The sequence below is a fragment of the Salvia miltiorrhiza genome, chromosome 2 (genome assembly GCF_028751815.1).
Source record: "Salvia miltiorrhiza cultivar Shanhuang (shh) chromosome 2, IMPLAD_Smil_shh, whole genome shotgun sequence".
Classification (NCBI taxonomy): Eukaryota; Viridiplantae; Streptophyta; class Magnoliopsida; order Lamiales; family Lamiaceae; genus Salvia; species Salvia miltiorrhiza.
In genome coordinates, this window is record NC_080388.1 from 42983324 (window position 1) to 43055412 (window position 72089).

The following is a 72089-nucleotide window of genomic DNA, read 5'->3' on the forward strand; positions in this document are numbered from 1 at the left end:
CAGGGTACGAGTCAAAGTCTAAGTGAAGGTGCGATCCAGTTGTATGGTATATTCATGTGTGCACAATATCACCTATAAATCTAGTTTTCAATAAAGAACAAATTTTGTTATGGGGTGCAATTTAGAGCGATCAGTACATTCGTGTTTGGAATCATTTTGTTTTTGCAGTTGTAACGGTAGAGTTTTTCATTACAAATTTCGTTTTTTGAGTTTAATTCAATTGGGAGGCAAATCATTACTATTTTCTTTCTTCTCCCTTGATGAAATGCATGTCACGTCACGGGATAAAATTAAATAGGTTGAATTTAAATTTACTAAACATGGGAATGTTGGGGCTTAATTGCAATATTTTAAACGTCTCAAAAAAAAAAATTGCAATATTTTAAAAGTTGAGTTTAATTTGTAACAAAAATCAAAAGGTTGAGAATTTTAAAAATATTGATCTGTTAACAAAAAAGAAATATTAGTTGTAACCATTAACGTTATTTTTAAAATGATCCGTTAAAACATAAGCTAATAAAAAATATGAGGACTTATTATAACAAAACAAAACAAAAAAAACCACCTTATCTCTCCATTCACCAAAATCCACCTTATATCTCTCATCTCCAATTCGCTCCCAAGAGGGATCGAACCCGGGTCACTTCAGTTAAGTAAGTGAGGACCCGGTGGCCAGTGGGCTAAGCCCCCTGGTTAAAACCATAGTTAAAATGTCTTATTAAAATAAAAATATATTTTTGGTAGTTTGCCCAAGTATATTCACATTTCAATTAGGTCGAACTCAGTGGCAAAGTTGAGGCACTCAAACACTCTCATTTGTAAAAGGTTTAGCTTGGGTTCAATTTCATCTGCGTGCGGATAGTTTTCCCACTTTTATGGAATAGTAGTTCCGTCTGCGTGCGAGTAGTTTTCTCATATTTATATGGTGTAGAGGTCCCGCCTGCGTGCATATTGCTTATTTGATTATATAATAGATACCTCTTATAATTCTTAAAAAAAATGTGTCTAGCCAAAGTTGGGCCTTGAGTTTTGTTTATCACATTCTTCGAGGCTCATGAGTTTAAGCGAGCTTTCTAAATTTAAATAATTAAAATATTAATTATTTTCTTTTATTAAAAGATTATTTTATTTACAATAATATAATAATATATTCTTTACTTTTTATAACACATAGCTAGTTAGAGACATAATATTACTATTGTTAATGGTAGTATATAAATATAAGTTGTATTTAATTAATAATTTTATACTCCATCTTCAAACTAAATTACCTAACGAGCTGGTTCATAAGCTAATAAACTGAATATTGCTCGCCAAGTTCAAGCATTGTCCACTTAACTAACAAGCTTCAGTACAAAACGAGTTCTCGAACAAGCTTTTATCGAATTAAAATTCAAATAGCATAGGAGTAACTTGATTCACTTAGTATTAAAATTAAAATTTTATTTGACTTGTTTATATATAAACTTTGTAATTACTTGAAATTGCATTTTAATTTTTATCACATTTTTAGTAAAATTGGCGTTGATTTGTCAACCGAAAGTAGTATGTATGAAAAAGTAAAAACATGTTTTTTTAACTTTAGAAAATAAAATAATTACACTACAATACAAATAAAATACTTACACTACAATGCAATTTATTAAATTTTTTTAAAATGCAAAATTTATTAAACTAATAGATCAATAGACTCATAGTTTTTGGCCTTCCCAACTTTCAACTGGCAGATTAATAAAGTATGAGAAGGAATATTGGACATGTCTTAAAAGGCCTTATTTATCGTATTATACTTTTAGTTAAGTATTTGTTCAATATAAGGTGTACCTCTAGATTGCTCGTAAGAGAACGAGGTCAATCGTAGAATGATAAGTTGCCCAAATCATATCTACAAAAAAGGCTTAACAGAGATTGCAATTTATATGTCACACACAAAAAAAGAAATACATCATAAACATTCTAATCAAATTGTTTAAGGTTTGCTTCGAGAGAATCAAAAGTAAATGCAAAGCAAGGATAAAAACAAATAGCAAGATGAAAAACGAGTCTAGGGTTCAGGATATTCGCCTCAACAGCAAAAGATAATCACAATCTATCAATTCTAACAATGCATTCACGTTAGGAGCTCAAGCAATAACTTCCGTATTCATGCTATGAGACTATGCAAAATAATTCATTAGAATTAACAAATAAATTAGATTACACGTTTCCGATCAAATCTAACATTGATTAAACCATGATCCAACAATAAATTTATCTCTCGATCTCATTCATCGTTTACAAAGATTAATCAATGGCCAATTGATAATCATAACAAGAACAATTTAATCAACTAACACAAATCAATCACAAACAATTAAAACTCATCAATTTGAATATGCTTACACATGTATTTAGAATACTACAAAGGCCTTATTTATATATCATACGATCATTATCATTTATTCATATGAGTTGTAGTTATATATAGTCGTGAGACGGCTCAAAAGTTCCCTTTAATTTAAATTATTTATATTCCATTCTTTACTCCTTTAATTTTCATTTTTAGAGGCTTTAACCCATTTTTCTAAGGGAATTTATATCTCATTCTTAATGTAACTGGGACTGTCATTTCAGATAATGGAGTGAATGAGCATATGACTGATTGATTAAAATTTTTAAATCCATCATTTTTTTTTAATCGAGCTCGTCTCAAATAGTCTAGCAAGTAGTACAATTCATCTTTTTGATGAAAATTTGTAGGATATTACTAAAGGGCGAAGATGACGTTCAATGCACTGAGTATCTATCATCACATATACTTAATTAAATCAATATGTTCATTTCAACGATTATTATTTTAAGAGTTAATAGTGCGAAAGGGGATTATTTGTAACCAAGTGTTACGCGCTAATTTTTGGGACGAATTGGTCGATTGCACTATTCGTGCCAAGAGATTGCACGCTAGTTCTTGGGATAAATGGTACGAAAAAATCTCATTCGTACCAGTCGTTCCAAGTGTTGCGCGCTACCTATTGGGAAGAATGGTATAAAAAAACCTCATTTGTATCATTTGTTTCAAGTGTTGTTCGGCGCGCTTGCATGAAAAGAAAATTTCTCGCCAAAAATTTTGGACCCACATCTGAAGCCTTAAACAATCTCTTTTGTCTTCAGGCCATGAATGCGATCTCTTTCTTGTTTTCCATAGCCACCTAAATTACTTCAATAGGAGTTCTGTCGAAAAAATTGTAACAGTTCTACAAAAATTACCAAAAATAATGGGTTTAGAGGCTTTCTGTCCAAAAATAAAGATAAAAATTGTTAAAATTTAATGAGATAATATCGATAGACACCTATTAACTTTCACTATCTTTAATGGCTATCTAAAAAATCACCTTTTATTTTAAGGTTAATAGCCAGAAAATTTGTAAATTGCACATGACCTTCAAAAATAGCCTCAGAATACATGACATTTTAATGTAATTGCAAATTACACAAGCGTTGACCAACACATTAATCCGTGTTGACGTGGCTCCCAGAATTTTCCTTCGTGGACGACAGGCGACGATGGGAATACGACGTCATTTTGAGTGATTATATATATATATATATATATATATATATATATATATATAAACTCCCCAAATCTGCAATCCACCACTACTGCCATGGCCTGAATCCAGCCACCCCAATCAAACCCTCACAAGACTCCATTTTCTCACAAGATCTGCAAATAGAGTAAAATCGGCGAGAAGGAAATGAACAACAAATGAACTCCATCGCCGACTTCAGGTTCTCGAGGTCGGTGCAGACTTGGAGCCACTGAGCGGGATCGCCGGAGTACAAATCTGGTGTGCCTCTCGCTTCATACACGAGCCACAGAGCACCTAAATCCTCCGCTACTTTCGCTAGGCCGCCGCGCCTGATAAAGGTTTTCAGGGAGGGCGCGCGGCGGAGGAGGATGAAGGAGAGGAGGGTTTGAAGAGGAACAGGGGAGAAGAAGAATTTCAGAGAGGAAGAAGAAGGGCCGCGGGGCGACGGACGAAGAAGGAGAGCTGCAGGCCTAGATCTGCAAATCGTGGAGTAAAATGGAGGGCGGCGGGCGGCGAAAATTTTGGAAGAGGAGGTAGTGCGGCGGGAGGAAGAGAGAGTGCAGTGGGGCAGCAGAAGAAGATGGAGGGCCACGGGCCTAGATCTGCAAATCGTGGAGGAAGAAAGAGGGCGGCGGGCGGCGAAAATCGTGGAGAAAGAGGGAGGACCACGGGCCTAGATCTGCAAATCGTGGAGGAAGAGAAAGGTCCGCGAGGCGGCAGAAAACGTGGAGGAAGAGGGAGGGCCGGCGAGGCGGCGAAAATCATGGGGAAGAACCAAATTGGGCAAGAGATTGAAGAAAAAAAACAATGAAGTGTGGTCCAAGACATTTTTCTTTATTTTTTTATTTTTTCTCCCTATCAAAAGGACATCGATTTGAATGCGTGGCTTGCCACCGCGTAATAAATGCCACGCGTAATGCCATGTAGTTTAAAATAGTGTCAATGTCATTGCTGGTCAAACATAAGAGTGGTCGAAATTTTCGACGGGTGCAAATTGCAACTAAATCAAAAGGTCATGTATTCTAGAGTTATTTTTGAAGGTCATGTGCAATATACAAATCCAGAAATAGTTGGTGTATTTTTCGGCTATTAACCCTTTATTTTATTGTTACGTACTAACTTTAGCAATAGAAATTGATGTTATAAATTTTTACAATTAAAATATATAATAACCAAATTTCTAATAAATACACCCCATGTGTTTGACAAAACAATGTTATTTTTTGCTATGTTCATCACAACAAAAACAACCGCTGAGGATTTTCGTCATACAGATGGGGTCCACAACTTGCAGCAGCTTACCGGAATATCCGGCCCAGATTTACTGGAAGCCGCTTACAAGTCAGTCCCTGATATGCATTTTGAGGTCCAGATCACCCCTGAAGAGGAGCGGAATAACACGAACTCCAAGACTGGAATGGCTGTTTAGGAGGTGGCCTTGGAGAACAGGATGAAAGTGCAGCAATTAGAATCAAGCTTCATTCAAAATCAAGAGAAAGATTATGCTTGTGAGAACCTTTCCAGCACGACCGAAACTCCTGAGGTGCCAATGAGACGGGGTCGTGGCAGACCTCCTAAACAAACTGTCGAGCATTTGGTGCGCACTGCAACTCCTTCAATCAAAGATCGTCTACGACATATTCAGCCCGCCTCTAAGGGTGACCAGTTTGGTCTTGGTTCCACAACTGAGTTTAACTCCTTGGTTAAGGAAGCGGTTGATAAAGGTATTCCTATTTCTGAGTTCCATATTGCTCAGTCGACGTCTGCTGCTGGCAAGAGTATGGATATGGCTTCTTCTCGGAAATGGGGTGATTTGGTGGATGATGATTTTGATCCTCGGAATGAGGAAGACGATATTCACTCTTCTCAATGAACATTCTCTCGTGGAATATTCGTGGAATGACGGACATGGCACGTAACTTACTTCATAGTTATTGTCATGCTCATCACCCTATTATCTTGGGTATTATTGAGCCGAAGACTAACTTTCATAATATTCCTGCTTCTTTCTGGAATTCTGTTAATATGACACCTTTTCATCAAAATGATCGTGCCCCTCACGCCTCCAATATTTGGATCTTTGTTGCCACCGGGGTTGCTTGTTCACTGATTATGTCCACCGAGCAGGTGGTTATCTTTGATGTCTATTATTCTAGCTATTCTTTCAGGGCTGCTATCGTTCACGGAAGTTGTAATTACATCACTCGAAGAATTCTTTGGGACGATATCTCGACTTCTTTGGTCTCTCAAATGGTGATTCTTGGGGACTTTAATGCCGTTCTTGGGTCTCATGAGCGGCGGGGACGCCGGTTTCCCAGTCGCGTTTCCTGCAGGGATTTTCAGGCTTTCATTGACTGTCATAGTCTTATTCAAGCTCCTACTTCTGGCCCCTTCTTTACTTGGACGGATAGAAGGAGGTTCCCAATGACTACAGAATCTGTGTTGGACCGCATTCTTTTTTCCGTTGATTTTGCAGACCAGTGGCACTCAGCGGAAAGTATTGTTCTACCCCGTCTTGGCTCGGATCATGCTCCCATTTTGCTTAAATGCTCCACTCCTCCCCAATTCTCTGGTGCTCGCTCCTTCCGTTTCCTTAATATGTGGAGCTCTCACTCAGATTTTCTTCCGCTTGTTCAGCGTTCTTGGGCTCCCTCTGTTGATACTTATTGCCCCATGGTGCGTATGATGCACAAACTGAAACGCTTGAGAAAGGATCTCAAATTTTGGAATAAATCCTCCTTTGGGAATTTCAACACTTCGCTTGAGGAGCTCTCTAATAAACTTTCTTCTCTCCAAGTTCATATTGATAATTTTGGTTATTCTGAGGAGTTATTTGATCAAGAAATTGAGCTTGAAGCTTCTATCTCGGTCATGCTTTCTCGGAAAGATGATCTGCTTCGTCAGAAAAGTAGAATTCGTTGGCTTCGTGATGGAGATCGCAATACTCAGTTCTATCATAATATGGTGCGTATGAAGCGTGCTCGCCACTCCATCAAGTATCTTGAGATTAACGGTGTCTTAGTTGAGGATCATAACGCCATGGCAGTTCATGTGGAAAGTTTTTTTAAAACGCTCTTTGCGGCGGACTCCACCACGGGGGGCGACCTCTCCTGGATTCCTAATTATATTACAGGCAGCCTAACTACGGATCAAACGACGAATATAGTTAGCTGCCCGTCCGAGACTGAGATTAAAGCTGTGGTTTTTGCTATGGACAAGGATAGCGCTCCGGGTCCTGATGGCTTCGGTGGCACCTTCTATCGCGCCGCTTGGGATATTATTGACCAGGACTTCACTTCGGCCATCAAGAGGTTCTTCACCCATCACTATCTCCCTTCAGGGCTCAACTCTAACACCTTGAGTCTCCTGCCCAAGAAACCTGATGCCAAGATTATTTCCGACTATCGACCTATCGTCCTCGGCAATTTCTTTTTCAAAGTTATTGCCAAGATTCTTGCAATCCGTCTGAATGCTGCTGCTGCGACCATCGTTTCTGATAACCAATTTGGGTTTATTTCGGGCAGATCGATTCATGAGTGTATCACTCTTGCCTCGGAAGGGGCGAACTGTATGGAGAGATCGCTTCATGGCAAAAATTTGGCCCTGAAAGTTGACATTCATAAAGCCTTTGATACGTTACGTTGGGACTTTCTTCTGCTTGTGCTTCAAGCGTTTGGCTTCCCCACTATTTTCTGCTCCTGGATTAAGATCATTCTCAGTTCTGCCTGCATCTCGATCCGGTTCAACGGCTCGCTCTATGGTTATTTCGAGTGCGGTCGTGGGGTTAGACAAGGCGACCCATTGTCTCCCATTCTTTTTGGCTTGGCGGAAGATGTTCTTAGCCGCCTTTTCTTGGATGCTGCCAATCGTGGCTTGATCTCTGGCATGCGCTTCTCGAGAACTTTGGGTTTCCCCTCTCATCTTCTTTACGCTGATGATGTGCTTCTGTTTTGTCAGGCCTCCAAGCGTAATTGTATTATGATTGACTCTATCCTCCAACTTTATGCCACGGTTTCAGGACAAATTTGTAACAAGCATAAGTCTACTCTTTACTTCGGAAAAGGGGTTTCTCCTGGCCGGCGTTCGCGTCTCCAACGTACTCTGGATTTCAATATTGGCTCCATGCCTTTCATTTACTTAGGAGTGCCGATTTTCTCTGGTCGACCTTCTGCTTCTAAGCTTCGGCCTATTTTTGATCGTATTCTTGCCCATTTCCCTAGGTGGCAAGGTTCCCAACTTTCTATGGCGGGCAGGCTATGTTTAGTCTCTTCAGTTATTAACAGTGCGGCGGTGCATAGCATGTTAGTGTATAAATGGCCGGCGAAGCTCCTGCACGCTCTGGACAAAGCTTGCAGATCGTTTATTTGGACCGGTAGTACTCTGAAGAAGGCCTCTTTTTCTGTTAGTTGGAACAAGGCTCGTGCCTTGAAAGAACATGGTGGCATCGGAGTGAAGTCTTTCTCTGACATCAATAGCAGCTTCATGTTTCGTCTTGGCTGGTATATTATGAACATGAACAGCTTCGGGTATCGCCTTCTGCGTCAGAAATATCTCACTCCAACTATGGATTGGGCCTCCAAGTGGGCGGTTTCTTCAATTTGGATTGGGGTTCGCCGGACTATTCAGAAGATTGTTTCGAACACTTTCTGCACTATTGGAGCTGGTGATGCCATTTATTTTTGGAGAGCTAATTGGCTCGGGTATCGTCTGATCGACAAACTCAATATTCCGGAGTTCATGCTCCCTTATTTCTCTCAGAAGATTTCGGACTACTTTATTGATAATACGTGGCATCTCACGTCTAGCTTTGTTCAGTATTTTCCGCGCATTGCTCTTGACATCATATCCACCCCTATTGCCGGGATTGCAGATGACAGATCCTGGATGCACTCGGGTTTTGGGAATATCACGGCGGCCTCAACCTTTGCTCATATCCGGCCGCAGTTTCCTAAGGTTGATTGGGGCTCTTGGATTTGGGCCCCTTTTATTCCTACTCGGCGGTCTCTGTTAGTTTGGCGCACTATTGATGGCAAGCTCCCCACCTTCGATGCTCTCCGCTGCCGTGGTACTCATGGGCCTAGCCGCTGCCCCTTCTGCTCGGAGTCGGAGGAATCGATGGATCATGTTTTTTTGAACTGCTCTTTCTCGGTTTCCATTTGGGCTGATGTATTTAGATGGTTCTCTATTGAGCATCCTTTGCCTCCCGACATTGGCAGCTTGATTCTCTTCGCCATGCACCAGAAGAATAGCAAGCAAGTTGGTAATCTTTGGAAAGTTGGGGTCATCTCTCTTCTCTGGAGTCTCTGGTCTCACCGTAACAACGTCATCCATAAGGATTTGACTCCCTCGCGCTTATCTATTCTCAAACAGCTCCGTGTCTTTCTTCATGAAGCAGCAACCAATTTCGATCTTGGTCCTATGGCAAATTCGGTTCCTGATCTTCTCATCCTTCACAAGCTGGGCATCGCTGGACAGCCTAGGAAACCTATCTCCTATGTTTTCGTGGCGTGGCACCTTCCTCCACCGACTTGGATTAAGATAAATACTGATGGCTCGGTTAGGGACGGGAGAATTCATGCGGGAGGCGTCATTCGGAATGCTTCTAATGATGTTCTTGGCTGTTATCACTTCTCGGGAGGTCAAGGGGTGGCGTTTGAGGCCGAACTCCTTGCGATTATCATTGCTATTGAATCTGCGCACCGCGCCAATTGGGAGAAGGTCTGGTTTGAATCGGACTCCTCTTATGTTGTTCACCTTCTTCAATCGCATTCAGAGACGGTTCCTTGGAGATTCAAGCCTCGGTGGCAGCAAGTTGTTTCCAAACTCAGCACTTTCACGTGGCGCATTTCTCACATTTTTCGAGAGGGAAACAGGTCGGCGGATTTTTTGGCTTCCAATACTAGGGAAGAAGGTTTTTGGCCTTACGCCATTGCTGGACTTCATGAATTTGTTACGGAGGATGTCAGCATTCCTTTTTTTACTCGCTTTGCTTGAGTTCTTGGACCCTTTTTTCTTTGCTCGGTTACGAGCCGGGTGGCCTAGGGGTGATGGTTTGGCCGGAATCTCTGAGGCCTCCCATCTCCGCTCCGTCGAACCTTCTTTTTTGGGTCCTTGACGGGTACTCTTTTTTCTCATTATGTTCTTAATGAGTTTTTAACGAGGCTCGGCCCTTAGTTTGCTTCGTTGTGCTTTCAAGGGTTCTTGGTTTCCTTTTTCTTTTAATAAATTTCTATTTCAGCATCACAACAAAAACAATGGTGTTTAAGCCAAAATATTTAATTATATTTTATTAGAAAAAAAAGAAAAAAATTATGAACTCTTAAGAACACAATAGATACTAATTAAAGGTCGAGCCTCTTCAAAATCTTATTGAAGAAAATCCAATGAGAAAAACTCCGGAAGAAAAAAAAAATACTCGTCGAAACTAGAAATATGATTTTTGGTCACGTTCAAAACAACATTATTTTGGCTAAGTTATATACAAGAAAATATATAAATAAAGTAACACTTATAAACGTTTAATTAAGGGAAAATTGCACCTAAATACACAAACTTTGTCAAAAATCCATATTTGACGCGAAGTTAGGATTTTACATTTTAATACACCAACTTTCGTTGTTGTCCAAATTTGACACGACTTAATTCTTAAAAATTCAAAAAACAACCCATTTTTGAAAATAATTATACAAAGACCCACTTATGTTATAATTTGGGACATTTGAACCAAAACAAGATATTTCCTTATGATGTTTTCTTTTAAACCATTTTAGGCGCGGATCAAAGATTAAAAGAAAACATCATAAGGAAATATCTTGTTTTGGTTTAAATGTCCCAAATAATAACATAAGTGGGTCTTTGTATAATTATTTACAAAAGGGGTTGTTTTTTGAATTTTTAAGAATTAAGTCGTGTCAAATTTGGACAACAATGAAAATTGGTGTATTAAAATGTAAAATCCTAATAAAAGTTTGTGTATTTTCACGCAATTATCCCTTTAATTAATTAAAACAAAATTAATAATTTGACAAATAACACTTAAATAAAGTAATCAATTCCAAAAAAAATACAATCACTATACATCGTAGAAGAATTGATGACCTTATCAAGCGTACTAGAAGAGATCAAGTCTTTGGGGGGGATTCTTTCAACGTCTTTATTGTGCAGGAGTATCAAATATTTGTTTGATTTAATTTGGAAGCATTATTATTTTAGAATTTTTCACAAAAATAACGTGCACTCTTTTTGGTCCATTTGAATTAAAAAATGTGATGTTTATGTTTGACAATCTTGCACTCTACAATACCTCTATTAAGCACGTTTATCATCGAAATAAATTAGATAAACCACATTGTTGACTTTTTGGTGTCGAATTAATCGTCATGGATGATGATCAAATGAAATCAACCACACATAGGCAGAGGTTGTCAAAGCAATCTAATTTTGTATAGTTGTTTTCGCAATTATGAAAGAAAGTGATTTGTAAAGATCCATCCTTCCGAACTTAAATATATATGCTTGCTTTGGGTAAGAAAGTGGGACATTCATGAACACAAATAAATTAGGTTATCCAATTTTTGTGATAATTAAGTATAAATGTTACATTAATCATAAAAGTTGAAAATACGTCATTCTGAAAGACCTTATCGACAAATTATATATTCGATAAATCGATATAAATTAGACAAAAAAATGACACACTTGTGGGTTGGGATGTCAATCGGGCCAGCCCACTCGATTTCGGGTCAGTCCATTCGGTTTCAGGTTATTTTCGGGCTAAAATTTTTCGACCCTAACCCTAACCCACTCGATTTCGGGCTAGCTCGTTCGGGCCCATAAATTTACGATTTTTTAATATGTTTAATTTTTTTATATAAAAAATCATATTCTTGTAATAAAAATATGTCGTGTTTTTTAAATCAAAATATTTTGCCTTGTTTTAGATACAAAAATTAGTGTTATAGTATATTTTAACGTAAGTTTATATAATCTAACTTTAACTTTGTTTCCGATAAAAAAATGTACGTAGATTTAATATAAATGACTATCTTTCTTTGACTTTTATATCATGGATGTTTGTTATTAACCGTTAGAAAAAATCAAAATATATTCTACAAGCATCCAAATGTTATTATTGAATTATAAGGTAAAGTATTAAAGTTTAAAAATTAACTATTAAGAAAGTGTTAGATTAATCGGGCCAACCCACTCGATTTTCGGGCCAACCCGATCGGGCTCGGGCTATTTTCGGTTCGGGCCATTTGGGCTAAATTTTTTTCGGGCTAAAAGTTTTCAGCCCTAACCCTCCTTTTATCTATTCGGGTCGATCCGTCGGTTTCGGGCTTTTTTGACATCCCTACTTATGGGAGGAAGTTAACCATTCGGAGAGACCTTATAGACAAATTATGAATTCACGAGTTTTTCATATCAAGCTCAATTTGGTCGTGCATAATTTTTTTTCCAAAAAATAAATAATAAGATAAACTTTGTCATTCTTCAAATTTCTAGCTGACCATGCTATATCTGTTTATATATACTCCCTTCGAAATAAGTTCCTCTTTGGGGACGGCACGGGTTTTAAAGAAAAATGGTAAAGTGTATTGATAGTAGAGAAAAATGTGTTATAATTAGTATTGGGAGTGGTGAAAAAGTGAAAAGTAAGAATAAATAATGTATTATTAGTGGTGGGGTAGTTGTCCAAAAATGAAAAGAAATAAAGAGAAACTTATTTGGAGGACGTCTCAAAAAGGAAAAAAAATGAACTTATTTCGGGGACGGATGGAGTACTTTTTATTCTATGGTAGAGTTCCAATGGTTTTGAAATATTTATGGACCTTGAAAATTACCAAACTAAATAAAAAATTTGAAAATCGAGCGAGTTGGTTTTGTCAAACTAAATGAAATTGGATTTGTTTTTTATAAGATTCTAGAGTAATTTTTTCTTTTTTCTGAAAAGAAAACACATTATGATAGGGTAAATTGTTTCTTCCTTTCCGTTGGTGCTAGACTGTTAGTTGCTATATTATTAATTTTGTGTTTAGTTGCTTCACTGCTTGTATGTCGTATGATATCTTTGCTCCTATCTTGCTTTTGTTAACTTAATTTTATATGGCTGGAGAAGAATTTACTTTCAATTCTGAATGGGAATCTTGAAAATATAGAACAAATATTTCATTTATCTGAAAATACAGTTACAGTAAAATTCAATATTCACTGTAATCTGAAGTGACCTGTTTTATTGTCAACTTATTGCTGCTAGAATTTTCTCAAAACGTAATTGCTAGAAAATTCAATATATTCTGTTTCATACGGAATAACATATTGGAAACTTATCGACTGACAAAATATTGATTCAATGTAGATGTTTGCTTTAAAATACTCGTTTGCACTTTTCCATCTTTCTCATAAGCTATTTGTTGGTGCGTTATATAATGCAAGTGTAAATGCAGAGTTAAATCTCAACCTGAAGCTACGTTATGCAGTAGCTGATCATCTGAATACCGACTAGACAAATAGCGATCGGCGAATGACGTCGGTGTTCCATCGGCACAAGCGGATGCCGACGAAATAAAGAGAGATACTGACGAAATATTTTGTCGGTATTCAACCAGTTTGTTGTAATGGGTATAAGATCAATTGTTTTACAAAAGTGATCATTTTTAATTTTAACATTAGCAACATGGGCATTTTTAATTTCCTCTCTATGTCTTATATATATAGGGTTAGGTTCAATGAAAAATGCCTAAATGTAAGAAAGAAGAGAGAAGTAATCTCATCCGTTGATCTTATCTAATCTAACGGACATGATTTATTCACGTCATGTTCAACGAATTTTTTCGTTGAACATTCGTGAACATATACAATATTTTTGGGGGTTCTGGGTTTCGACCCCCCATATGTTCAACGAAAAAATCCGTTGAACATGGCGTGAATAAATCATGTCCGTTAAATTAGATAAGATCAACGGATTAGATTACTTCTCTCTTCTTTCTTACATTTAGGCCTTCTTCATTGAACTTTAGCCTATATATATATATATATATATATATATATATATATATATATATATATATATATATAATGTTTAGGGCTGTAATGAACAGAATACTCACAAGCTATTCGAGATTCGATTCGAGAAAAGCTCCTTTGGAGTTCGATTCGATAGTAAATGAGCCGAGCTCGAGCCTGACAGTACTCGGCTCGCTAAGTTCGCGAACATGTTCGGATTTGATTGTTCGCAAATATGTTTGCGAGCCTGCTCACGAACCTTCAATCGAGTAAGTACACGACCCTTAAACGAGACGAGCTCAAACTCCAATTGGAGCTCGAGCTCAAGTAGCATTTAATTAAGAAGTTTTTCCTAAATTTTTTACGAATTCGAGTTTGAACATCATGTATATGAATATTTAACGAGCCGTGCTCAATCTCGAGTTTGACATTATCGTGTATCACACGAGCCGAGGCTCGAGCTCGGTAATTAGGTGACGGGCCAAGCTCGAACAACAAGATAAAAGCTCGGCTCGACTCGTTTACAACCCTAATAATGTTTGAGTGAATAGTACAAGAAATTATAATAGTACCGTTTTGAATTTTAGTTTCATTATGAATTGCTAAAAAATAAAAAAATAAAATATATTTTTTAGGAAAAAGAGAACATGTATTTATATTATTATCTGTTTAAATTTTAGTTTTAATCTTAATTTTAATTTACTCTAGGTGTAGGAACTATGTGGATAACGATTCTTTTTAGGAGGCGCTATACTTTTAGGATTAACTTAAATAGATGAAGTAATATAAATAAATATATTACTAAGTGACGAGGATAAAAATATGTGTCCTTGAAAAATCGAAAGATTGAAGCAAATCCAACTTAATTCCTCGATAACAGTGTTGATCGCAGGCCTGCAACCCTAATTTTTCGAATTTGACCTTATCTGAAAGAGCCTCACATATTCAAACAAGAACAAGATCAAAGCAAAGAAGGAGATAAATACGAAGAAATAGTGTTCTATTATAAGTCTAAATGAAATCTTATTCCTACTAGAATTCTTAGTATTTGGGCCTATAAATTCACATGAGGCCTCATTGTAAAATCACCACCTACAATCTCTCAATCTTTTGTCACATTTTTACTTGCGAAAGCCAAAATCCGATATTCAATACAAAGTTCTCTATATTTTCGCATCATTCTTGCGTTCTTTTAGCTTTATGTTAGAAGCGATATTTTTGGGCATAACACTAAGAAACTTTGAAATATATCAAAAACCTTGATAATTTCTATCATTTTAATTAGTTTTGTTTGATTCATATTCTATTAAATTAGTGAAATTATAAAAATTTTAGTAATGAAAATAAAAATACTCAGTTATACTACTTTCGTCCACAAAAAATAGTCCTAATAAGGGACGACACGAATTTTTTAATAAAATTGATTATTATATTGTGAGTGGAGAAAGTGTCCCACTTTAAAAGGAATGTTTATAATTATAATTAATTGTATTGTGAGTGGAAAATAGGGTCCATCGATCATGTGATAGATATTTTTCAAAAATACAAAATAACTAATTTTTATGGACATTCAAAAATGATAAAATGAATTATGTTTTGTGGATGAAGGGAGTATATCTTATCAATTCAAAAGTAAATACACCCTTATTATCTCATGTTGGGAACTTAATGAAATATCATAACCCTAGTTTTGATGATACTAAAATCAATAGGTCTCAATTTTAGTTTAGTTGATATTCTGAAGACTGAAGACTGAAGAGTGAAGAACGAAGGAATGAAGACTGAAGACTGAAGACTGAAGATGCCGACTGAAGTAACGAATAAGGCAAAGTCAAATATTGATATTTGACTTATCAGTCGAAGGATCAGTTTCGACTGATTACTTAATGCGTGCCACGTGGATTCAGCGGACTGATACTAAAGTAAAGTATTAGTTAAACATTCTTCCTCGGACTGAACCTCCAACGTTCAAAGGAAGCCACGCACTCCAGAAGTACAGCCGCATTAAATGCAGAGATCTCAGGATCGTCCTTTCTCTGCAGAGGCCATTCCTTTTGGTGATTACCTTTCAGAGATGTCGCATCTCCTGCTCTTCAAAGTAGCCGTTCTCACCAAACAAGGAACCTCGAATATTGAAGCCTCAGCCCAAGTTCAAATTACTCTCTAACGGAAGAAATCTTGAAGACCATCTCCGCCAACGGATCTATTCAAGACGTCTCCAATAAATAGCGCTCGAGGATCACTTCAATCTTCACAAATTCAACAACATAAGCTGAAACGCTGCCAAATTTGTTATTCAGCTAAACCAAACCTCTCCAAAGTTTGAATCGAAGAAGAGAATCACAAAACCAAAAATCAGTCACTACTGATTATATATATTCTCTTAGACCTTAGGCAAATATTGTTTATCCAAAGCCTAGGTAAAACTAACTGCAAAGAACTTGTTCTTTGTAATCTAGTTGGCAAGTTTTCAAACCTCTATTCAATCAATCGAATTGAGTGTTTGTCTCGAAAAGAAGTTCAGACAGGTGTTCTGTCTTCGTGAGGTCCTAGTGCTCAGTGTGTGCTAGGAGTGAGAAATCCAACAAGGTGTGTTGGTACTGAAGATTGGATCTTCAGTTGTCTCGGTTGTGTGCACCCGCAAGCACACGTTCAGGTTTGCTGTGCACCCATAAGCACGAGCATCGGTTTGCAGTGCACCCGTAAGCACTTGCCCAGTGAAGTTGTTGGTCTGATCAACCGACCGTGGATGTAGGAAGTATTTTCCGAACCATGTAAAAATCTCTGTGTTATTTACAGCTTTCAGTTCTTACAGTCTTACCTTCTTAAAACTGAAAACTGATTAATAACAAAGAGAAACATAAAGACTGACAACTTGCTTAACTCACAGGCTATTACGAAACAAAAGTTTTACGCTGCGTGTGTTATCAGTCTAACTGATCTATCCTCTGATAGTCAGTAAGATTAATAACATATCTCTGTTTATCAAACTCGACTGAAGCTTTACGTGTATCAGTTAAAGTCTTTGACTTAACTGATAACTCCTTACTGGAGAGTATTTAGTATCAGTCGTCAACCCTGTTTTGGTTAAAACTCTTTTTCTGTAAACAGGTTGAGTCAGTTTGTGTTTATCTTTTCTGTAAACAGGTTGAGTCAGTTTGTGTTTAAAGTTTCGTTTTGATTCTTCGAACAAAAAATAGTCTATAGGTGTATCCCCCCCCATACACCTATTCGAGACCCTCCGGACGGACCGGACCTAACATCTCATTTTTTAGATTGTCTCCTATTATTAATCCTATATTGCAACTTTATTTTTTTGGATAGATTAATAGTATTAAATAAAAAAAATTAAAGGCCGCGCCACATGAGACTAGAATCCAAGATCTTTGGACTTAGGCATTAATCCCTTATTACTTGATCAACAGACACTATCCCATATTGCAACTTGATTCTTGTTCTGAAGGCAATATTTGATATCAATATTTTTAGATCGATAAATTTTGTTTCTCATAGTCTAGCTCTTTATGGAAACTAGTACGACCATCCGTGCGATGCACGACGAAATCAAAATTAAATGATATTTTAAATAAATAAATATAAATATTAAATAGAATCAAAATATAAACAAATATTACAATATGTGAATTAAAAATAAAATACCAATTATTTAATAAAATTTGAATTTAAAAATGTAAATTTTAACTATGTATAAAGTGTAATGATAACTAAATATAGTTATTAAATAGTTTTAAATTATTTTATAATATTATTTCTTGTAGTGAATGAAAATTAGCATACATGTTATTATTATTATTATAGAATACTCCACACAATAATAAATAAATAAATATTTTCATACACAAATATAAATAAAAAAGTTGTAAAATTTTAACAAATAGAAAGAAAATAAAATATTTTAAAATTTTAATAACCTATTCATTTTAAATTCATTTTTGATTATTTTTATATCATATTAAAGATCTTGTTACGATCTTAAACTTAAGATGCATATTGAATATTTATTCATAAATCAATTTGACGATATTTAGAAAACAATTAAAATTATATAAAAAAAGAGAAAAAAATAGTGAAAAAATTGATGGGAGAAGAGAGAGAAAAAATTAAGAGAAAAATTAGAAGGAGAAAATTCCTCTTTTATATTATATAGATTGTTAGTATGATTTTATTATTAGTGTTATCCATATATTTAGATCGACAGATTATGTTGCTCATGATCTTGCTTGTTTTTTGTGTATCGTGTAAGAGCACCGGCAACGCCTTACTCGAGTGCCTACTCGAGTAAGGCGTTGCCTTCGTGTAAGGCGTTGCAGACGTGCGGTACTCGAGCATTACTCGAGCCTTCGAGTATGCTCGATCGAGTGGATAGGGAAGGCGCGTGCAATGCACGCGCCTTAATTAAAAAAAAAAAGAGAAATTCGAATTTTGACTGGTTTTCCTCGATATGCGTGCTTTGACCGACCGTTTCCATTTTTTTTTCTTCTTCTCCTCTTTAAAAAACCCCATCTCCTTCATTCTTCTTCACATCTCTTCTTCTCCAATTTTCTTCTCCTCCATTTCTCTTCAAGAATTTTCTTCCTTCATGGATCCACACAACCCTTTCTATGATCCTAATTGGTGCCCCGATCTCTCCTCCGATTATCACCCCGATATGGGAGGAATCAACTTGGAGGAGATCCCACCCGAGGAGGAACCGGTCAGTGCAGAGCAGAGTGCCTCCAAACCAAAGAAGGGCGCCCAGAAGAAGGAAATGGCCACCAAAATCAAGCACGACAAGGAAGTAAGGATTCGTCATACTTACCTTCCCGAGCATACGGATCTCATCGTCCAAGTTTGGGCGGAGGAGACCAACGACGCCATCCGTGGGACGGATCAGAAGGGGAAGGCGTATTGGGGCCGGATCCGCGCACGTGTGAACCCCATCATCGGCGTCGACCTTAAGATCCGGCAACTTCAAGGCCACTGGGCCCGAGTGAGCGCGGATGTGCGTCTCTGGGAAGCTATTTGGGTGGAGACGCGGTCATTCGGATGATATGCTTCGTGACAAGGCCCAAAAACTCTTCAAGGCTCGAAGCCCAGAAAAGGCCGCATTCAATTTTTGGAACGCGTGGAAAGTTCTCCGGAACAATCCCAAGTTCAAGTCGATGTACCTCGTTGGAGACGTGCATGCCTCCAAGAGGACAAAGACTACGGAAGAGGGCGGCTTCACCACCTCGGCGCCGGGCGAGGAGATCTCTTCTTCCCGGCCCATTGGCAACAAGGCGGCAAAGGGGAAAGGGAAGGCATCAGCGTCGCATACGAGCTCGGAGCCTCCACCGGAAATAGTGGAGAGGTTGGACAGGTCCGACCAGCAGATGAGGTCATTCACCGCCCAGTACCAGCGGAGGAACGATATCAAGGAGAGGGAGCTCGATATGCAGCTCTTGAACACGGATATGACGCACATGACGGATGCACAAAGGGCATTGCATGCGCCCATGGTCGCCGACGTGCTCAGGCGTCGTGGTCTAGACTAGGATTTTAATTATGTCATTTTAATGATGGGGTAATATGATGTTTTAGGTGTTGTTAATTTTTATGTAATTTTTTTTTATGTTTTAGGTGTTTTTAAATTTTATGTTTAATGGTGTATTTAACTATTAGAAAAATATGTTATTTAAATTATGCAATTAAATTTAAATGAAAAACATAAAAATCAAAACTAATTTTATCAAGTAGGCTATCAAGTAACCCCAATGCAGCACTACCTACTCAATAACACAACCACTATCAAGTATGCTATCAAGTAGGCTATCAAGTAAGCCCATTGCGGATGCTCTAAGAGCATGAGTAACGCTATCCTCGATAGCTTACTCGAACTCGAGTATTGCACTCGAGTAGCCGTTGCAAGTGAGTGCTACTCGAGTTATCGAGTATGCTCGAGTGCAATTTCTCTATTTTTTTTTTTAATTCTCTTCTCCTCTTTATTTTTTACTGATAAAAAACTAGTAGTTCCTTTTCATTTAAATATATATATATATAAAAACCCCCAATCCAAGAAATAATTGAATTGGGCTAAAACTGGATCGAGTAATCAAAAATGATTTTATAATTGGACCAACTTAAATTACAAACTATACTTATTGGGCTCGGCCTATGTACTGTTTTTGAGCTGTTGGGCCCGATAAGAAAAGAGAAACTAAATTCATTTATACCGTTTATCGGTGGCTAAAATAAATTTATACTTTAAATAAAATATGGTAAATTGTCTATGGTGTATTCCATAGGCTGAATACAAAAACTTGGGTGCAATCGGGTTGACCCGCACCCAAACCATGACCTGTATTCTGATTCGAACTCGCATTCTAACCCAAATCGTGTAAATGACACTATTCGATTATACAAATGAGTCAAATGACACTACCTACAATTGACACTATTCGGTTATTGGTGGACGTCGTATACCACCAAATAATTCCTGCAATAGTTAAGAATTAGTATAGTTTAGTAACAAGTAGGGTCGAACCACAGAGAACGGGTAATTGAAATCAATTTCTTAAAGATCTAAAATTGGTGTAGTCACGCCTTAATTTTGAGAGAAATATTAACCAACTAAGAAAACGAGAAAATTAAATAAACAATTACTATAAATCTATCAAAGAAATGTAACTCGAATAAATTCATACTAATTTAATAACTCTGTTCATCGACGAAAAGATAAATTAATCCATATCAACCAACCAGTTATAGGATACCGTGAACGCAACGGACGTACTCCAATTCCTACTTACTATGTCGATAGACAGCTGGAGACGTCAGACCTGCCTACTTCCCTTATTAAAATATAACCTAGCTGGAGACGCCTGACTTAGATTTAATATTCTAGTAGCATTAAGATGAATGAATCTGATTTAAACAAATTACCCAAGAATGCAAGTAATAATTCGTCTACCAATTTATTCCGACTACAAACATGGTAGTTTTATCACTAATCAGCCTTATCCCAACAATTACGGATTGGAGAAACCAATTGACTTTGATCCAATTAAACCTAAGTTGGCCAGACTTAAATAAAATCAGAATTGTCGTTAAACACAAGGAATAAATCGAAATCACAGGAATCAATTATATTTATAGGCTCAATTAGATCTCACGGATTATTAAATCAGTGATTCATTATTCTTGCCGAATTAAGAATTTAGCTACTCATAATTAAACTAGAAATAATTAAATAAATAAAAATAAACATTAAACTAAGTAAACAAAATTGAACGAAAATAAAAAGGGTCACCACTATGAAGATCAAATAAAAATCGTCTGCCACAAAGTTTCTTTATGTCAGCCGCCACTCCAAGCAAAAGCAAGGAAATTATAAACAAAAGCTAAGTAAAAATCTTAACTTAAAATTTTGAGAAATAAAACGTGTGTCCCCTAGTTGACTAAAGCTAATCCTAGTTGGCGGATAAGTGAGAAATAAAAATAAGACTTAAGGAATTAAATTCCTAAGTGCCGTGCCCTTAGCCCACAAAATGGGTCGATCGGCCACTTTACAAACATGAGCCTAAAATTAATTAAAATAAGAGTATTAGGCTTTAATTAAATTTAGAACAAATAATGAAATAACTCCAAGTCCAATCTCTAATCATCTCTTTAAAATCACGTCATCTTCATCAAATTCACGTCTTCCACCATCTTACGACATCTGCCAGCTTCTATATATTCACCATCCATGCAATTCCTACATAAAATGCCAACGAACTACGGCAAAATCAAATAAAACACACGGTAATAAATACAAATATAAACAACTAATTCACACACATCAGTTATATAAATGACATTGTAGTATTTTAAAATGTTAAAACACAATTTTCAATCTTATAGTGTCATTTAAAATATTATAGTGTCTCTGCTCATATATATATACATATATATATATATATATATATATATAGGGGCGCGCTCCAGTGAGACCCCATAATTTTCGTGAAACACTAGGACAATGAATAAGACATATAATACTAATGAACAAAACGTATATCTAATGAACAAGATGTATATACTGATGAAAAATAAAATTTAAAAAATTCGTAATGAATAAGACATACATACTGATGAACATGGCCGTATATACTGATGAACAATGCAGTATATGCTGATGAATAACAAAATTTAAAATATTCTGCTCCCTCCAGGATTCGAACCCTGTGAAAAAAAATCACCCTCCAGATACAATATCAGCCATAGGATTGATAAAATAAACGCACCAGATTGTGCCCTAGATCTCACTAAAATTAGGGGGTCTCATTGGAGCGGCCCCCTATATATATATATATATATATATATATATATATATATATATATATATATATATATATATCCCTAGATCATATAGGGGGTCTCATGGGATCATATAGATCTCAATGCTTATAATAGATCCCTAGATCCAAATCTTGACCACACATTTATGACATGTGGCGCATCAAGATGGTGACACGTGGCAAGGATTCCAAGGCAAAATCTGGAGGGGTAAAATTGGAATGTAATTTTCGGATTTAATAATTAAAAAAATATATATATATTTTTTGATTTTCTCAAAATAGATATATTTTAGATGCATATAGTTTCATACAAAGATACATAAAGTTTTCACATGAAATGCATAACTTTGAACAGAAAAATGCATTTAATTTTTCCAATTTTGGTATTTTCACCACCCCACCCCATACCACCCCCCAATCCAGCCCACCCCACCCCCCAACCCTCTCCATTACCACCCCCCAAAAATAGGCATGTTTCACATGCATATAAAATCAAACAAAAATGCATAAAGTTTTCACATAAAAATGCATTAAATTATACAAAAAATGCATTTCATTTTAATAAATCTGGTAGTTTCGCCACCCCACCCCTGCCCCTGCCCCCCCTCCCCAAAATTTTTTTTTTTTTTTTCAAAAACTGATTTTCTGATTGCTGGCCCACCCCCACCCCACCCCCCCCCCAAAAAAAATTTATTTTTTTATTTTTTTCAAAACTGATTTTCAAAAAAAAAAAAATTGGGGGGTGGGGGGTGGGTGGGGGGTAGGGGTGGGTCAGTGGTCAGAAAATCAGTTTTTAAAAAAATAAATTTTTTTTTTGGGGGGGTGGGGGGTAGGGGGTGGGTGGGGTGGGGTTCTGGGGTGGGGTGGGGTGGGGTTCAGGGGTGTGGGGGGTGGGGTTGGGGTGGGGTGAAATCTTATGCATTTTTATATGAAACTTTATGCATTTTTATATGAAAGTTTATGCATACTCGTATGAAACTTTATGCATCTAAAATATACCTATTTTGAGAAAATCTAATTTTTTTTTTTTCGAAAATTACATTCCAATTTTACCCCTCTCCAGATTTTGCCTTGAAATGTCTTGCCACGTGTCACCATCTTGATGCGCCACATGCCATAAATGTGTGGTCTAGATTTGGATCTACGGATCTATTATAAGCATAGAGATCCACCGGAACCCAACCATATATATATATATATATATATATATATATATATATATATATATATGGATTAATTGCATCAAAATTCCTGACATTTTCCCAAAATTTGGTTTTTTGACAAACTTTTTAATTGTAGCAAAAATTTTAGCTACGTTTCAATTTATTGCAATGTCCGTCCCGCGTATATTTCCGGCCAAATCCATTCATTTCCGGCCAATTTATTTTAGCTACGTTTCAATTTATTGCAATGAATTTGAGACGACAATGTTTCATTACCTGGCACGACATGCCACCTAAGCTTTACGGAGGTCCACCTCAGCATGCATTTGGCCGAAAATATACGCGGGACAGACATTGCAATAAATTGAAACATAGCTAAAATTTTTGCTACAGTTAAAAAGTTTGTCAAAAAACCAAATTTTGGGAAAAGGTCAGGTATTTTGATGCAATTAACCCTATATATATATATATATATATATATATATATATATATATATTAAAGTGTCATTTACAATCTTATAATCTTATAGTGTCAATTACAGGAAGTGTCATTTATATTTTTGAATAATATCGATTATACACAGTGTCACTTGCAATGTTATAGTATCCCATCCATCCCAACGAAAGCGGTGTGCTTCTTTTCGGCATAGGATTTAGGGAGAATAAGATTGCAGTGTAAAAGTGTGTAAGTGTATGTGGGGTCACATTGTTTGTAATGTAAAATTATTACCAAAAAAGGAAATGCACCACTTTCGTTAGGACGGCTCAAAAAGGAATACACACAGCTTTCGTTGGGACGGAGAGAGTATCATTTATATGCAGTGTTATTTGTATAACAGAATAATATCAATTACAAGTAGTGTCATTTGCATAACCGAATAATGTCATTTATATGATTTGGGTCAGGATGTGGGTTAATTCAATTGTCCGATACACCCGGTTATACCCAAAACCACCTTCACGATGAATTATCGTGATATGTTGATATTGGATATACTACGAAAGAATTCGGCAACCTCATTCAATTTTCTGATGCCGAATTCTTGGTTGTCGATCAAAATTGAAAATTTGAATTCTTGGTTATCGATCAAAATTGAAATTTTCCGCTAAGTTAATACTCCCTTCGTCCACGAAAAAGAGTCTCATTTGAGGTTTGACACGAGTTTTAAGAAAGTTGTTAAAGTAGGTGTAAGTAGAATAAAAGTACAATTTGTAGGGATAGTATTAGTACAAAAAAGTACTCCCTCCGTCCCAGCTTTTTGTCTCCACTTTTACTTGTATTTACTACTAAAAGTGGATACAAAAAGCTGGGACGGAGGGAGTAGAATAAAAGTACAATTTTAGTTAAAAAGTGGAATAAAAGTACAATTTATAGTTAAATACTTAAATGTAAGAGAAAATGTATGATGTGATGGTTAAAAAAGTTAAATGAAATTCTTTTTTATGAACAAAAAATGGGGTAAGTATGACTCTTTTTCATGGACGGAGGGAGTAGCATTTTTGAAAAGTACTTCAAAGTTCAAGTCATAAGTTATATTTTTTTGCTCCAAATAATAGGTCTTAAATCATCTGTAATACTCCCTCCATCCCATTGGACTTGTCCCATTTGGTTTCGACACAGTTATTAAGGAGAATATTATTAATGTTTTAAGTGTGTAGGTAATAAAAATATAAAATTAATAAAGTAGGAGATGAAATGTGATAAAGTAGGAGAGAGAATGTAATAAAGTGATAAAGTAGGAGAGAGAAGATGATAAAGTAGGAAAGAAAATGTGAAAAAGTGATAAAATATGAGAGAGAAGATAATTAATAATTTTTATTGTGTAGTTAATTGTTGATGGGGCGGAGGGAGTATAAGATTCCAATAACAAGAGGTCTAAAATAATGTGTAACATAAGATTCTTGAATATATATAAGAAAAAAAAGTGCAGAATAATTTAATAGTGTTGACAAAATCATCCATAAAAGATATAGCGACAGGCGGAGGTAGCTTAGGGACCAGGGAGCTTTTGAGTTTAATAAATAGTAGTACTAATTCTTTTAGATATATGTATTTTAAAAGATTAGTCTTACTAATAAAATTAATTATTTATTTATTTTAGTGAATTGAAAATTTAAAATATTCTAAAATTTTGGATTATTTCTATTTTTTAAGCTAATTTTGTTTGATTTATATTTTAAATGAAATTTTAGAAATCTAAAACTCAACATTCATCTTATCATTCATGCAAAGTAAGCGCCCCCTTAATATATATTTTCTCCGTCCAATTGATAATGATTCATTACTGTTCGGCACGATTATTAAGAAGAAGAGTGATTAAAAAATAAAAGTGATAGAAAGTGGTTGAGCCCACATGTGATTTTCTTTTCTGAAAAAAGACTATTATAAATGGGACAGACGAAAAAAGAAAGTGAGTCATTGTAATGACCCGCATTTTTATTTTTTATTTAATATGGTATCGCGATAATTAATATCGCATCTTTCAGTAAATGAAACCCAGCTGCCAGTTATATAATAAATCCAGTTTATGGTCCTGATTTTTTTTTTTTATCAGAAACGGAGTTATTATTTTAGCTTATACTTTTATAACGTATGAGAAAAACGCAACGAGGATTATTGAACCATTCAATAATTATTATTTCCAAGTTATAACTGACTTAGCAAAGTCATGTTATTTATTAATCGAGAAACAGAAGTTGTTATATTTTATTAGTGCTACTAGAAGTCGAGGAATTATTTCGACTGCAACGCAGATTAAATCTACGGATTTAATTTAAGTTATATTACAGTTTATCAAGTTAGCAGGCAAGGAAAAAGATATCAAGCAAGATACAGAAATGCGATGATTGAAAATCGAAGCCAGTATTTTATTACAGTTACAGAATCACCGAGACATAGAATATACATCATTAATCCTCCACTACATTTTTTCCCCACCACACTCAAGTGCACCACTACACTTTTTCTCACCAACTCCACTCAAATATTTATTTGTTTGGCACCAAATAAGTGGGTTGTCACCTTTTCCACCGAAAGCCATGCCTTTCGCCTGTCAATCAGCCAACAATTCTTTTCATATAATCTCATTATCAGCAGCAACTCTCTCCATTCTGCACTAATAACCCACGTGAAAGAGGAACTCCATTCATTGCTATTCTGCCTGCCAAACTTTAGAGGTAAGATTTGGCTTAACTCCTTCCATTTCTTCCTAAGCTCAACCTGCATCGTTTGAGAAACAATCTTTATATTTCAGTGTATCTATCCACTGATTCAATATCAATAACAGCAGCCACCAACACCAAATATTTGCAGGTAAATACTAAACTCATTTATTCAAATTCACCCCATGATTCACACAATCAAGCATGCTTCAGTCTTAGAATTCAGAATTCATATAGTTGAGCATATAAGCATCTTGAACTTATTAAGCACCCAATTACGCTTTCATGAACAAGTAGCAGTTAATATGTAGTCTAAACAAGCATATGAGTTTATGCAAAGCAAAGAAGAGATTACACGTTATCCTTGCCTAATTCACGCTAAGAACCGATCAAAATAGGGGTGAGTATAACTTAGCTTTAGAAAGGAATGGGCGACTGCCCTGCTCTGAATTTGAAGACGACGATAATCGTGACTAGGACTAAACTCGCCGGCCTCCACTGGTGGCGACGACGGGGCCTCTGTTGACGTCGGGGCGAGGAGGGAAGGCTGACTGCCTTGACCGGTACCGAGCTGAGCAGCGGCTGCCCAAGGCAACGGCGTCGAACCACGGCGGTGACTCTCTCGTCTGAGCTATGAGGACCGAGAACTCGGCCTTTCCCTCGTTCGTGTACGCGAGTGAAAGAGGAGAGCAGCGGACGCCGCCCTACCCTGATTTACTACTCATCGGAGAATCGATGAGGGCGTCGGACACTCTCCTGCTCGCCGGAATTTCATAGTAGAGCGGCGTCGAGCTGAGGCGATTTCTGAATTAGGAGTAAGGATTTTCCTCCGCTCCATAGATTGAGAGGGGGAGATGACTTGGGAGTAGAGAAACAGAGAGCAAGGTCGAGAGCAGCAACTCCAGTCGGCAGCAGCGACATTCCAGATTTCATGGCTCGTTTTTGGGTCTGCGATGAAGAGAGAGAACAACGCCGGTGAACACCCAAGGAAGAAGGCGGCGTTGCTATCTTGGAGAAAAAAAAAAGAGACGAGATCGAGAGGGAGGAGAACGCCGGGCTTAGGCGCGGCGGCAGTCGACGCCGGCCGGAGATGGAGGCGGCGTTTCGCCGAAGAAGAAGGGAGAGGCGCCGCTTGTTTCAGTGTGTGCGTGAGATGAGAGAAAGAGAGATGAAATGGGGTTAGCGGCTGATAGGGGGGGAGAAAAGAAGGGTTAGGAATGGGCTTTGAGTTGAACTGTTGGGCCATTACATTGGGCTCGAATTTTTTTATATATTTGGGCTCGATTTTTTTTATATTTGGGCTTTCCATTTATTTAGATTGGGCTTCCTCTTTTAATTGACTTTGGGCTTGTCCACTTTTAACTGTTGTGGACCGAATTATTTTAAGTTGGGCTCGATTTAATTAAGGAGTTGGACTGATGCATATTTTATGATGGGCTATTATTCTAGTCCCATTTATATTTCGTTGGGCCAGTTTAATTCATCATTTGGGCCGATTAAATTGCCTATTGGACTGAGATTTATTCTTTCCAGCCCACATTAATTTTTATCATCACTTGGGCTGAAGCTACTTCTTAAGTTAAGCCTTGCAGTAATTATTTTGATGGAGCCCCATTTATTTATCAGTAATGAGTCGCCCAGTTTATTAATTATTGTTTTGGACTTCAGACTTTAAAGCAAGCTATCATGGTTTATTTCATTTAAGCCACTGGTTTATTTAATTAATTGGCTACTCTCTTTTGAGCCTATTAATTATTTGAGGCTACATTAGTAATGATATTTCTATCGAAAAGCCCGATAATTTCTACGAGGTCACACCTCGATTAAAGCCGAGATAGTTCTTTTATTTCGAACGAGTACAAATGCGAGGTTTATTTCACAGCTAGAATTTTCCGATGAGAAAGAAAGAATCAAAGCTTTATTCGATCGCGCTAGACGAGAATTAGCTAAATCTATTAACGAGGATTAATAGTAGAATTTTCCGATTATTATTTCAGAATAATGATTCATGCATAAGAGGATCATGCATCGTTAAATTACGCTTTCTCATTAATTAAGAATTTTCCTCGAGGCAATGTCTTATTTTATATTCTCGTGATTAAGGTCAAGCGCGAGAGTAAGAACTACACAAGGAGTTAGAGTACCTTAGCAAAACTTTGCTATCAGGTGGGCAATTCCTTACGCGTAAATAAAATGCTATGCAAATGTTATGCTTTAAAATGCAAATTGGATCTTCAAGTATGGTATGCTTTATTACGCTTAAATGAGTTAAGCTTTATTATGCTGCACGTTAAATGATTTACGCTATGCTGTTTATACTATTTACGCCCTATGTAATTTACGCTTGATTACACTTATTTACGCTTGAATGCTTTACGCTGATAAGTTTATGCTTATGTTTGATGCTTGCGTCTGTTGGGGGAGGCCTCCCTCAACAGTACGATGCCGTGTCCGTTGAGGAGGGCCTTCCTCACGGCGCGATGCCCGTGTCCGCTGAGAGAGGCCTCTCTCGCGGCGCGATGCCAGTATGCCAGTATGCCAGTGTTACAGCGTCTATTGGGGGAGGCCTCCCTCAATAGTACGATGCCGTGACCGCTGAGGGAGGCCCCCTCTCACGGTGCGATGCCCGTGTTCGTTGGGGAAGGCCTTCTCCACGACACGATGCGTGTTTATGATTGTTAATGATGAAGAATGCGCTCATGCTGTTTATGAATTTGGAAATGTTTAAAGAGCAAAGGATTTGAAAGAAACTTATGCCTCTTATGCGATGTTGTTGATGTTATGTTATGCTTGGCAACTGCCCACTAAGTACTCTTGTACTTAGCCCTTCGATGTTTATATTTGTGCAGGTTGAGCTGTGATGGGCGATGAAGTGTTGTTGCTGAGTAGAGTTTTTGTCGAACTTAAAGTAGGCTCAGAAAGGATACATGTCTTCATACATGTATCTCAGTTACGCATTCCGCTGTAAACACTGATTATTTCAGTTACACCTTCCGTTGCAAACTCTGATAATGATTTAGCCAAGCCCCTAACGATGCCTTTTTCCTTTTAAGGAATATTTCACGCGTATTCAAGCTCTTTGAGTATTCTTTTATGCGCCCCTTTCTAAACCCGCTTCGTAATTTCCCTTCCCCAGTCATGGTTTTCCCGGATTAATTATCCTTAATTAAGGCCGGTCGTGACAGAGTGGTATCAGAGCAGTTCGTTTGCTCTGAGCCTAAGAGTTTATTTAAGCCAAACTTAGAATGAATTACTAAAGTGTCTAGAGTTCCATTGACAAAACTCAGCACTTCATCGCATCACACTCAACGAAGCAGAATGGTAAGCTCTTCCAAGGTTTGAGTTAATGTTTACAAAAAGTGAAAATTATCGTAATAGCAAAGTGAGTAACTGTTAATAACTATGTTATGTTGTTATTGAATGAAATGATTTACGCAAGCGCGATTAAGTATGCCTATGGAATGAATCCCTATGAACATAGAGCTATTAAGATATGAGATCACCACTACGACAGAACATAGAAGCAAACATAGAAAAAAAAAATAGATTGTATCTTTTGGTGGCTATAGTGAAGGAAGCAAGATAAGTGATACGTATAGAAAAATTTTCTTAAGCTGATGATATTATAGCCACTATAAATCTCCATGACTTATGCTTAAGTATCCAGTTTAGATGATGTGATATTATATGCTTAAGGATTGTTATGACTCATAGATTTGAGATGCTAAGGATCCTTAAAGCTTACTACATCAATGATCAATGATGTCATTGGAGTCATGACTTGTTTACAAGTTATATTAAGTTGACATTTACAAGAATTCTTTTGAGGTTTGTATTAGATTATGCTAGGGTGTACTAATTGGCACATCCTTGCTATCGGAATGCCACCTAAGAGAGGACGCCCTGCGAGAAACAATAACAATCGCAGAAACCGTAACGCTGTACCCAAAGAACCACAAGATGCTCGAGGACATAATCCATCCCTTCCGCCCCCGACTAGGAGAGTCGAAGAACTCTTTTTAAGGCAAAATCCACCTACGTTTGACGGAACAAGTGAACCGGCTGAAGCTGAGATTTGGGTGCGTGCAATGGAACGTATTTTCAACTTCCTACGTTGTACTGATGAGGAGCGCCTATCTTGCGTCTCATTCCAGCTAACAGGATCAGCTGACTTCTGGTGGGAAGCACGTCGAAAGATTCTGACACCTGAACAATGGGCAAGTTATACTTGGGAAGATTTTAAGACAGGATTATATGATAAATATATTCCAAAAAGCTATAGGAAGAAGAAAGAAGCTGAGTTCTACGAGTTGAAGCAAGGAAAGAAAAATGTGGTTGAATACGACAAGGAATTCTGCAACCTGTCGAGGTTTGCTCCACAACAAGTGGACACAGAGGAGAAGATGGCAGAGAAATTTTGTGCCGGACTGCGCTACGAAATTAAGATGGCTCTAGCAAGCCACGGAGGACTCTCATACACGGAGTCTCTGAACAGGGCACTTGACATTGAAGCTGCAATGCCGTCGGACAAGTTAGCCTCACCATTTATCTCGACGCCAAACGACTTACCAACAGTCTCACATACTCTCAAAGGGAAGCGCAAGTGGGACAACAACGAAGACAATATCAATCAGACCAGTAAGAAAGTGTGGCAAGAAAATGAACGGGCCGAACAGTTTATTCAACCAAGGTACGAGGCACAAACTAACCTCGAGCCAACTGGAGGTAACCAAGGCCAGAGAGGAATTTCACCTTGCCCAAATTGCGGTAAGATGCATAGGAGTGTTTGTCGAGCTGGGACTAACGGTTGTTACAATTGTGGTCAAAAGGGTCACTACTCCACGCAATGCCCCAACAGATAACGAGGTTCAGCAATTGAGAACACCCGCACCCTCTTGCCAGCAATACGTGGACACTTGCGAAATCAGCCTCAATCACATCAGTGAAAATCTTATGGAGACACCGCAGACAAGAGAAGCTACGTGGAAATTTGAAGACAAGATGAAGGAAAAATACCCCGAACTGTTTTAGCAGAGATATGCAAATTTCGGGACGAAATTTTTGTTAAGAGGGGTAGTATGTAATGACCCGCATTTTTATTTTTTATTTAATATGGTATCGCGATAATTAATATCGCATCTTTCAGTAAATGAAACCCAGCTGCCAGTTATATAATAAATCCAGTTTATGGTCCTGATTTTTTTTTTTATCAGAAACGGAGTTATTATTTTAGCTTATACTTTTATAACGTATGAGAAAAACGCAACGAGGATTATTGAACCATTCAATAATTATTATTTCCAAGTTATAACTGACTTAGCAAAGTCATGTTATTTATTAATCGAGAAACAGAAGTTGTTATATTTTATTAGTGCTACTAGAAGTCGAGGAATTATTTCGACTGCAACGCAGATTAAATCTACGGATTTAATTTAAGTTATATTACAGTTTATCAAGTTAGCAGGCAAGGAAAAAGATATCAAGCAAGATACAGAAATGCGATGATTGAAAATCGAAGCCAGTATTTTATTACAGTTACAGAATCACCGAGACATAGAATATACATCATTAATCCTCCACTACATTTTTTCCCCACCACACTCAAGTGCACCACTACACTTTTTCTCACCAACTCCACTCAAATATTTATTTGTTTGGCACCAAATAAGTGGGTTGTCACCTTTTCCACCGAAAGCCATGCCTTTCGCCTGTCAATCAGCCAACAATTCTTTTCATATAATCTCATTATCAGCAGCAACTCTCTCCATTCTGCACTAATAACCCACGTGAAAGAGGAACTCCATTCATTGCTATTCTGCCTGCCAAACTTTAGAGGTAAGATTTGGCTTAACTCCTTCCATTTCTTCCTAAGCTCAACCTGCATCGTTTGAGAAACAATCTTTATATTTCAGTGTATCTATCCACTGATTCAATATCAATAACAGCAGCCACCAACACCAAATATTTGCAGGTAAATACTAAACTCATTTATTCAAATTCACCCCATGATTCACACAATCAAGCATGCTTCAGTCTTAGAATTCAGAATTCATATAGTTGAGCATATAAGCATCTTGAACTTATTAAGCACCCAATTACGCTTTCATGAACAAGTAGCAGTTAATATGTAGTCTAAACAAGCATATGAGTTTATGCAAAGCAAAGAAGAGATTACACGTTATCCTTGCCTAATTCACGCTAAGAACCGATCAAAATAGGGGTGAGTATAACTTAGCTTTAGAAAGGAATGGGCGACTGCCCTGCTCTGAATTTGAAGACGACGATAATCGTGACTAGGACTAAACTCGCCGGCCTCCACTGGTGGCGACGACGGGGCCTCTGTTGACGTCGGGGCGAGGAGGGAAGGCTGACTGCCTTGACCGGTACCGAGCTGAGCAGCGGCTGCCCAAGGCAACGGCGTCGAACCACGGCGGTGACTCTCTCGTCTGAGCTATGAGGACCGAGAACTCGGCCTTTCCCTCGTTCGTGTACGCGAGTGAAAGAGGAGAGCAGCGGACGCCGCCCTACCCTGATTTACTACTCATCGGAGAATCGATGAGGGCGTCGGACACTCTCCTGCTCGCCGGAATTTCATAGTAGAGCGGCGTCGAGCTGAGGCGATTTCTGAATTAGGAGTAAGGATTTTCCTCCGCTCCATAGATTGAGAGGGGGAGATGACTTGGGAGTAGAGAAACAGAGAGCAAGGTCGAGAGCAGCAACTCCAGTCGGCAGCAGCGACATTCCAGATTTCATGGCTCGTTTTTGGGTCTGCGATGAAGAGAGAGAACAACGCCGGTGAACACCCAAGGAAGAAGGCGGCGTTGCTATCTTGGAGAAAAAAAAAAGAGACGAGATCGAGAGGGAGGAGAACGTCGGGCTTAGGCGCGGCGGCAGTCGACGCCGGCCGGAGATGGAGGCGGCGTTTCGCCGAAGAAGAAGGGAGAGGCGCCGCTTGTTTCAGTGTGTGCGTGAGATGAGAGAAAGAGAGATGAAATGGGGTTAGCGGCTGATAGGGGGGGAGAAAAGAAGGGTTAGGAATGGGCTTTGAGTTGAACTGTTGGGCCATTACATTGGGCTCGAATTTTTTTATATATTTGGGCTCGATTTTTTTTATATTTGGGCTTTCCATTTATTTAGATTGGGCTTCCTCTTTTAATTGACTTTGGGCTTGTCCACTTTTAACTGTTGTGGACCGAATTATTTTAAGTTGGGCTCGATTTAATTAAGGAGTTGGACTGATGCATATTTTATGATGGGCTATTATTCTAGTCCCATTTATATTTCGTTGGGCCAGTTTAATTCATCATTTGGGCCGATTAAATTGCCTATTGGACTGAGATTTATTCTTTCCAGCCCACATTAATTTTTATCATCACTTGGGCTGAAGCTACTTCTTAAGTTAAGCCTTGCAGTAATTATTTTGATGGAGCCCCATTTATTTATCAGTAATGAGTCGCCCAGTTTATTAATTATTGTTTTGGACTTCAGACTTTAAAGCAAGCTATCATGGTTTATTTCATTTAAGCCACTGGTTTATTTAATTAATTGGCTACTCTCTTTTGAGCCTATTAATTATTTGAGGCTACATTAGTAATGATATTTCTATCGAAAAGCCCGATAATTTCTACGAGGTCACACCTCGATTAAAGCCGAGATAGTTCTTTTATTTCGAACGAGTACAAATGCGAGGTTTATTTCACAGCTAGAATTTTCCGATGAGAAAGAAAGAATCAAAGCTTTATTCGATCGCGCTAGACGAGAATTAGCTAAATCTATTAACGAGGATTAATAGTAGAATTTTCCGATTATTATTTCAGAATAATGATTCATGCATAAGAGGATCATGCATCGTTAAATTACGCTTTCTCATTAATTAAGAATTTTCCTCGAGGCAATGTCTTATTTTATATTCTCGTGATTAAGGTCAAGCGCGAGAGTAAGAACTACACAAGGAGTTAGAGTACCTTAGCAAAACTTTGCTATCAGGTGGGCAATTCCTTACGCGTAAATAAAATGCTATGCAAATGTTATGCTTTAAAATGCAAATTGGATCTTCAAGTATGGTATGCTTTATTACGCTTAAATGAGTTAAGCTTTATTATGCTGCACGTTAAATGATTTACGCTATGCTGTTTATACTATTTACGCCCTATGTAATTTACGCTTGATTACACTTATTTACGCTTGAATGCTTTACGCTGATAAGTTTATGCTTATGTTTGATGCTTGCGTCTGTTGGGGGAGGCCTCCCTCAACAGTACGATGCCGTGTCCGTTGAGGAGGGCCTTCCTCACGGCGCGATGCCCGTGTCCGCTGAGAGAGGCCTCTCTCGCGGCGCGATGCCAGTATGCCAGTATGCCAGTGTTACAGCGTCTATTGGGGGAGGCCTCCCTCAATAGTACGATGCCGTGACCGCTGAGGGAGGCCCCCTCTCACGGTGCGATGCCCGTGTTCGTTGGGGAAGGCCTTCTCCACGACACGATGCGTGTTTATGATTGTTAATGATGAAGAATGCGCTCATGCTGTTTATGAATTTGGAAATGTTTAAAGAGCAAAGGATTTGAAAGAAACTTATGCCTCTTATGCGATGTTGTTGATGTTATGTTATGCTTGGCAACTGCCCACTAAGTACTCTTGTACTTAGCCCTTCGATGTTTATATTTGTGCAGGTTGAGCTGTGATGGGCGATGAAGTGTTGTTGCTGAGTAGAGTTTTTGTCGAACTTAAAGTAGGCTCAGAAAGGACATGTCTTCATACATGTATCTCAGTTACGCATTCCGCTGTAAACACTGATTATTTCAGTTACACCTTCCGTTGCAAACTCTGATAATGATTTAGCCAAGCCCCTAACGATGCCTTTTTCCTTTTAAGGAATATTTCACGCGTATTCAAGCTCTTTGAGTATTCTTTTATGCGCCCCTTTCTAAACCCGCTTCGTAATTTCCCTTCCCCAGTCATGGTTTTCCCGGATTAATTATCCTTAATTAAGGCCGGTCGTGACAGTCATTATCAATGGGATGAAGGGGGTATAATATAAAGAGAGAGAGGAGTAGGTGAGAATGGTTAAATATGATAAAAAAAATAAAAAATAAAATGAAACGTCAAATATTCAAATTTTATGGCTGATATTTATTAAAAATATTAATCGTGTAAAATAAGAATAATGGATAAATTAATATAAATCTACAAACAAATCAATGCAACACATGAATATCCATTCTCACCTAATTTTGAATTTTGGAGGAGACGAAAATTTTACAAAATCACTGAACATAGTTATTCTTGTGTTGCATTGATTTATTTGTACTATATCACAATTCTATATATATAGGGAATGATTACAATGAGATTCCTCATATATGGTGAGATCTTAGATTGATTTGTAGGTGTTAATTTAATGTATTATATGGTTGATATTTACTTGGAGGCGGAAAATTTTACATGAGTTCGAATCCTGAAGAGAGCAAATATTTTACTAATTTTTTGAATATTGTTATTCAACATTATATTTTGTCTTATTCAACACTATATTCTGCAATATGCCTTATTCAACACTAAATCCCGACTTATTCATTATTCTCATTTTTCACAAAAAATAATAATCTCACTAGAAACTAAACTTATTGGAACACTTTTTAAAATATAAAATACGAACCATTTTTAGCCCTTAGATCATCAAGATCTAGTCATCACCTTATTGGATGAATTCATGGTTATGAGTTTCGAATCTCATAAGTAGCAAAAATTTAATTTTCGTAATTCATACATTTACACTGCAAATTTATACATGTTCTACACAGAATTCATACATTTGCATATGATTTCTCTAAGATTAAATCTCAACCACCATTAGATTATTAGTAAATCAATGGTGTAGATCTATTCTTATTTTATACTTTAAGGGCTCGTTTGGTTTTCAGTAAAAGATTATGTAGGATATAAATGTGATTTTATATAAAAAGGAAAAACCTAAAACAACCCTTGAAAGCACAGGAGACGCAGACAAAGGGCCGAGCCTCATTAAAACCTTTTCCCGGAAAACCCAATGGGAAAAACCAGGAAAAAGAAAAAAGAGTACTCGTCTAGAGATCGAAAGCAAAAGAAGGGAAGAGCGGAAGGGAAAGTTTCCAGAACTCCGGCCTAACCATCGTCCCCAAAAAATCCCGGTTCTCCACCAACAAAAACAAAGAAAAACGAGGCAAAAAGATTATGTAGGATAATTTGTAACCAGAATATTTAGCGTGGATAATGGCAGATTATTAATACTGAGTTGGTGTTTACTATCATGGCTAAATACAGAATATCCTAGTTTAAGTTAATCTTAGGGGGGAGGTGGTATTATTAATTCTAAGAAATCTGGATTAATAATACTGGGTCGTGGGATTAAACCGGGTCATCCGCATTATTACTAAATAATATCAAACACTAAACTGATCTATACTAAATTAGCTAATACAGTGTATTAGCCAATATCAAACACGCCCTAAGAGTTATATATATATATATATATATATATATATATATATATATATATAGGAGTTGGCTAAAATAAAAACACCTCTTAAAATATAAATAGGAACCATTTTCAGCCCTTAAATCATCAAGATCTACGGTTGATTTATCACCTTGTTGGATGTATTTATGATCCTAAGTTCGAATTATATAGGTAGCGAAAATTTTATTTTTCGCAATTCATACATTTACACAGCGAATTCATACATTTTAATTGATACGTATTTTATATTTTAAGAGCTGTTTTTATTGTAGACTCTCCCAAAATAAGAATATATATATATATAGGGGGGCCGCTTCAATGAGACTCCCTAATTTTAGTGAGATCTAGGGCACGATCCGGTGCGTTTATTTTATCAATCCTATGGCTGATATTGTATCTAGAGGGTGATTTTTTTCGCAGGGTTCGAATCCTGAAGAGAGCAGAATATTTTAAATTTTGTTATTCATCAGTATATACTGCATTGTTCATCAGTATACACGGCCCTGTTCATCACTATATATGTTTTATTCATTACGAATTTTTTAAATTTTATTTTTCATCAGTATATACATCTTGTTCATTATATATACGTTTTGTTCATTAGTATTATATGTCTTATTCATTGTACTCATGTTACACGAAAAATAGGGGGTCTCACTGGAGCGCCCCCTATATATATATATATATAATACGCTCAATATAGGATACATTTTCGATTTTTACATTTGGTGTAAAAAGATCTATTTTATCTTAAAATTCACAATGTTTGATTTTATCAACACCTAAAAAGTCGAGTTGATGGCTTGAGTTCTATGAGACTTTTGCAAAATAAATAAAATAATTGTAGATTTATTTTCAAAGATTTGCGAAGAATTGAATTCAGACTGCCGACACAATTTTCTCATACCCAAAAAAATCTATCAGTTTTAGATTGAATGCGAAATGCTTTCTTGGGGTACCATTAATGAATCGCGGAATGCAACCTTTATGACAAATTGACTGAATTTTTGTGTATTTATTTTCCCATTATATGGTTACATTATAGGCAGCGTACTTGTGGAGCACATGAGATTTACATTAGAACTAGAGTTTTATAAAACTTTGAATAACTTTGATAATTTAATCAGATTCGTTCATGTAATTAATGCCCACATATTAAGGCTCTTTTAATATATTTGATTTTTCATCTGACAAACTAAAAAAAAGAAAATGGTCCACTTATCTTAAACAGCAACAAGATGAGGGTCCAAAATATTTTGGTTTTTGATTGGACGAGTAATACGTGTTCAACTCAATGGGCCATCCTTGTCCAATCTACTGTAATTTAAATTGTTGAACATAATACTTTTTTTTTTTTTTTCTGTGGTATGGTCCGTGAGTGTGAGCATGAGTTTTACACCTTAGAGCATCTCCAATGCAATGTGTCTTAGAGGGAATCTTAGATGATGGTGTTGGAAATATGATTTTTAGACCATTTTTGGAATTAATTATTTAATTAAATATTTGTTATTTAATTGAAATAATTAGTGGATGTTAATCTACGTCTCCAGTAGATGAACGTGGTATACTTGAAGTCTCAAAACCGATTTTCGGTGAGTGAGATATTGTATATCAAAGTTTGGATGTTGAGAAGGGAAATAACACTTGTGAAGTTGTCACGACCGCACTTGCTAAGGATAGCAAATTCGGGAAAACCGCGACTAAGGGAGGGAATTTAGGAGCGGGATTTAGAAAGGGGCATATTCGTTTTCTTGATGACTCGACTTGTATAAAGAAATCAATCGAAATATCTAGATATCAATGAAGGCCACAAGGGGACCGTACATAATATTATTCAAAGGGGTACTCAACGAGTTTGAGTACATTATTAAATAGTACATATTGTTTTGACAGATAACATAATGTCTTAGTAAAATCAGTGTTTGCAGCGGAATAATAATTTGAATATATGTATGAAGACATATACTCTACTCTGAGGTACTCATCCTAGATTGACAGAAGCTCCGCTTGCACACTACACCCTCGATCACAGCTCAACCTGCACATTTAAAAAAAATACATGCAGGGCTAAGTACAAAAGTACTTAGTGGACACTTGCCGAAATTTACATACATGCATAATATTTTATTGTCAAGCCTTTCAACAGTAGTAAGATACGAGGGTTTTCCTTAAAAGACTCGTATTTACCAAACATAATATCATTTCTTTCATCAATAACCCGCGCAGGTATTTTATATCATTAATCACCATATCAGTAACTCGTGCCGAGAGGGAGGCCTCCCTCTACGGACACTATGATCGGCCAACCCGCTAGATGACTCACGATCACAAGGTGTACACTAATTCCGAAGGGATTTGCGGTCCCATCCAGAATCCGAATTCGATTAACATCAGATAGGCAATTAATAATAAAACATAAAGCATTTAGGCATTGACAATATCATTTAAATTCATAAGCATAAAGTCTTAACAATTCTAATATATAATTTTAGTTTATACATAGAAAGCCTACCTGAATAGCAGACTCACGGTTTAGCTCTAACTCTGGTGCTTGACCTTTAATCCGAGAAAATAAAATAAGATTCTAATTCTCGAAAAATCTCAATAAATGAGGATGCGTGAAATGATTATGCATGACTCATATTCCTTTAATTAAATTATGAGATGCTAATCCTATTTAAGGAATTAAATCTCGTCTTATGAGGTCGGATTATTAATCTTTAATAATCTACTCATTTTAAAATAATCTAATTCACTTACTAATTAATAATTAGTAAGTCTTAAAACCTTCTCTAATTAAAATTAATAGAATAATTATGAAGACCCAATTAAAATAAAATAATCAAGGCCCAAAAGGAATTTAATTCGAGCCCAAAAGAATAAATTCGAAGCCCAGTGCATTAATAATATTAGGCCCAACATTAATTAATTTCTAGAGCCCAACAAATGAGGCCCAAGATAATAAAATCATGAAGCCCAATAAGTGAGCCCATCATCACCCTAAAAAAAATTAGTAAATTTTAATATTAATCACTAATTAAAATAATTAGGATTAATAAAGAAGCCTAAAATAATAATTCTTATTGGGTTAAATAAATAAATTTCATTGGACTTAATCAATTAAATCGTAGGAGCCCAAGTAATATAAATTCGAGACCCATTATTAATAAATAATAGGAGTCCAAGTAATAATTAATGTGGACTGGAAAGAATTAATCTTATCTCGTCAAAACCTTAAACTCAAAACATTATCACATAACTATCATTTAGGTTCGAAACTATTTATTCGAACATCAACATGTGCATTAATCATAACTCGTTCTATTTATGTCATCAAGTCAAATATTCCGTCATTTAAAAACAAATCCTATAATATTACATAGATAAATTATATCATCATAGATCATGCTTTCTTATTTTTAAAATCATTTAATCATTTTCAAATAATCCATATTAATAAGTCATTTTGAAAAGAATTAATTTAAATGAGAGTTTAACTCGAAATATTTCATTTTATAATCCATTTATAAATACTTGAAATAAAGAACTCCATTTAAATAATTAATTTAAAGGTCAATATATAATTAAATTAATCAAGCTCAATTTAAATTAATAATTAAGAGCTCAAATAATTTAAATAGATATAAGCCCAAATTAATTAGATAAATTAAGTCTATCATGTTTTTCTTTGAATAAGGCCCAAACAATTTAATTAAAATAGGTCCAAATCCTTTAATTAAAAGAAGCCCATCAGATTTTATTTGTAAAGGGCCGAGCCCAAACATTTAAATCGAAGCCCATCTGTTAATTAAATAAGGGCCCAAACAATTTAATTAAAATCGACCCAAGTCTCGGCCCAAATAATTAATAAAATCGGCCCAAGAGGGAGCCCAATATTTTCGGCCCAAACCCGGCTCAAACCCGGCCCAAACCCGGCTGAAACCCGGCCCAAACCCGGCTGAAACCCTAACCTAAATATACACACACAATAAAACACACTCAGCACACACACATCAAATGCGCCTCTCTCTCTCTATCTCTATCTCTCGGCTCTCTCTCTCCCTACTCTCTCTGCTCTCTCTCTTTACTCTCTCTGCTCTCTCTCTTCGTTCGGCTGAGGCGGCGCGCCCTCCGGCGCGCCGCCTCGCCGTCGCCTCCGCTCTCTCTCTCACGACTGCCGGAACAAGATACAGCAGACGCACGCCGCTGTCAAAGCGGTGCGCCGCCGCTGCTGCCTCCGTCGTCCTTGCAGCAGATCCGCTGCCGCGTCAAGACCACGGCCACCGCTTGGGTCGACGGGAGCCGCTGGAGCTGCTGCTGCTTCGCCGGGAGTCGACGGATCTGGCCTTCAGCCGTTCGTCTCGCTCGGAGCTCCCGCCGCCGTTGGCTTGCACGGAGTCGCCGCCGACTGCAGCTGCTTCGCCGAGAGTCGACGGATCTGGAGTTGCTGTAGGCTCGTCCGGTGGTCAGTGGCTCGCTGGAGGAGCGCCGCCGCCGGCCGCTGCTGTTGGCAGCAAGAGCCCGGCAGCCGCCTCTCCCGGAGCCGCCGTCGCCGTGAGTCGCAGAGCTCCGACAATCCACCATCCTTTCTCTCTCGTTTTATCACTCACGATAGGTTCGTAAATTTGAATAATTTTCAGAAAACTCAACTGTAAAGACTTGATTTTGAAATGAAAACTTGGTTTTCTGTATTCCTAGTGAGATACAAATTCTAATTCTGATTTATTGCGAAAGCTTTGATGCGTATACAAATTCTGTAAACTGTAAACAAAATCATATGTGATCTCATTCATGTTGAATTTCTGGATAATGCTATGTATGAAAAGGAAGAAAGTTGCGTGTAATACCTTCACTGAATCTTGTCAAAAGAAAACTCTGCGTTTAAGAATTTGCTTGTTTTAGAGCTGAAGTGTTTGGATGAATTTATAGATGGGTCTCTGCGACAATGAAATCTATGAATGTGGAATTTTTGTGAGTGAAAATCGGCTGCTGCGGCTGGAAATCTGTACTTTTGAAAAAATGAGATTTGCTTGTTGAAAACTGAAACCAAATGAAGGTGTTCGGGTGTGAAAATTTTGCAGATATGCTGCTGGAGCTGGAGTCAAAAAAAAAGATGTCAATAGATGGCTGAGCATGCTTGAGCATGCTTAAGGGATAGCTGCAGATTTTCTTCACACACATACACTATTCTTTTTTTTTTTTTAAGTACTGGTAGATAGATAGAAAAATAGGGGTTTGTAAAGTGAAGTATAAACAGAAGCAATAATTCTTGTCTTGGAATTTCTATATCTGTAATATTGTATTGCGTTTTTAAATAAAAACAACTCCCGGGTTTTGTTAATATCGCGTGTTTATAAAACTACTCGATATCATGCTTCCGTGCTTAGCTAAAATAATTCTAAATTAAATCCGTAGATTTAATTCTTCATAAGCCGGAATAAATTCACGACTCAAGAAATAATAATAAAAATAGAAAAATAATTCTATTGTGATTAATAAATAACATGACTTTACTAAGTCAGTTATGAATCTGAAATAAATAATCATTGGCTTACTCAATAATTCTCATCGCGGTTTTATTTACGCGAAGCTACTGACTTGGTAGTAAAATAATAATCCTGCTTAATTGAATATAATCCAGTGTCATAAGCTGAATTTAAATCATAAATAATTACTGGGTTTGATTTACTGAAAGATGAAATAATAATTATCGTATTCCTGGATTTAAATATAATAAAAGAGCGGGTTGTTACATACTACCCCTCTTAACAAAAATTTCGTCCCGAAATTTGCATACCTATGTGAAAAGTTCTGGGTATTTTTCTTTCATCTGGTCCTCAAGTTCCCACGTTGCTTCTTCCGGTCCATGGTGTCTCCACAGTATTTTGACTGACGCGATCGATTTATTCCTTAACTCTTGCACCTTTCGGTCCAAAATGGCTTCAGGTTTTTCCTCGTACGTCAAGTCTGGGTTAAGAATCATTTCATCTTGGTGAATCACGTGTTTGGGGTCAAACACGTACCGTCTCAGCTGTGACACGTGGAACACATTGTGGACGTTTCCAAAGCTAGGTGGCAGTGCCAACCTATACGCTACGGGACCTATTCTTTCTAGGATCTCATAAGGTCCTACAAAACGGGGTCTCAACTTACCCTTAACACCGAATCTAACGATCCCTTTCGAGGGTGATATTTTAAGGAAAACCTTGTCTCCAATCTGAAATTGTAGTTCAGTTCGTCGGGTATCAGCATAAGACTTCTGTCTGTCCTGGGTCTCTTTAATTCTTGCTCTAATCTGGCGGATGGTCTCAATCATCTCGCTTACTGCATCTGGCCCAAGGATTTTTCTTTCACCCACTTCATCCCAGTAAAGTGGTGATCTACACTTCCTTCCATACAGCGCCTCATAAGGTGCCATATCAATGGTTGCCTGGTAACTATTGTTGTAGGCGAATTCGATTAACGGCAGCACTGATTCCCAACTTCCTCCTCGGTCTAGCACCACTGTCCTCAACATATCTTCAAGGGTCTGAATTGTCCTTTCTGATTGTCCATCTGTTTGAGGGTGAAAGGCGGTGCTAAAGTTTAATCTCGTTCCCAACTCTTTCTGTAAACTGATCCAAAATCTAGAAGTAAATTTTGAATCTCTATCTGAAGTAATGGATATTGGTATTCCATGTAGCCGTACAATCTCACGAATGTACAGTTGGGCTAGTTTCTCCGATCCATGGGTAATTGGAATCGGTATAAAATGAGCGCTCTTTGTGAGACGGTCTACTATTACCCAAATAGATGTGTTGCCCCTATTTGTCTTGGGTAGACCCGTCACGAAATCCATCGCTATGTGCTCCCACTTCCATTCTGGAATTTCCAATGGCTGTAATTTCCCATATGGTCGTTGATGTAAAGCTTTCACTTGCTGGCATGCAAGGCAACGCTCTACAAACGAGGCTATATCTCGTTTCATCCCGTCCCACCAAAATTTCTGTTTTAGATCTTGGTACATTTTGGTACTTCCGGGATGAGCGGTATAGGGCGTGTCATGAGCTTCACTCATGATCTCGTTTCTCAGTTCCTCGTTATGGGGAACACACAATCTTCCTTCAAAAAGAACTGCGTTATCCGTTGCCTCTTGGTAGCCTCCTGGCGTGCCTGTTCGGATCTTGAGACGAACTTTTTCCAAGCTCTCATCCGTTCTCTGGGCACTGACGATCCTTTCTCTGAGGTCTGGGACGGCTACCAGAGTTGCAATAATTGCTCTTGTCGTTGCCGGTGGCTGAACCACTTCTATCTTCAATTTGTCAAAATCCCTTACAAGCGTGTCTTCTTGAGTGAGAAGAAGTCCTAACTCGGATTGAGTTTTACGACTTAAAGCATCAGCTACTACATTAGCTTTTCCCGGGTGGTAGTTGATACCGCAGTCGTAATCCTTCACGAGCTCGAGCCATCTCCTCTGTCTCATATTCAAGTCTTTCTGCTCGAAAAAGTACTTAAGGCTTTTGTGATCAGTGAAGATTTCACATCTAACTCCGTATAGATGGTGTCTCCAAATTTTCAAAGCATGCACAATTGCTGCTAGTTCCAGATCATGAGTGGGGTAGTTCAATTCATGTGGCCTTAGTTGTCGCGAGGCGTAGGCGATGACCTTCCCTTCTTGCATCAACACACAACCTAGCCCATTTTTGGACGCGTCCGTGAAGATCACGTATTCTTTATCGGCTGCTGGAACTGCTAGCACTGGCGCAGTTGTCAATTTCCTCTTCAGCTCTTGGAAGCTGGCTTCACACACTTCGTCCCATTTGTACTTGATTCCTTTACGAAGTAATTGCGTCATTGGTCTCGCTATTTTAGAGAATCCTTCGATGAATCTCCGGTAGTATCCTGCCAAACCTAAGAAACTCCGGATTTCATTAGGTGTGGTTGGTGATTTCCACTCGCGCACTGCTTGCACCTTGGCGGGGTCCACCTTAATTCCATCTGCTGATACGATGTGCCCTAGAAACATTACTTCTTTCAACCAAAATTCGCACTTGCTGAATTTGGCGAACAACTTCTCCGTCTTTAATGTCTCCAGGATGATTCTTAAATGATTTTCATGCTCTTGGTCATTCTTAGAATAGATGAGGATATCATCTATAAACACTAAGACAAATTTGTCTAAGTATGGATGGAAAACTCGATTCATGAGGTCCATGAATACTGCCGGTGCATTGGTTAGACCAAATGGCATGACAATGAATTCATAGTGACCATATCTTGTGCGGAAAGCGGTCTTAGATATATCCTCTGGTCTGATCTTCAGTTGATGATACCCAGACCTTAAATCTATTTTTGAGAATACACTGGCTCCTTTGAGTTGATCGAACAAATCATCTATCCTTGGGAGAGAGTATTTGTTTTTAAGCGTCAGTTTGTTCAACTCTCGATAATCAATGCACATTCTCATGGTTCCATCTTTCTTCTTGACAAAGAGTACAGGCGCTCCCCAAGGCGAGACACTGGGTCTGATGAAACCCAAGTCCAAGAGTTCCTGTAGTTGCACCTTTAATTCTTGTAGTTCCTTTGGGGCCATCCTGTACGGTGCCTTTGATACTGGGGCAGATCCAGGTTCTAGATCAATGGTGAAATCTATTTGCCTGTCTGGAGGTAGTCCTGGCAATATTTCAGGAAAAACTTCTGGAAAGTCTCGTACTATTGCCACATCTTCCACCTTCTTGTCTTCACTAGCTTCCCCGTTTAGGTAGACGAGATAAGCTGTGCTTCCTTCCTTCATCATCTCTTTTCTGGCTTGTAATGCGGATATCACTGGTACTCTTTTCTTCATACCTATGCCGTGAAATTCCGTCGGTTCCTTTCCAGGTGGTCGAAGAGAAATTTTTCGTTCACTACAAAGGATGGTGGCGTGATTCTCAGCTAGCCAGTCCATTCCTAAGATCATATCTACGTCCCACATGAGCAGAATATTAAGATTGTTCGCTACCATCTTAAGTTCTCCTATTTCAAATTCTACGTTCGAGCAAACATGTGTGGTGGTAGATCTTTCTCCTGAGGGTGTAGTGATTCTTAAGGCACACTTAGCTCGTTCTGATTCGATTTCTAAGGTATCTACGCAAGGGGCAGATATAAAAGAATGCGAGGCACCAGTATCGAACAGAATCATTATGGAAAAACCTTTAAGCTTGCCCATACCTGCCAGGTTTCCTTGGTTTTTCTCGGGCTGGTTTTGGGTGAGAGCAAAGGCTCTCGCCTGCTGCGGCAATGGTTGTTGCCGCCTCTGTTGTTGTTGGCGCTGTTGGTGCTTGTGTTGGTATTGCTGCTGGTATGGCTGTTGTTGGCGGGGCTGGTATTGGTATTGCTGCTGGTATGGCTGTTGTTGGCGGGGCTGGTGTTGCCCTTGAACTGCTTGCAGGGGCTGGGCATAAGTGGCCCTGATTGCCGCGCCCTGCTGTTTGTTGGGGCATTGTGAGGAGTAGTGGCCCTTCTGGCCACACGTGTAGCAACTGTCAGTTCCAGCCTTACAGACACCACGATGTGGTTTGTGGCATTTTGGACAAAGGGGAACTTCATTTTGTCTTTGGCTGCCTCCAGCTGGGGCAGGACCCTGTTGCTTCCCTTGTCCTTGTTGCTGATATTGTCCAAACGGCGCATTTCCTTGCCATGGCCTCTTGTTAGTCTGGTTTTCATTTCCTCTATGGTCGTTCCAGTTGCGCTTCCCTTTAAAGTTCTGAGGGCGTGCAGGTGGGTTGGCTGGCGCTGGGGTCTGTGATGGAGCCAACCTTTCTACTGGCATCGCAGCTTCGATGTCCAGTGCCCTGTTCAAAGACTCAGTGTATGAGAGTCCACCATGACTAGCTAAAGTCATCCGAATCTCGTGCCTCAGACCAGCACAAAATTTCTCCGCCATTTTCTCATCAGTATCCACCTGTTGTGGAGCATAACGCGATAGATCGCAGAACTCTCTGTCATACTCGGTCACCGTCTTCTTCCCTTGTTTCAGGCTATAAAACTCAGCCTCCTTCTTCTTTCTGTAGCTCTTGGGAATATACTTATCATATAATCCCGTCTTAAAGTCTTCCCAAGTGTATGCTGCCCATTGTTCGGGAGTCAGAGTCTTTCGGCGGGCTTCCCACCAAAAGTCAGCCGATCCGGCTAGTTGGAAAGACATACACGAGAGTCGCTCCTCTTCTGTGCAGTGTAGGAAAGTGAAGATACGCTCCAAGGCGCGTATCCAAGCTTCGGCCTCGGCTGGGTCGCCTGTCCCAGTAAATGTGGGCGGATTCTGTCGAAGAAACAGTTCTTCAGTCCTTCTAGCAGGGGGTGGAGGGGGTGGGGTAGGTTCCCTGTCGTTTCGCCGCCCTTCAGGTATTTCATCGCGATTTCCATCATTGTTAACGTTTCTCCTAGGGGGGCGACCTCGTTTAGGCGGCATTCTGCAAATTACAAACACCCTTTTTAATACATTCTATACAGGAATCTCTAAGGCAATTAATAAAGAACTGTTTGTTAAATTTAACTTATCATAACTCCAAAACTAATATATTAACAGGAACCGTTGCATACACAAGTCACATTATTCAAAGTTACTACATTCTTAACTGACTCGTGAAAAATAAAACCCGTAGAGAAACATAAAACATACACGGGATCGTCGTAGAAAACTCATGCTAGGGTCATTTATATCTCATGGAAAATTGTCTCATCGAGGGCTTTTACATTGTCAACCCAAAATGTAAGTAAAGTCTATCCAGTACTCCCTATGATGTACCGGCTTACTAGTTAAGCAATCACAAAAGGGTTTTTATTCACAGAACGTCCTAGAGACCAACATTTCCGTACTAATGCTAGCTAGAAACAACATAAATAAAATCATAGTCATTGGAACGAATCATCGTTTCCGGAGTACATCCACAAGCTAAAAACTATCAAATCTGTGAACTCTGAGTCGCGGTACGACTGCTCCTCGGTGACGCCAGGGGGTCCTCTTCTGGATCCTCCTCGGGGTCCTCCTCCTCATCCTCCTCGGGGTCTTCCTCCTCATCTTCGCCCGGCTCCCAGCTGGGCAACGGAGTCTCTCCCTGGCCCTCGCCTGTCTCCTGCATGATCTGGGCTGAGCGGAAGATATCGTCCACAAACTCACGGATCGGATCGTCTCTGGTGCTGATCCTGGCCGTGGCACGAGGCTTGATCGGAGCTGGAGTTGGCACGGGCTCGGGACGAGTAATTCTCATCGTACCATACTGTGCTGTATCGTCATCCTCCTGCATAGGGTATTTGCCCCTATCTAGAAACTCCCTCATGTTGGCCATGACCCTGTCGACATCTGCCATGGCAGCCTCAAACCTTGCGTCTATCGTAGGTATCAGTGGTGGTGGAGTAGCAGTAGCTCGGATCGCTGAGTCAGGAGGCGATGGGAAATCCTTACGAGCCCGTGGACGAGAAGGGCCTGCCTCGTCATCGTGCCTACCACGGCGCCCTAGAACTGAGGCTCGTGGTGGAGGATCTCGGGGCAAGGCCATCGAGGGCTCTGGAGCAGTAGTGGGTGCTTCCGCTGGCAAAGGCGTCCCCACTTGTACGTAGTCTCCCGGAAGGATGTAGGGCCCTAGAGGGGCGCGGCCCCACAAAGTGAAACAGATCTGAAGTTCCGCAATAAAGCTAGGGAAGTCTCCCATGAGGTCGTGGTAATCTTCTCGGCGAAAGATGTAGTGGGCAGAGATCTGCCTAGCCCATCCCTGCCACTCGGAAGGTAACAGTAAGATCAACCTCTGGATACCGTCATAACCTGATACTCCATGTGCACTCGCCTCGACCCAGTGTCTGTGAAAACCTGCGAGGAACTGTCCGAGGTTATCCCCGTGACATGGAGCATAGGTGCGGTAGGACCGTTCGACCTCCTCTGGACTAGCCCATGGGGGCAGTGGTCGTCGTCGGGTGAAAACAGTCCTCGCCATCTAACAAAGGAAGTTCTATCGTCAAAAGTAGCACACGACAAGTAACTTAAGGCGATAAGGTTCTAAATATCTAAAATCGGAAAACAAGTTCGGTTCAATAACCATAACGTGCAAAAATACCTCATCATCTAAATCTAGCATTTACACAAGCCATACAGGTTCTTAATACTTAATTACAGATTACCAATTCGACTATCATATAGTTCTAGTGTCGTTGTTTACTGAACTTAGGGCTTGTTATGTGATGATGATATTTTCTTAAATCTAGCAACGAGCACTAAAAGTTTCAACAAAATAAGTTCAAAAGGCCAAGCTAATTCGAGATCTCATCGTAGAAAAACACTCGAATATTTAAGTTATGCCCATGCCATCAACGTACTATTGGCGTTCGTTACGCTGCTCAATCTTCATGCTCGTGGTTTCATCATGCGACCCTTCGTGTAATTCTTCTTTCTCTATTTCGACCATCATTGTCGATGTCATCGTAACATGAAGAAAAATTTAAGGCATCTCCTTAAGTTCTCTTCTATGTTCCGTCGTGAGAGTGAGCATATATAACTTAACAGTTCTAAGTTCTTGTGATTCATACCATAGTCATACTTATTCATGCTTCATACATTTCAAGAAATTAACTTAATTAAAACTTGAAAGTACTTACCATAACCTCCGTTGAGCGTGACGAGATGTAGTGCCAAGCTTTTGTCAACTAGTTCAAAGTGTATTTATTTACTTAATCTAGACTCAACTTAGAAGGAATGAGTAGTACTCAGAGCAAAAGAAATGCTCTGATACCATTCTGTCACGACCGCACTTGCTAAGGATAGCAAATTCGGGAAAACCGCGACTAAGGGAGGGAATTTAGGAGCGGGATTTAGAAAGGGGCATATTCGTTTTCTTGATGACTCGACTTGTATAAAGAAATCAATCGAAATATCTAGATATCAATGAAGGCCACAAGGGGACCGTACATAATATTATTCAAAGGGGTACTCAACGAGTTTGAGTACATTATTAAATAGTACATATTGTTTTGACAGATAACATAATGTCTTAGTAAAATCAGTGTTTGCAGCGGAATAATAATTTGAATATATGTATGAAGACATATACTCTACTCTGAGGTACTCATCCTAGATTGACAGAAGCTCCGCTTGCACACTACACCCTCGATCACAGCTCAACCTGCACATTTAAAAAAAATACATGCAGGGCTAAGTACAAAAGTACTTAGTGGACACTTGCCGAAATTTACATACATGCATAATATTTTATTGTCAAGCCTTTCAACAGTAGTAAGATACGAGGGTTTTCCTTAAAAGACTCGTATTTACCAAACATAATATCATTTCTTTCATCAATAACCCGCGCAGGTATTTTATATCATTAATCACCATATCAGTAACTCGTGCCGAGAGGGAGGCCTCCCTCTACGGACACTATGATCGGCCAACCCGCTAGATGACTCACGATCACAAGGTGTACACTAATTCCGAAGGGATTTGCGGTCCCATCCAGAATCCGAATTCGATTAACATCAGATAGGCAATTAATAATAAAACATAAAGCATTTAGGCATTGACAATATCATTTAAATTCATAAGCATAAAGTCTTAACAATTCTAATATATAATTTTAGTTTATACATAGAAAGCCTACCTGAATAGCAGACTCACGGTTTAGCTCTAACTCTGGTGCTTGACCTTTAATCCGAGAAAATAAAATAAGATTCTAATTCTCGAAAAATCTCAATAAATGAGGATGCGTGAAATGATTATGCATGACTCATATTCCTTTAATTAAATTATGAGATGCTAATCCTATTTAAGGAATTAAATCTCGTCTTATGAGGTCGGATTATTAATCTTTAATAATCTACTCATTTTAAAATAATCTAATTCACTTACTAATTAATAATTAGTAAGTCTTAAAACCTTCTCTAATTAAAATTAATAGAATAATTATGAAGACCCAATTAAAATAAAATAATCAAGGCCCAAAAGGAATTTAATTCGAGCCCAAAAGAATAAATTCGAAGCCCAGTGCATTAATAATATTAGGCCCAACATTAATTAATTTCTAGAGCCCAACAAATGAGGCCCAAGATAATAAAATCATGAAGCCCAATAAGTGAGCCCATCATCACCCTAAAAAAAATTAGTAAATTTTAATATTAATCACTAATTAAAATAATTAGGATTAATAAAGAAGCCTAAAATAATAATTCTTATTGGGTTAAATAAATAAATTTCATTGGACTTAATCAATTAAATCGTAGGAGCCCAAGTAATATAAATTCGAGACCCATTATTAATAAATAATAGGAGTCCAAGTAATAATTAATGTGGACTGGAAAGAATTAATCTTATCTCGTCAAAACCTTAAACTCAAAACATTATCACATAACTATCATTTAGGTTCGAAACTATTTATTCGAACATCAACATGTGCATTAATCATAACTCGTTCTATTTATGTCATCAAGTCAAATATTCCGTCATTTAAAAACAAATCCTATAATATTACATAGATAAATTATATCATCATAGATCATGCTTTCTTATTTTTAAAATCATTTAATCATTTTCAAATAATCCATATTAATAAGTCATTTTGAAAAGAATTAATTTAAATGAGAGTTTAACTCGAAATATTTCATTTTATAATCCATTTATAAATACTTGAAATAAAGAACTCCATTTAAATAATTAATTTAAAGGTCAATATATAATTAAATTAATCAAGCTCAATTTAAATTAATAATTAAGAGCTCAAATAATTTAAATAGATATAAGCCCAAATTAATTAGATAAATTAAGTCTATCATGTTTTTCTTTGAATAAGGCCCAAACAATTTAATTAAAATAGGTCCAAATCCTTTAATTAAAAGAAGCCCATCAGATTTTATTTGTAAAGGGCCGAGCCCAAACATTTAAATCGAAGCCCATCTGTTAATTAAATAAGGGCCCAAACAATTTAATTAAAATCGACCCAAGTCTCGGCCCAAATAATTAATAAAATCGGCCCAAGAGGGAGCCCAATATTTTCGGCCCAAACCCGGCTCAAACCCGGCCCAAACCCGGCTGAAACCCGGCCCAAACCCGGCTGAAACCCTAACCTAAATATACACACACAATAAAACACACTCAGCACACACACATCAAATGCGCCTCTCTCTCTCTATCTCTATCTCTCGGCTCTCTCTCTCCCTACTCTCTCTGCTCTCTCTCTTTACTCTCTCTTCGTTCGGCTGAGGGCGGCGCTGCCTCCGGCGCGCCGCCTCGCCGTCGCCTCCGCTCTCTCTCTCACGACTGCCGGAACAAGATACAGCAGACGCACGCCGCTGTCAAAGCGGTGCGCCGCCGCCGCTGCCTCCGTCGTCCTTGCAGCAGATCCGCTGCCGCGTCAAGACCACGGCCACCGCTTGGGTCGACGGGAGCCGCTGGAGCTGCTGCTGCTTCGCCGGGAGTCGACGGATCTGGCCTTCAGCCGTTCGTCTCGCTCGGAGCTCCCGCCGCCGTTGGCTTGCACGGAGTCGCCGCCGACTGCAGCTGCTTCGCCGAGAGTCGACGGATCTGGAGTTGCTGCAGGCTCGTCCGGTGGTCAGTGGCTCGCTGGAGGAGCGCCGCCGCCGGCCGCTGCTGTTGGCAGCAAGAGCCCGGCAGCCGCCTCTCCCGGAGCCGCCGTCGCCGTGAGTCGCAGAGCTCCGAAAATCCACCATCCTTTCTCTCTCGTTTTATCACTCACGATAGGTTCGTAAATTTGAATAATTTTCAGAAAACTCAACTGTAAAGACTTGATTTTGAAATGAAAACTTGGTTTTCTGTATTCCTAGTGAGATACAAATTCTAATTCTGATTTATTGCGAAAGCTTTGATGCGTATACAAATTCTGTAAACTGTAAACAAAATCATATGTGATCTCATTCATGTTGAATTTCTGGATAATGCTATGTATGAAAAGGAAGAAAGTTGCGTGTAATACCTTCACTGAATCTTGTCAAAAGAAAACTCTGCGTTTAAGAATTTGCTTGTTTTAGAGCTGAAGTGTTTGGATGAATTTATAGATGGGTCTCTGCGACAATGAAATCTATGAATGTGGAATTTTTGTGAGTGAAAATCGGCTGCTGCGGCTGGAAATCTGTACTTTTGAAAAAATGAGATTTGCTTGTTGAAAACTGAAACCAAATGAAGGTGTTCGGGTGTGAAAATTTTGCAGATATGCTGCTGGAGCTGGAGTCAAAAAAAAAGATGTCAATAGATGGCTGAGCATGCTTGAGCATGCTTAAGGGATAGCTGCAGATTTTCTTCACACACATACACTATTCTTTTTTTTTTTAAGTACTGGTAGATAGATAGAAAAATAGGGGTTTGTAAAGTGAAGTATAAACAGAAGCAATAATTCTTGTCTTGGAATTTCTATATCTGTAATATTGTATTGCGTTTTTAAATAAAAACAACTCCCGGGTTTTGTTAATATCGCGTGTTTATAAAACTACTCGATATCATGCTTCCGTGCTTAGCTAAAATAATTCTAAATTAAATCCGTAGATTTAATTCTTCATAAGCCGGAATAAATTCACGACTCAAGAAATAATAATAAAAATAGAAAAATAATTCTATTGTGATTAATAAATAACATGACTTTACTAAGTCAGTTATGAATCTGAAATAAATAATCATTGGCTTACTCAATAATTCTCATCGCGGTTTTATTTACGCGAAGCTACTGACTTGGTAGTAAAATAATAATCCTGCTTAATTGAATATAATCCAGTGTCATAAGCTGAATTTAAATCATAAATAATTACTGGGTTTGATTTACTGAAAGATGAAATAATAATTATCGTATTCCTGGATTTAAATATAATAAAAGAGCGGGTTGTTACAGAAGTGTTATTGTCCCATATTGGAAAACAAGGGAAGAATACTCTTATATAAGAATAGCAATGCTCATGGAGCTAATAACTTGTGGGCTTGCTAGTGGGCTTGGATGAAGGTCTTGGCCTCGCGCACACACACACGCGCGCGCCGCCGCCGACGATCGATCGGACGGGCGGTTCGGGTCGGGGTAGGGGTAGGGGTAGGGGTAGGGGTCTTGGATCTTGGCAATTGGTGCTTTTTCCCCCTTGATGAGTAGCCTATAAATAGGTCTAGAGCATGGCATTGTTACTTACTGAAAAATCTGCATACTCTACTACTCTCTAAAATCACTCTTGTGCTCAGTTCTCGATCCCATTACGTTCGCCGGAGCTCGCCGGATTGTGGTGCTACATCCAACGAGACGTCGTCGTTTTACCTTTGGGGAAGATTCACCATCACCGTGAGCACTACCGGGGCGATAATCTTCTTGCGGGAAGAGTTTCATCTCGACTCGACGCTTTTCTCACGTTTGTTTTATTTCATTGTAATCTCATTCTAGTCTCCTTGTTATTTCTAATTTCTTTATTTTCTTAGTTCAGTTTCCTAGCTTCGATTGTTTAGTTTGAAGTTGTAAAAATTCACTCGATCGTGTACCCCATTGTAACAGATGGTCCCCATCTAAGACACACCCCTCTCCAATGCATTGAATCTTAGTGCTCGTTTGGTTCAAGTAGAGGAATGAAAAGAGAATGGAATCAAATAAAGGAGTGGAAACGTAATAATAACCATTACTTTTGAGTGTTTGGTTTAAGGGATTCCCTTTATTTTGTTTCTCCTCTATTTTAAGGGGTAACAAATTGGGTGATTGGATTACCCTCAAGTAAAGGTAATGATTATCTCATTACTCAAACCAAACAACAAGTAATGGATTCAATTACTTGATTCTCTTTCTAACTTCTAAAAACACCCAACCAAACGTGGGCTTGAAGGGGATCTTAAATTCTCATTGTCACAAAATTCACATTTCTACACTTTTATTTTTAAATTTCAAATTTCATTAAAATTAAAATTCAACATTACAATAATTAAAATAAAAATTACATAATTTAAAAAAACATAAAAAAATTAACATAATTAAAATTAAAATTACAATAAAAAAATTAGAATTTTAAAACAAATCAAAAATTAAAATTAAAAAAATATGTAAAAGAAATTATAAAAAAATTACTCCATGGGCCCCACCTGCCCCAACCCAAACTCCACCCCCACCATCTGCAACTCTTCTTCTCCACAGATACAACAACTCCATAGATACAGTAACACCATAAATATAAACGCATTTTTCATTTTTTTTTAATATGGCGCGTCCAACACCTTCCCCCATCGCCCCGATTCTCCCCTTCGCCACGGCTTCGAATTAGGCCGTGTCTCCAGCGCGGTCACATGGCCTTCGACCCAGATCGACGTGTCTCCAGCGACCCGCACTGGAGATGCTCTTATGTCCCATTACAAATACTATTTCATTACTTTTGACATGAAAATTAAAAAATACTATGTAATTAATAAATTAAATGGGTAGGTGAAAATTGTTTAAATATTAGATATAAAGAAAGAGAATATATTGTCAAAAAAATAAAATGAGACATTTGCAATGACATTCATTATGGAAAATGAGACATTTATAATGGAACGGAGCGAGTAATTAAATGATAACAAAAAACATATATATAAAATGAAGAAATAAATTAATTAAAGTTAATTTGTTAGATAATTTTCAAATAATTTATTAGATGAGTTTTTTATAAATATTATTTTCTCCGTCCCAACTTTTAGTATCCAGTTGAGAGTGACACGGGTTTTAATAAAGTGATTGAGTGTGTTGTGAGTGGAATAAGGGTCCCACCTTTTATGTGATTGTTAAAATAGTTAAAGTGGAGTAAGGGTCACACCTACTTTTACTAAAAATAGAAATGAATTCAAAAATGTGGGACGACCAAAAAATGAAAGTTGGATATCAAAAGGTGGGACGGAGAGAGTAAATGTGAATAGAATAAAAAATATAAAGATATGTGTACCAAAATAAAAATGTCGCATATATTATAGATGAACCAAAATAACAAAATAAAAAAAGTACATTTTTATGGACGCAAGGAATATTTATTTTCTAGTTATGAAAAATAGTTGCAATCTTGGCTTGTTTGATATGAATATGATTCTATACAAGATCCTCGATTTCTTTTGTGATGGGTTTTAATCGCAACAAAGTAAGTAAATAAATTATAGAGAATCTAACAAAACTCGTTGTAACGAGAGAAATTTAGTCAAGGAATATCGAAAATTCAAAAAGGAAAAATCTTTGACATCCAAGCTTTCCAACCAAAGTACCAATTGAATTCGAAGGCCACGAACAAATGGAAAGATAGTAACATGGAGGAGATTGATTATGGTCAGGAACATGAAACTGTAGAGAGAAAGAGCGATGAAATAGTGGAGAGAGAAAGGAGAGAATATATTGCTATAGAGTATTTACAAGACTTTTTGAGAAAAATTCTGGGTATGCGTTTATTGAAATTGAATATTTTATTTATTTATTGACAAATCTAAGTCGAGGGTTGAATTGTGATGTATGTATTTTAGTTACTTAGTTTAGTATGTGTTTTGCTATGGTTTTATATGATTTTACATGATTTGTGATATTTTGGCACAGAAATTAGATGGATTGAAGATGGATGCTCGTGGATGGAAGAAATTGGTAGAAATCGAGTATTTGTTGAAGATGGCGTGTTTAGGGATGGTAAACCGGTGTCGGTTTTCGGTTAAAACCGTAACCGAACCGGAAAAACCGGTTATCGGTTAACCGATAACCGGTTTTTCCCGGTTCGGTTCGGTTATCGGTTAGCACTTTCCCAGTAAATCGGTTAATCGGTTTAACCGGTCGGTTAACCGGTTAAATCGATTAACCGGTTTTTTTAAAATTAATTAATTTAGGGTAATAGGGTTTATTGAGGCCCAACTGGATTTAGGGTTTGAATTAAAATTGGCCCAAATGAGTGAAGCCCAACTCCAACCCTTGTTTCCCTTTTCTCCCTCAATCAACCACTCCCCTCGGTTCTGTCTCTCTCCCTCTCTCAATTCACGCCGCCCACCGTCCCTCTCTCAGAATCCGCCTCTGCCGTGGAGCAGCGGCGACAAGCACGCTCGGCTCTCCCTTCTCTCTCTAATCACTCTCTCGACTGGAACACAGAAGCACAAGCGCACGTCTGCGCCACCACCTCCGCCGCTTCCCTCATTCTCCCTCTCAAAGCTCGGCCGCCGCAGCCTCCTTTCCGGCGACCGCACGGCCGGAAGACCGCCGCCCTCGCCTCTCCCCTGTGACACTCTCTCTCTCTTAAACCCTATCTCTCTAAAACTCTAGATCCCCAATTCTAGACTGCCCTCTCCGACCTCCGATATCAACAGCAGGTCCTCGCTGCCGCTATGTCGGGGCTCCCTCGATCCTGAGTCAGACGGTAGTGAATCACCACCAGTCGCCCGACTCACCTCAGTCACGACTCAACTCCGACCTCTCCCTTATCTCCGGCGACACCACAACAGTCAACATCCCAATACCCATTTTCCGCCTGGTTCCTCCCTCCGGCAGCAGCAGCACTTTGCCGGCGTCGCTCAGTTCGCCAGGCTCACCTCTTCCCTCGTTTTTCCCTCCGTCAGCAACAGCTCCTCCATTATTAATCGGTTAACCGGTCAAAAAACCGGTTAGGTTTTCGGTTAGAGGAATTCCTCTTAATCGGTTCCGGTTAACCGGTAAACCGGTTCGGTTAAACCGATTTACCAGCCCTAGGCGTGTTTTTGAAGAGAAGATTTGAGATTGAGCTTGAAAATAATTGTTCCAATTTTAATTAAAGCTCAAACTCATATTTAAGTATTTTGGTCCTTAATGTTTTGAAGGGGGCCGAAGCCCATTTATTGGAGAAGGTTCGGCCACTTTAGGGATTAATTCCCTTGGTTTTGATCCACTTAGCCGCCAACTTAGGTATTATAAATAGGATTAGTTTAGTTTTCTTTGAACACACGTAATTTTATTTTTGCTTCTAAGATTGGTTAGGCTTTTAAAATTTCTCTCTTTGTTTTACTTGGGTGTGCGGCTACTTTAGATAATTGGTGACAATGTTTTTTTCTTTGGTCAATTCAATTAGTGGTGATTTATTTTTATTTGATTTCTATGTTTGAATTTATTTATTTGATTGTTCTTATTTTAATTATGAGTAGCTAATTCTTTAATTTGGCGAGAATAATGAAACACTAATTTATCAATCTGTGATACCTAATTGGTTTTAAAATTGATTCCTATTGATTTCGATTTATTCCTAGGGTTTAAAAATAATTCTGATTTTATTTAAGTATGGCCAACTTAGGTTTAATTGGATTACAATCAATTAGCACCTCCAATCCGTAATTATTGGAATAGGCTGATTAGTGATAAAACTACCATGTTAGTAGTAGGAATAAATTGGTAGATTAATTATTACTAGCGTATCTAGGATAATTGGTCTAAACTGGGTTCCTCCTTCTTAAAGCTATTAGAATATTAAATCTATGACTGGCGTATCCAGCTAGATTATATTTTAATAAGAGAAATAGGCAGGACTGACGTATCCAGTCGTCTATTGACACAGTAAGTAGGAATTGGGGTATGTCAGTGCGTATCACGGTATCCTATAACTAGTCGGTTGATAGAGATTAATTAATCTTTGCGTCGATGATCAGAACTTTGAATTAGTGTGGATTTATTTGAGCCGAGTTACCTTTTTTATTGATTTATTTCAAGAGTTATTTTATTTGATTTAATTTGTTTTCTTAGTTAATTAATATTTTCTCAAAATTCAGGCGTGGTGGCATCACCAAAAATATAGATTTTAGGGAATTGAATGATTTTACCTGCTCTCTGTGGGATCGACCCTACTTGTCATTATACTAATTAGTTTTGATAATTCTGTAGGAATTATTTGGTGAAAAATGACGTCCACCAAATTGTCATGCATTGCCTTTGAGGATTCATCTGTCTTTTTTTGGTTCTCGTGTAGATCGAGCATTGTATGGTTACACCAATTAAAATCATATTTTGTAGATCTTCATATCAACGACATGCCTTGTCTTTATATGCCATTGCAACATTCTATCATGATTGACTTTCTTCAAAGCTGGTATCGCCGAGTCCTGGTAAAGGTTGATCTCGATGTTTAAACTTCTTTTATGTTGACTACCAACTTTATTATGACTATTGTTGGGAACTTAATGAAATATCCTAACTCTAGTTTTGATGATACCAAAACTTTTAGAATTTCGTTTTAATAGACTAGAACTTTTCGAACTCAAGTGTTAGAGTTCATACTTTCTAGTTAGACTGTTGTTCTGAAGATTGAAGATCTCTCGACTGAAGATAGCATGAGAAAAGACCAAGTCAAATACTGATGTATTGACTGGACGAGGATCTCACTGAAGAATCAGTTATGACTGATTAACCAATACTGGCCACGTGGAATTAGCGGATTGATACTCAAGTCAAGTATCAGTTGACATTCTTCCTCGGACTGATTGTTTTAAGTTAAAAGGAAGTCACGTACATTCAAGTACAACCGCATTAAATGCAGATATTTTGAAGATCGTCCTTTTCTGCAGATCATTCATTTTTGGTGATAACTTTTCAGAGGCGCCTTACTTCTGTACCTGAGATGCCGCTCTTCACCAAATTAGGAACCTCGAAGATTGAAGCCTCAGCCAATTTCAAAATTACTCTCACAATGGACGAATTCTTGAAGACCATCTTGCCAACGGATCTATTCAAAACTTCACATATAAATAGAGCTCGAGGAACCTCACAATCTTCACCGATTCAAAGGCACAAGTTGAACCTCTGCCGAAATTGCAACCCAGCCTTTCACTGCCTTCAAAAATTTGAATCAAAGAAGAGAATAATCAAGGCTAAAATCAGTTTACTGATTACTTACATTCTCTTAATTACTTAGGCAAATCCTTTGTTAAATTCAAAGCCTAAGTTCCGATTGCAGAGAGCCTGTTCTCTATAATCTAGTCGGTAATTCGAACCCCTTTTCAACTGAGCAAAAAGAGAGTTTGAGAGAGTGAGTTCGAGACAGTGGTCTGAACTCAAGAGTTCTTAACCCCCACACACAAGACAAGTGTAGTCTTTGCACATGCGAGTTAAGAAAGAGATAAGAAGTCCAATCCAGTGTATTGGCATTGAAACTTTGTTTCAGTTGAAGGTTTGTTGTGCACCCACCCGCAAGCACAAGCACAAAGTGATTGTCAGTGTGTTTAACTGACCGTGGATGTAGGAACTTGTTCCGAACCACGTAAAAATCCTTTGTCGTTTATCGCTTTCAGTTTTACTGTTCTTATTTGTGCACAAACTTTTTCTTAACTGAAACTGATTAATCGCAAAGTGAAACCTTATGTAACAACGTGTTAATCACACAGGCTATTTTCTAAGTTTAATTTTCCGCTGCTTGTGTTATTGAACTAACTGATAAATCTTCGGATAATCAGTAAGATTCATAACACTCCTCTGTTTTCAAATCTAGACTAAAGACTTATGTGGATATCAGTTAAAGCCCCAAGCTTAACTGAAATCAAAATACTGAAGCTACTTCAGTGTTAGTTTACAACCCCTTATTAACTGAAGTTTTCTTTAACTGTTCACATCAGTCAATCTCTTTCAGTATCAGTTGATACTACTTCAGTTATTAATAAGTGAATTTTGAAAAATAGCCTACAGGTGTATTCTCCCCTACACCTGTTTAGTGACCCTTCGGGACCCAACAACCAAGGTTGACTCTTCAACCTTAATTACCTTCAACACTAACTATTTTTCTTTATTTTTGGTTCTTTTTTTATTTGCTTAGGGCTGACATTATGCTTCTGACTATGGTTCATGCTGATTATTTTATCTTCATTCGCCTGAGCAGCATTGACTTTGTAGGTCACCCTTGCACATTTAAATGAATATCCTTGCAACATATACTTATTTATAAATTGATTAGCCAACTCTCCCTTTATTCGAATTTTGAACTTTTTGGTCTTGATCCCGATCCATTGCGTCTAGCCCAATAGGAAGCACATAATGTCCACATCAACCACTTCCCACATTCTGGTGGACATATGTTTACAGATGTCCAGTAGAATAAGAAAATTTTATTTTGTTACACTATTTACCTATAGGTATTGATGAGGACAAAAATATACAGCCTTTATTTCTCGGGATTCGGCCTTATTTCGAAAGCTATCAAATAAAAAAAAGATCGACACGAAGAAGGAGATAAATATGAAGAATTATATTGTTATTCTAAGTCTAGATAGAGTCCTTTTCTAAGTAGGTTTCTTAGTATTTTGCCTATAAATAAAGGCGTGTATTTTCATTATTCAATCATCCCGATTGGTCCCAAACAATCTCTCTCTGTACAATGTAATCTCTCCCCAAATCATAGTGAAAACACCCCAAAAGCCCCGTGGACGTAGATCTTACGATCGAACCACGTAAATCTATGTGTTCTTATTGCTTTCTATTATAGGTGATTTTTTTTACACAACAACTGATGCCGTCTGTGAAAAATCAGAATCCGAGCTAGACGTTGATGTTATCTATTTTTTCGGTAATATTTCTTCAGTTTATCCCAATTCCCAATATTTTTCAGCCAAAATTCCAACCCAAATCAAAAATTCCCTCAAAAAATCCAGAAATTCCCAAAATTTCCACCGTGTCATTCCTGCAAAATTTCTGCAGCGTTGCTGCTCTTCCCCATCATGCATAGCTAAATCAAATTTTACCCAATCCAACAAATTTCTGTAGTGCTGTTGCACCTCCAAATCCCTTTTCATCACACAACTAAAAGAAAAAAAAAAGAGCAAAAGTTGCAAATTCAGTCAACTCTTTAGACACGGTCAACCCCTCCTCTCTCAATCTCACGCACAGTTCTCTCCCATCTTGAGTGAGCCTTGCCACCGCCGACGCCCCTCCGATCCTCCGTCGCTGTCTGTCCTTCTCTTTCCCTCCTAGGCCTAAACCCCGGAGCTCTCTCTGCTGCATACGCTCAAGGTCAAGGGCGAGCCCTAATTCCCCTCTTCCGTCTGAAACCGTCGCCACCATCTCTGGCGAACTCGCCGCCGGCTGCCGCTGATTTCCATCGGCTCTGCTCTGCTCTCTCTCTTCTCTGTAAAATCACGGCTGAACTCACAACTCTTTCCCTCTCTTTCAAATTTCTGCCATGTTCTTGCTCATATCTCGCCGTCGCCGCCGACCACCAAGTTTCGGTGAGGCCAGGCCCGACTGAGGGTGCCACTCCACAAAAAAATATAGATCCTCGTTGCCACTGTAATTGCAGAAATTCAGCTCCTCATCTGAAAGCTCTACTGCTTGTCCGAGATTCGTCCTCGCAAGCTCTCGACCACCACGAACTTCAGTTGCGTCATCCATTCTCCTACTCCAACACTGAGAGAAGAAGTCCAAATCAAAGCTTCCAATTCACAACGAATCAGCCATGTTTATCAAAGAAGATTATCTCCCTAACCGGGATAATCGTCAATCGTATTCTGCCAAGCATCTTGCCGTTGCCAGCCACCAATCTTGTTGTGTCACGTCATTGCAAAATCCGCTGTTACCGCAGGAATCCGGCAGAACGAAACAAGGGCAGTTACCCCTGCCTCCCAAAGCTAAGTTCCTTCTGATTATGTGGCTAAATTTTCATATCATCTTGTGTTGAAAAAATCTTAATAATCATAGGCAAAATCAAAGTGTGCAAAGATAAATTCCGAGGAAAATCCATAGTATTCAAAGGCGCAACATAAAGTATTCGAAGGCGCAATCCAAAGTATTAGGAGGAAAGAACTCGGAATAGTCGATGTGTGTTCGAAGTGCCTAAAACAAATCATAATAATAAACAACAAAAAAACAGACAAAAGAAGTCTATTTTTCAATTCAAACAACATTGTCAAAAAGTTTATTTTTTGCAGGAATCAAATCAAGAACGCGGTCACGACAACAAGACAACATCTAACTCTCTAGTCGAGCCAAAACACATAATTGCCATGTTTTGACTAGACTATTAGAAATGGATATTGGGCTCATTCCTCCCTTAAAAGGCCTTATAAGGGAGAGGGTTGCCTCACCATATAAAGTGGCTCATGCCACTATCTCCAATCCAATGTGGAACACTTCAATACACCCCCCGCACGCGCAGCGTGGACTATCCCAAACGCCATCTGTTGACAACGATATTGGGGGGCCCATCATTGGATTGGGTTGGCTCTGATACCATGTTAGAAATGGATATTGGGCTCATTCCTCCCTTAAAAGGCCTTATAAGGGAGAGAGTTGTCTCACCATATAAAGTGGCTCATGCCACTATCTCCAATCCAATGTGGGACACTTCAATACACCCCCCGCACGCGCAGCGTGGACTATCCCAAACGCCATCTGTTGGCAACGATATTGGGGGGCCCATCATTGGATTGGGTTGGCTCTGATACCATGTTAGAAATGGATATTGGGCTCATTCCTCCCTTAAAAGGTCTTGTAAGGGAGAGGGTTGCCTCACCATATAAAGTCGAGCCAAAACACATAATTGCCATGTTTTGACTAGACTAGGGGGGACATGTTGACGAGGACAAAAATATGTAGCCCTTATTTCCCAGGATTCGACCTTATCTCGAAAGCTATCAAATAAAGAAAAGATCGACACGAAGAAGGAGATAAATATGAAGAATTATAGTGTGTTAGGTCCTGAGGGTCTCGAATAGGTGTATGGGGGGGGAATACACCTATAGGCTATTTTTGACTTAATCTACTGACCTCAATAAGAGGGATCTCAGTCAGAGTTCAAAATGAAACTTTGCACGCAAACAAGGACTCCTGTTTTACTGAAATCAGTTTTGACCAACATGGTTGACGACTGATACTGAAAGCTCTTCAGTAATGAGTTATCAGTTAAGTTACTGGAACTTAACTGATTCAAGTAAGGGCTTCAGTCGTGTTTGCAAAGATAGAGATGATATCACTCTTCCTTACTATCAGAGGATAGTTCAGTCAGATTGATATCATACGCAGCGGAAATTAAACTAAGTTTCGTAATAGCCTCTGTGGAGCAGGTTGTTGGATTAAGGTTTCTCTTTGCTATTATTCAGTGTTCAGTTTTATCAATTGAAATAGCACAAGTAAGAATGTAAAACTGAAAGCTGTAAATAACGCAGAGACTTTTACGTGGTTCGGAAAAACCCTTTCCTACATCCACGGTTGGTTGATCAGACCAACAATCTACTCCTCAAGTGCTTCACTGGTGCACTGCAAACCGTACCCGTGTGCTTGCCTGGTGCACACAACCGTAAACTGAAGAAAACCCTTCTTCAGCACCCACACACCTCGCGTAGGATTTCCCTGCTAAGCACACCTCGTGCTCAGACTTTTCACTCAGAGTTCAGAGTACCTTCCTGAACTCCGAACCACTCAAACACTCTTATGGGGAGGAGGTTTGAACGAGTGCCAACTATACTTACAAAGAACAAATTCTTTGAAGCAAGTTTGACCTTTGGCTTCTGGGTAAACAGATATATGCCTAGGGTCTAAGAGAATGTATGTAATCAGCAGTGACTAATTTTGGCTTTGGAATTCTCTTCTTCGATTCAAGCTTTGAGGCGGTTAAGCTTTAGGCTGAGTAGCAATTTTGTCAGAGCTTCAGCTTATGTCGTTGAATCGGTGAAGGTTGAAGTGATCCTCGAGCGCTATTTGTAGGAGAACTCTTGAATAGATCCGTTGGCGTAAATCATCCTCAAGATTTCTTTCGTTGGAGAGCAATTCGAATTTGGGCTGAGGCTTCAATCTTCGAGGTTCCTTGTCTGTGTGGAAACGGCTCTCTTTGATGGACAGGAGATGTGACATCTCTGAAAAGTAACCACCAGATAGGAATGACCTCTGCGGAGATAAGATATTCTGAGATTTCTGCATTTAATGCGGTTGTACTTGTGCGTACGTGGCTTCCTCTGAACGTTGGAAGATCAGTCCTAGGAGGAATGTTCAACTGATACTTGACTTTAGTATCAGTCCTTTGCGCGCATTAAATAATCAGTCTTCAACTGATTCTTCAACTGATACTTCAGTTGATATCTGCAGTCTTCAGTCTTCAGTCTTCGACACCGCAACTAAACTAGAAACGAACTCTAACACTTGAGTTCTAAACGATTCTAGTCTATTACATATAAGTCCTATGAATTTTGGTATCATCAAAACAAGGGTTAGGATATTCCACAAGGTTCCCAACATAGTGTTATTTTAAGTCTAGATATAGTCCTTTTCTAAGTAGGTTTCTTAGTATTTCGCCTATAAATAAATGCGTGTATTTTCATTATTCAATCATCCTCGATCAAATCCGATCGGTCCCAAACGATCTCTCTCTGTACAATGTAATCTCTCTACAAAACATAGTGAAAACACCCCAAAAGCTCCGTGGATGTAGATCTTACGATCGAACCACGTAAATCTCTGTGTTCTTATTGCTTTTCGTTATAGGTGATTTTTTTAGGTCACAACAGGTACACAACCTTTGGCAATCATTTCGAACTACAGTACTCCATCGGCATCCTCTTAGTAACACTAGTTAGCAACTTTAATTCAAATCATCCATTTTTTCATGGTTCAAGGACAACTCTTCAACTATAGATTTATTTTCAATTGTATATCTTTTGGCACAAATCTCACGATGATTCAACCCTTCATTCGCAAGGTTCCATCTCCCAGCGCCAAACCCAATATGCATTTTTCTCTCTCATATTAATACTTTCTTTTTCATCCATTTGCTACTTTTTATTATTTCCCATTTTCTAGATTCTTGCGATTTTTTCAAGCTTTCTGTTAGAGTTATTTTAACTCTAATAATTTAATTAATTCATTTTATGAATTAATACATTTTTTGGTTTTATCTTCTTCACTAATTATCAAATAAGAGAATTAATATAATACTATATTTTCGGTCATATATATTCTAATTAAAATGTTGTCAAACGATCCAATTAACCAAATTGGAAGTGCCGAAAATTGATCAAGGACATATCAACAATTGTGGACTAAGTCAAGGAGTGAAGTATCAAATCAAGTCTTGGAAGAGAAGAGAAGATCGGATGCAAAGAGAGAAGAGAATAAGAGAAGATTTGGTTTTCCTTGAGAATAGGGGATGTTGGTTAATATGCTTAACCAATCCCTAAACTTGGGGAGCAAGAGAGATTATATTGAATGGTTCATGTATCTTCATTGTAAAGTGAATTTTTATAGTGAACATACAACTGCAATTAATTAACATTGCAATATAAAACAATCCATTGTGCGTATTTTACATTTCCGCTGCATTTTTGCTTTTCATAGATTGTTGAGTAAATTGTTTGATCATTCTACCCAACATATCTGGGTTGCAAAAGCAACAAAACTTTCACTTTCCATCTCCTACACTTCCCTCTGACCATCTGGCCTTTTTTCTTTATTATTTTCCAGCGAGAATATCGACCAAACTCCTTCCCATCGACTTCATTAGTTCTAATCATGTATCAATCCTTCTCCCTTCTTTTTGTGATTTCAAGCTTGTTTCCTTTCTATGGCTGCCGCTAATACTCAATAATAATTTATTAATTTTAGGGAAGGCATAAGTAGTTGGATAGTTTCCCATCTACGCCTTGCTAGGCCTACTTACACAAGTACATGCCTGCTTATGCCTTCACAGGCTCAATCACGCCTTTTTAGGCTCAATTACGCCTTCCCAAGCTCAAACACGCCTCTTTGGCGCAAGTCAAACTCTAATTATAGCCACCGACCACAATTTATTCCGCCTTCGCCGCGAATCTCACTATTGACCGTAGCAATTTTTTTCCCTTCTAATCAGAACTTCTGCCGCCACAATCAATTTCTCCGATCGAAGTTCTCCAATCGATATCTCTAATTGATCTTCTTCGTCACGACTCTACCGCTGCAATCTTTGTTGTGGGCTCAATACCCACAAACGCCATCAATTGTTGAGAAATCAAGATCGTATATCGGAAACACGATGAATGAGAACAATGCACAACACTTAACTTGAATTATACCAACAAGAATGTGAAGAACACAAAGCAATTTATGTGGTTCGATTCATAAATGAATCTACATCCACATAGGGCGATTCTGCAAAACTTTGTGATCCGCTCCTCTAACTCTACCGACGCAGCCTGAGCTATGTCGGTTGTGGCCTCTACAAGAAAGAAGAAAAAATGGGGAGATATGTTGGACGATGAAGATGACGATTTTTTAGACGAGGACGACCCTCTTAAAATGTTCTCTTAGTCTTGGATTCTTTTTTGGTTATCCGTGGTTTCTCGCGGGTGCTTTTGCTAGTTTTCATTTGTCTTTGATTTTTTTTTTTTAATAAAATTTCTATTTCAGCTTTATTTGCAAATTAATCCTCCAATTGTTAGGTTTTGTAGACACACAGATATACATGTATTTTAATAGGATATTTGTAAATATTTTATAAAATGATACTCCATAAAAAAATATTTATAAGTGATGTATTAAAGAGTGTGTTTATCTGTATTGGGTACCCATTAAAATCTTATTTTGTCTCTGTATTACGTACCCATTAGAATCATACTTCTCTTACATATTCACTGTATATGCAATAATTGAAAAATTGGATCTTTAAATACGTACATGTGTAACAAAATAAATTTTAGGGATGGTCACAATCAATCCATCTGACTTATCGGGCTCCTTTCTGGTTTTGGTTTTTTCAGCGGTCGAAGGCTTCGGTTTCTTGAGGTACTACCGGCGACGGCATATAACCGGCTGTGTAGTTCTCTTTTTTATGTGGCTTTTGGAGTTGGGTGTTGTGGAGAACTTACGGCGACGGCGTATAACCGGCCGTATAGTTTTCTTTTTTATGTTTGGGTTTGTTTGGGCTTACGGTGTAATACCCGGGCTTTTGATGACGTGTTCAATTTCTTGAGTTTGAGTAATTAGGGTTTAGATCCCTTGTTTGATTTACTTTGTAAAGAGATGAGGAGTTATATGAAGTTTTCTTGTTATTTTTTTTTAAGATGTTGAGATGTTCTTTTGATGATGTTTGGATGATGTGGGATTTTATATCCGTAATTGAGTTTGAGTATTTGAATAATTCGAGATAATTATTTGAATGAGAACGGTGAACTCGGAAGTGAAATCTGAGTCCGTTAAGACGTTTTTGAAATTTTTGACTTTTTGACGATGAATAGTAAAAATACTGCTATTTCGTCTGTTTGTCGACTTTCAAAATCTTACGTGCACGTCGTCGAGAAATATTCTTAGTTTTTCGATACGAGTCCAATAATGAAAGTTTTTATTTTTGGACGACGAGTGAATAGTAAATCGGGATTTCTCGATAAACGAACCGAGCTCGTTTATCAGAATTTCGAGAACGGGCATGCGTTTTCTATATTTATATAGAATTACGAGTGTAATGAAAGTGAGTAGAGGTTGAGAGGGCGAGTAACGAAGAGTATGGGTAGTTAGTCGTTAAAACGAGACGAAACGAGATATTTAACGACTAACGGGTTAATATCCTAAATATCTAAACCTACCCTACCCCAAACCACCCCCCAACCAACCAAACCCACCCACTCACATTTATTACACGGCTATATCAGCCAACTCACACAACAACAAACACATTCACACACACAACACCTAAAACACACACACACTTCACGCCATTTTCATTTTAGCTTGAGCTCAAGCTTTTGACTTCCGATTTGAGCACCGAGACGAGCGCCGATCATCTTTTCGATCACGTATCTAAGTAGGTAAGATCTCTACCTACGTTTTGATGGTTTTCTTTTCGATTTTCGTCGACGTCAAAAAACGTCGATTCTCGACTTTATTTTGAAACGACGTCGGATCGTCGTGAAATTTTAGTATGTTGTTCTTGGGTAGATGTTGAGCATGTTTAATGAAGGGAGTAAGAACGGAACGAACCGTAGCTATGAAACCCATGAGGGCAGCCCCGTTTTTCACATATTAGCTTGTCTTTCGATTTTTGTTTGATCGTTTTGACTTGATATTTGTGCTTAAGGGTATGCTAGAATCGATATATATTAAATTCGTATTTTTCCAAGCACGAAAATTGTATAAGTTTTTAGAGTATGATTATTTAAATTCGTGAAGTTTGGGACGTTGCATAATGAATATTATTGTGTATATGTGTTCTACGATATCACATGAGCATGCTAATTGATTTACAATTTATGGATGATAATTGTTGAACGAAATTAAAACTGGAATTCTGTAAAAATTTTACAGCAGTTTCAAGCTTATGTTTCGATGAGTTTTCATTGCTTGATGGCTCTGAAATTTTAGTATGTTTATCTATGATATGTGTATTTCGTCGCTGCAAAATTTCATGTCTTTTGGATGATGTTTGGTATTTTAAAGATATTTTAAAAAAATCCTTGACAGAATCTGTCAACTGTTGGTAGACTTCACAAAAACGTTTATATCTATTAATCCATGAAGGATTTTGCATCACCGTTTTTTTTAAACGAAACTAGACTTCAATACTTTTCTAAAAACATAATATTTCGATTTTTATGACCTCTGAAACAGAGCAGTTTATTATTTCAAAAATGACCTGTTCTGCTGTCATATTTTTCCAACAGTAAAAGTGTATGAGTTTCATTGTTTATTTGGCAGATCATATGAACGTTTTCTCTTGTGAAATTTTAACCAAATCTTCAAGGATACCTTTAGTTTTGGCTGATTAAATTTGATGGAATTTTATTAAGGTTTGCCTTGGTTTCTAATGGCCTAAACAAAATTGGCAGAAACTGTCAATCTTTGACAGCCTGCACTAAAAGAGCAATATCTCCAAAAAACCTTTAACCTTTTTGGTTAACTACCATTTTTAGAGTGAACTACACTTCATGGAGTTTTTGAGATCAATTGGTATGAGAGTTTATGATGATTGAGTTGGTTGTTATGAATTTTTAAAGATGACACAAAAACAGCAAAACTTTCTAGAAAATAACTTGATTATATTTGTTTTGATGGATGATACGATATGACTAAATGGTGTGAGTTGTGAGAGTTATGATTAACTCACATAAATATTGGTATCTGACACTCGAACAATTGGTGTCGAGTATAAATGATAGTTTACTGATAAAGAGTTTTGATGATTTTGAATTGTTTGGTTTGCGTTGAAAAGATGTCAAGATGTTAAGTTTTGAGTCGAGAGACGAGTTCACGTAGTGAGATTCACGCGTTGAAATCTCGTGGCTGACATTATATATGAATAGGTCATGTCGAAATTTTTAGTGAAATTAGAATTTGAGCATAGTCGATTCTTGTTGACCCGTGACTCAAATACATGCCTAATGGAAAGTTTAACTTTCTAATTGGTTAATTAGACGAGATGAGAGCGAATAGATCTGCTAAGAAAGTGGACTTTTCGATGTGTTAAATATTTCTTTTAATTGAAGCGCTGCTAATTATAACATAAGGATGTTATAATTAATGAGTAATGACGAGAGATAATAATTGTTATATTGATTAACAATCAAGAGAGATGAACATTAGAGATACTAATGTTTCATAAAAGAAATTAGATTATTAATCGAGGTTTCTTTTATAACTTCTCACCAATTCTTCATAACGATGAAGGTCCTTTTGGGAAGTAACGACTTGAGGGAGAGAGTGACGTTACTCATTGATACAGAGACACAACGAGGTGGGCATTACTTTTACTATACGTATATAGAGATCCCCTGCGTGTCGTAGGCCTCTTATACGAATGAATGCATGAGATGATCTAACTGTTAATTTCAGTTTCATATATATCAAATGAGTTTAAATGTTACGTTCAAGCAAGTTATTTCATGACAAAATCTTTGAGTTAAAGTTATTTCAACTATTGTCTTGCCATAAAATGTTTCAATTTTAGTATGATATCTATCTGCTTTGGCTTTGCCAATGATGCAATCGAATTCGGGTCCTGAGCAGTTGATAGCTATCCTGCCAGGGCTAGTGTACACCAGTGACCGTGAGTCATCTAGCGGGTTGGCCGGTCAAGTGACCGTGAGAGGTGGCCACCTCTCCGGCACACAGTTTCAGATATGATAGATTACAAAAGAACTTAGTCTGATCAGACGAACTTTAAGAATCACAAATGAACTTAGTAAGCTTGGGCATTTTTAGCGAAAAACTCCCTTGCTGTACTGATTATGATGGCATGACAATTTACAGTTTTGAAGCATGTATTTTTATACCTAGGCATACGTGCCCACTGAGTGCTTTTGTACTCAGCCCTGCATATGTTTTCTAAATGTGCAGGTTGAGCTGATGTGATGATGGTGCTGCAATGAGCGGAGTCTCCAGGGTTGTTAATAAATAGTTAACCTGTCTAGAATATGTCTTCATACATATGTCTAGCTACTTTCCGCTGCAAGATGTTGATGATGTTATAGTATGTTATGTCATACTTTGAGTCTTAAGAGAATGGTTTCATACGATGTATAACTTGATTAATGATATTAATTAAGTTTTATGCTGTCTTTCATAGACTGTTTTCAATTGAGTATTAATGAATAAAAATGACGAGTTTTATTAAGATGAGTAAGTTTTACGGCTATAAATGACGCCCCTTTTCTTCCCCTTCTTCTTTAACCCCATCCCTAGTCGTGGATCACTCGGCCTAACTATCCATAGTTAGGGCGGGCTGTGACATACGGCGACGGCGTCTAACCGGCCGTGTAGCTTGTTTTTGTTGGGTGAGAGCCGGGATAGTTTGGGGACGATGGTTAGGCCGGAGTTCCGGAAACTTTCCCTTCCGCTCTTCCCCTTCTCCTTTTTTGTTTTTAGACGAGTGCTCTTTTTCCTTTTCACGGTTTTTCCCACTGGGTTTTCCGTGAAAAGGTTTTAATGAGGCTCGGCCCTTAGTCTGCTTTTCCTGTGCTTTCAAGGGTTCTTTTTTAGGTTTTTCTTTTCTTTTTCTAATAAAATCGCATTTTAATAATATATATATTTTTTTCTCTCTCCCTCTTTACTACAAAAAATCTTTTATCTTTCCTCTTTTGATAAAAAATTAATTTAGAATGAATAAGTTATGATTATTTAAAGTTTTAAAATATAGTATTTTGTTCTTTCCTCTCTAATGAGTGTTAATTTTCTCTTTAATGACATGCTTACTTTTTTCTATTATATTAATTTAATTATTTTTCTTTTTTTTCTTTTTTGTATTTTTAGATAAAAATAAGTAAATATCATGTGTTTGTGTTTACATATATTTTTTAAATTATAATAGTTTAAATGTAATAGAGGTGAAGGAATATATTTTGGTTCATTTTATAACTCTTTTTTAAAAATAATTCTTTTGTATTAATGTTAATATAACTTTGTAGATGAAATTAGTATATATATTAAAAAAATATAATTTCAAATATTTTTTTATATTTGTGAATTATTTATTTATTATGATGCATCATACTTTATAATTATAATAAAGTATAATGCTAATTTTT

At 37.9% G+C, this 72089-nt stretch overlaps 3 long non-coding RNA genes across 4 annotated transcripts; all 3 read left to right on the forward strand.

Moving 5' to 3' along the window:
* Positions 1-26105: 26105 nt before the first annotated feature.
* LOC131013562 (uncharacterized) lies at positions 26106-29765 on the forward strand. Of its 2 annotated transcripts, XR_009097731.1 has the most exons (4): positions 26106-26232; positions 26310-26368; positions 28321-28383; positions 29067-29765. It is a non-coding gene; the product is annotated as an uncharacterized LOC131013562 (long non-coding RNA). The 2 variants fall into 2 exon arrangements; XR_009097730.1 differs by lacking the exon at positions 29067-29765 and having other exon boundaries at positions 28321-29014.
* Positions 29766-31925: 2160 nt separating this feature from the next.
* Positions 31926-34834, forward strand: LOC131013563 (uncharacterized). Its single transcript, XR_009097732.1, has 3 exons — positions 31926-32052; positions 32130-32188; positions 34141-34834. It is a non-coding gene; the product is annotated as an uncharacterized LOC131013563 (long non-coding RNA).
* A 33233-nt stretch (positions 34835-68067) lies between these two features.
* On the forward strand, positions 68068-71126 carry LOC131013564 (uncharacterized). The gene is made up of 3 exons (XR_009097733.1): positions 68068-68378; positions 70234-70300; positions 70903-71126. It is a non-coding gene; the product is annotated as an uncharacterized LOC131013564 (long non-coding RNA).
* Positions 71127-72089: the final 963 nt, after the last annotated feature.